Source organism: Scyliorhinus canicula, chromosome 13 (genome assembly GCF_902713615.1).
Source record: "Scyliorhinus canicula chromosome 13, sScyCan1.1, whole genome shotgun sequence".
Lineage (NCBI taxonomy): Eukaryota > Metazoa > Chordata > Chondrichthyes > Carcharhiniformes > Scyliorhinidae > Scyliorhinus > Scyliorhinus canicula.
In genome coordinates, this window is record NC_052158.1 from 12078584 (window position 1) to 12150672 (window position 72089).

A 72089-nucleotide genomic window follows, 5' to 3' on the forward strand; every position below is an offset into this window, starting at 1 on the left:
GGGAACGTAATGCCTTGGAACTGTGATCTTCGTGTCTGAATGCTTAATATAATAGAAAGAAACCAGCATTTTAAATACGGTAATGCATTTGAAATATGCAGTTCCAAACTGTACTTAAATAGCAGCACGGTAGCACAAGTGGATAGCACTGTGGCTTCACAGCGCCAGGGTCCCAGGTTCGATTTCCCGCTGGGTCACTGTCTGTGCGGAGTTTGCACGTTCTCCCCGTGTCTGCGTGGGTTTCCTCTGGGTGCTCCGGTTTCCTCCCTCAGTCCAAAGACATGCAGGTTAGGTGGATTGGCCGTGATAAATTGCCCTTAGTGACCAAAAAAGATTTGGTGGGGTTATTGGGTTACGGGGGTAGGGTGGAAGTGAGGTCTTAAATGGGTCGGTGCAGACCTGATGGGCCGAATGACCTCCTCCTGCACTGTATGTGCTATGTTCTATGTAGAAAGAAATTTCAAACAAACCAGATGAATAATTTCAATATTAATATCTTGCACTGTGATCGTACAGCTGAAATATTCAGGTTAGATCAGCCATTGGTAATTCCCTGAACATCATGGGCTGCACTTAAATTGGAAATACCTGAACGGGAAATATACAAATTGTTTCATTTTGTAATAACATTTTGGGACAACTGAATAATACATTGTGTATTTCAAATTTGATTCATCTTCGGGGTAAATACAATGAACAACAGAAAATTCTTCGGAAATAGGAAACGCTTTCTTTCAAATTACTGAGTGTTAGTTTCACATACCAGCAACATGAGTGCAAGAAGCAGGAAATCCAGTTTTCTACACCAGATTCACGTCTTTAATTTCTCATCCGGATTTCTTATGCTTGTGTTTTTTATGTTTATTGATCTTTTCCCAATGCTTGTGTCTTTTGGTATCTATACATTCCTGCTTGCTAGTCGAATCCGAAGACTGTCTCAGAAGAATCCGACTGTTCATAATAATCAGACTTTTCATTAGAATCCGACTGTTCATAGTAATCTCACTGTTCATAGTGATCCGACTTCCGAGAAGAATCTGATTTCTCAGAAGAATCTGACAGCTCAGCAAGATATGACAGATCAGAAAAATATGACAGCACAGAAGAAGATCGCTTGCCTTTATTCTTCTTCTGTTTCTTTTTTTCTTCCTGCAGGTAATCAAACCTTTATTTACACCATTGCTGGTAAAAAAGCTGCTACAGTATTTCCTTTCACATGACAGGATCCGAACTGCAGAATTCTAAATTGGGGTTATATCTTTTTTCTCTCGATTTCATTAGTCTTTCCAATGCTCCAAATGTCACCTATTGCAAGATTTGCATCGTCCAATCCTTGAATATTTAACAGGATACAGTTCCCATCAATTATACCACACCAGATCCAATGTTGCATTTTTTTCTTTACCTCAAACAAAAATGTAAAAACTCTGCCTCCGGCGACAGAAGCATCAAATCAGGTCGATATTCAGGAGTGACACTCAGCAATCGCATTTTATGTTATAGTTATTGAAACATTTGCAAAGTGCTGTCCAATGTTTCAGGATTTGAAAGACATCTAATAGGCAATACCATTATTAAGTCAAGAAATAATAAACTCTCATTTGTTATAAATGTAAATTTATCGAAATTGGATGATGCAATGTTACCCATAGGCTTGGATGTACAGCACTTATTCGAGCTTGGTTGACTACACTGGAACAAAATGTTGGCGGTAAAAACTGTAACTGATGGATGAGCTACCTTCAAAACAGAAATTGTCTGGATGCAATCAAGGGATATTCTCGTAAAAGAGAAAGGTAGCGAAAACAAATCCAGAGCTCTCTGGATAAAAAAAGGAGATGGGAATTAAAATAAGGAAGAAAATGTTTGCTAATGACAGATGTCAGGAAAAAATATATTTGCAATGAAGACACAATGCTCAGAGGGGAGGTTCACTTCATTAGAGAAGTGAAGTGGGATGACAAATGATGAGGAATTATGAGAAAAGACTGGTAACCAACATAAAGGGGAGGCCCAAATGTACTATAGTAAAAGAGTAGTAAAGAAATGATTAGGCTGATTAGAGATTTCAAAGGGAAATACACATGGAGGCCGGTGCCAGGGCTGAGGTATTAAATTAATACTTTGCATTGTCTTTACTAAATTTGTTGATTTTACCCAGGACATGGTGGCAGACGAGGAAAGTCTGTCCCTAATGGAGTTCAAAATTCAGAATGAGAAAATGTTGACCAGACCGTCAGGATGACTCGGAACCGGGATCGGCTGAGATGCATCTGAGGATATTGAACGGAGTGAGAAGGGAAAATGCAGGGCCGCTGGCCATGATCTTCCACTCATCTCTAGACTCTGGGGAGGTGTCAAAGGGCTGTTGAACTGAAAACGTTACGCCCTTGTTCAAAAAGCGCCGAGGTCCCAAGTTTGATCCTGGCTCTGGGTCACTGTCTGTGTGGAGTTTGCACATTCTCCCTGTGTTTGCGTGGGTTTCGCTCGCACAACCCAAAGATGTGCATGCAAGGTGGATTGGTCATGCTAAATTGCTCCTTAATTGGAAAAAATTAATTTGGGTACTCTAAATTTATATTCATGTGTTTAACTAATTTGCTGGAGTATTTGTGTAAGTAACAGAAAGGGTTGATGAGGGTAATGTTGTTGATGTGATGTATACGGACTTTCAAAAGGCTTTAAATACAGTGCCAGAGAACAAACTTGTGAGAAAAGCTATAGTTTGTGGAATAAAGGGAACACTGGAATTATGGATATAAAATTGGCTGAATAATAGGAAGCAGAGAATAATGGTTAATGGATATTTTTTAGGCTGGATGAAGATTTGTAGTGGTGTTCCCCAGGGTTCGGTGCACGGGACAATTTCAAAGTTTGCAGATGGCATAATATATTGGAAATAATGTAAATTGTGAAGAGAACAGAGTACAATTTCAAAAGAACATAGACATAGGTGGAGTGGACAGACAGGTGGCTGATGAAGGTCAGTGTGGCAAAGTGTGTTCACTCAGGCAAGTGAAAATAACAAGGGAGTATGGGACACCACCGTTCCGACTTATCTTTATCTTATCCATGTCTAGCAATTATGGGCGGTATGGTAGCATTGTTGCTTCAAAGCACCAGGGACCCAGGTTCAATTCCCAGCTTAGGTCACTTTCTGTGAAAGAGTCTGCCCGTTCTCCCCATGTCTACGTGGGTTTCTTTTGGGTGCTTCGGTTTCCTCTCACAAAGTCCTGAAAGACGTGCTTGTTTGGTGAATTGCACATTCTGAATTTTCCCTCAGTGTACCCGAACAGGCGCCGTAGTGTGGCGACTAGGAGATTTTCACAGGAACTTCATGCAGTGTTAATATAAGCTTACTTGTGACACTAATAAAGATTGTTATTAGATTATTACTATTGATAAGTAGAGCCAAAAATGTGCTTGGCGGTATTATAATTAAACATACCTGCCCAGGCAACAACCATCTCCTACAAGACAGGATCTAACCACCGCCCCTTGACATTCAATGGCATTATCATCGTGTGAATCCCCCACAATCAACATCCTGGGAATACCATTGATCAAAAACTGATCTGGACTAGCCATATTAACTGTGGCTACAATGGCAGATCAAAGACTAGGGATCCTACTGCGGGTAACTCATCTCCTGACCCCCCAAATCCTGTCCAGCATCTACAAGGCAAAAGTCAGGAGTGTAATGGAATACTCTCCACTTGCCTACTTGTGACACTAATAAAGATTATTATTAGATTATTACTATTAGACAAGTAGAGACAAAAACATGCTTGACGATATTATAATTAAATATACCTACCCAGGCAATGACCATCACCTACACGAGAGGATCTAACCACCGCCTTGACATTCAATGGCATTACAATCGCTGAATCCACCACAATCAACATCCTGGGATTACCATTGATAAGAAACTGATCTGGACTAGTCATATTAATACTGTGGCTACCAGGGCAGGTCAAAAACTAGGAATCCTACAGAGAGTAACTCACCTCCTAACCCCCCAAATCCTGTCCACCATCTTCAAGGCAAAAGTCAGGAATACTCTCCACTTGCCTGGTGTAGAAGGGACTTTAGTGTGCGGATTAGTTGCCCTGCTTAAGGGTATTCAATTTAACCAGCTGCTTGACTATGTTTCATGAAAATAGGCACTTGGAAAAGCATGATTGATATTTAGCCTTATTTCAGTCAAGAGTTCTGTATGAAATAGTCAGAAGGTCATACAATGTAAACAAGCGTACAGCTGCACATTGTTTTGCTGACAACATGATTTTATGTTGCTTAGGCAAGAAACCCAAGGTTTATTATTAAAACATGACTCCGGCCTGTTTGTATTTCTGTCTCTCTCTCTAATCTAAAGAAATGCCTTTGTCCCAGATATTGCTTACTGTGTGATATAAATATCTGCTTTTAACTCTGTAAGACAGGACATTTGGAATGACTGATATCTATCCAGCCCTCCACAAACTTCTTGCTTAATTAAAAGACCTTTGGCAAAAATTCAGAGTACTGAATTATAATTCCCTCAACAAATTGGCATAGTCATGCAGTTTCTCTAATTTAATGGGACGCGAACCCCAAAAGCACTCTCTAAATAGGACTCTCTCAGCTACTTGTGACACTAATAAAGATTATTATTAGATTATTACTATTAGACAAGTAGAGACAAAAACGTGCTTGACGATATTATAATTAAACATACCTACCCAGGCACTTAGCAAAGGGGGTGAGAGCCATAGGCAGAGGACAGTGGCATGGGAGAGGTAGATCCCAGGATCAATGTAGAAAATGTGGGGCAAAGGAACATTGGGCTCGTGATTGCCACTTTAACCCCCAGGAAAGATGCGCCCCACCTATAGACATGCCTCCTCCCCCGCCTCATCATACGTACTCTGACCCCAACCCTAATCAAAACCAATAGGGGTTCCACAGAGACAAGGTGGTACAGGCGGCATGATCAAACTGTCCATCTCAATGAGAGAAGAACACATGACAACGGTAAAAATAGATCAGAGGGCAGCACAGTGGCACAGTGGTTAGCATTGCTGCCTCATGGCGCCGAGGTCCCAGGTTCGATCCCGGCTCTGGGTCACTGTCCATGTGGAGTTTGCACATTCTCCCCGTGTTTGTATGGGTTTCACCCCCACAACCCAAAGACGTGCAGGTTAGGTTGTGGGAGGACACCCTGAGGCGTATCCATGCGTCCTCATCGTGTGCCAGGCTTAGCCTGATAACATTTAAGGTGGTCCATGACAGTGGTCCGGATGAGCAGGTTCTTTGATAGGCGTGACGGTCTGCAGGTGGGCCTGCGAATCATGTCCCTATTATTTTGGGCATGTCCGAAGCTTAGGGGATTTTGGCAGGGCTTTACTGATGTTATGTCAGAGGTACTGAGGGGTAAGGGTGGTTCTGAGTTGAGAGGTGGAGATTTTTGGTTGTCAGAAGACCCGGGTGTCCAGGGGGTGAGAGAGGCTGATGTCTTGGCCTTTGTTTCCCTGGTAGTCCGGAGACAGATTTTATTGACATGGAGGGACTCGTAGTCCCCGACATCAGGGGTGTGGGTCAGTGATATGACCGGGTTTCTCCGGCTCGAGAAGATTAAGTTCGCCCTGAGGGGATTGATGCTAGGGTTTGCCCGGAGGTGGCAGACGTTTATCTGGTATTGTTAAAATTGTTAAATTTATAAATGCCTTCATAAAAATATTTTAAAAAAGAACGCTAACCTTAGTACGTATGACTTGGTTTCCGAGGGGTATGGGCAGAAATCTGGACATGCAAAAAAACAGCATGAACAAACTGGTGTTGAATTCAAGAAAGTGAAGCAAAATAATTTTGACAGCTGGACACAGGCGTTAAACAGGAATTTAAATTTTCACTTCCTTTGGTTATTAGAGCTCATGTTGAGGAACAAAAAGGTTAAAATTGCTGGACAGGCAACAGAGTTAACTGATGATTACAAACTGGTCCATAGAACCAAACCTTTTTTCAGCATCCTTTTAAACATGAGAAGGATGGAAAGTGAGTAAGAGAAAAGAAAATAAATTGCAAGAAAGAGATGGAGATGGTCAGGAAATATCACCTCACCTCAGAAAGGAGAGTATACATGATATTCCGAGACCTAAGTGTTTTCAAGTGGGATGCATTTGGGCAGATGGTTGGAAATTAAATGGAAGACCAGTTGCAGTAGTAGGAAAGGAAGCATCTACAAAGAAATGGCTGTTAAATCTGTAGCAGTGGTAGAGGTGAAATAGGGGCACTCTTTCAGAATCCATGTGAAAGGGAGATCGAGCTCAAGATAGTTCAGAGAATTATTTGAGTACTGGTGAAGGAAGTCAGGCTATTGAAGATTCTGGATGTTTAATTTCAAAGGGAGAGGTTTTCCTTTACTTGTCAAACAAATTAAGTAAACAAATGAACATTTTGAGAAATACAGGAGCAGATCAATCATTGATGGTCGCTGATGATAACAATTACCTGGCAGGTTGCATTCTGGTGAGGACAATGCTCTCAGATGGCTGGAATTATAAGTTAAGACTACATCCACAAAATAAATAATTACCTTCTTTTTCTTCTTTGGAGGCTGAAGCTCAGATTGAGTGGGGCAGTCAGCTGCTTCCACCTTATCATCAGGAAATAGGTTGCACTCAACACCTCCAGGCTGCATGAAGCAGTCTTTCGCAAAATATCCTGTGAAATAAAATAAAGTTACCTCCAGGTGTGAAGCTGTGATGCACTCACATTAAATGAAAACTGACAATTGAGTCATGTAATGTGACAGATTTATGTTCAATGCAATTGTCTGCTGAACACAAATAGAACAAAGTAAATGTGACAATTGAATACCAAGTGTGTTGGTCTATTTGACCACAGAGACCATTGCCACTGAGTTCAGTCCTGACATTAACCTTGTATTTCCTAAGTGTGCATGTGTTTTAAGGGTAGGAGAGGTTGGGAATGGGATCGGTTCCTGAACAACAGGAGGACAAAGGAAGCATTTCAAAGACACCCTGAAAGCTTACTTCAAGAAATGCAATATAGACGTCAACACCTGGGAGACCCTTGCTCAGAAGAGACTTACTTAGAGGAATGACCTGATTGAAGGCACACCCGACGGCAAGAGCAGGCCTCCCTTACAATAGTCCCTCTGCCCAAGAGCTGCTCAGGCTCCCATTCACTCTACGGAAAACTACATGCAAAAATATTTTAAATTATGTCTGCCTCTGATGCATTGAGCTGCTCTAAACTATGCATTCCAAGCATCATGCTGAGAATTCCAGCAATGTGTTATGTTTGGTCAATATCTGTCCTATGAAAAAACATAAAAATAGCAGACTACACACTTCCAATGATTGTATTCACCATCCGTTCAGTCTCACCGCATCCTGTCCCCACAGCAAAAACTATAGTTCCCAGAGGTGGTAAATTTAATGAAGACTCAATGTTAAGATTGTAATATGTCTTGTGCATAATTGTCAAAATATTATGCCAACCCCTGTGTAATTTATTTTTCATTCACTGGGGGGGGGGGGGGGGGGGGGGGGTACATTCCCTGTGCACAGTAACATTTTACAGCAGTGTACATCAGTACATCAGCACAATATCACGTTTGGACATCACAGACCTTTTAAGACTCCCTTTTCAATTGTTCATGGAATATGAACATTCTTGACAATGCCAGTATTTAGTGCTGGACCAGGATTGCCCTAGTGAAGGTGATGGTGAGCCGCCTTCTTGAACAGCTGTAAACCATGTAGTGAAGGTACACCCGCAGTGCTGTTGGGAAGTTAGTTGCAGGATTTTGACCCAGCGACAGTGAAGTGGCGCTGATATATTTAATAATAATAGTCTTTATTATTGTCACAAGTATTGTCACATTAGCACTGCAATGAAGTTACTGTGAAAAGCCCCATGTCGTGACATTCCGGCGCCTCTTCGGGTACACAGAGGGAGAATTCAAAATGTCCAGATTACCTAACAAGCACGTCTTTCGAGACTTGTGGAACGAAATCGAGCACCCGGAGGAAACCCACGCAGACATGTGGAGAACGTGCAGTCTCCACACAAACAGTGACCCAAACAGGAATTAAACCTGGGACCCTAGTGCTGTGAAGCAATGGTGTTAACCACCGTGCTACAGTGCAGCCTTTCGATCGTGTGTCTGAAACAATATTAGTTCATTTGACATTTACAGAGAGGATTAAACACCAGTCCAGTTATTGGGATTATTAACATCAGCATAAATAAACTCCAACAGTCAGAATCAACATGGTTCAGTCCTGGATGCGATTAACAGCACCGATAAAAGCAGAATCCAAGACCTTAATAATTAACTTGAAGATTGCTGAAAAAAGAGATATGCTGTAGAAGATTGGGTTTAGCTCAGTTTGCTGGAAAGCTGATTTGTGATGGAAGACCAACAGCGCAGGTTCAATTCCCATACCAGCTGGGAGTGTCCATGAAGGCCCATCTTCTCAACCTTGCCCCTCGCCTGAGGCATGGTGACCCTCAGGTTAGATAATTACCACTTAGAATCATAATCCCTACAGTGAAAGGGACCATCTGGCCCATCGAGTCTTCACCAACCCTTTGAAAGATCACCCTACCTAGGACCACCCCCACCCTATCCCTGTAACCCAACCTCTGGACACTAGGGTGATTTTAGAATGGCCAATCCACCAGGACTGCACACCTCTTTGGACTGTGGGAGGAAACAGGAGTACCCGGAGGAAATCCACAGGGAGAAAGTACTAAATCCACAGTCACCTGACCTGGGTCCCTGGCACGGTGAGGCAGCAGTGCTGTGCCACCATGCTGCCCTCAAAGCTCTCCTCGTCAAAAGGGAAAAGCAGCCGATGGTCATCTGGGACTATGGGATTATTACTTCATTGTAGACACTGCCTATGTTAAACTGGTAGATATTTATCTGGTCTCTATTGAATCAGTAAGATCACCATGCCTTTCCCGAGAGTGCAGATTCGGAGTTTCTGCAGCCCCCTCTTCTTGACTAAGGCGGCTGTTTTAACCAAATAGATTAGCTGCCTGTTTGCACATGCTCCCTAATGTACACATGTCTTCCCGATAATACAATAATAAAAAAATAACACCCAGGACTCCAGACAGCAACATCCAGTCTCCTCTACCAATTGGGTTTCCCATCCTGAGATTGGTGCTCTATTCCTCTGGTTATACAGATCCCTTCACTGCTTTGACACACGGTGCTGATGGCTTCAGACACTCACCCAGAGGAACCCCCAGAGAGTAAAATATGAGAATGGAGAGGCTCCCGAGGATTAACAACCGGCAAAGTGAACATTTAATCTGGGACTTTGGAGACCCTTTAGTCCCGTCACAACTGGATTTAAAATCAGGAAAATGAATAGATGAGTTTTACCGGGATTAATGATCTTTCCCACTTCTCTCCAGACTCGGTATTGTAAAGGACCTTTGAACTTCCCGAACGATAGACCGGCATCTTCGACCGAGAATATTTTAAATTCATCCAGAATCCTGTCAGTGTTAAATAGTTAATGTTATAAATTCGTCTTTGTTAGAATATTTTGGAAATGATTGAAATATTCCAGCTACATTCATCTCTTTCAGCATTTTTAACCAGAAAGAAAATCCATAATAACACTTTCCGAGGACAAATGTGCTGTTTCAGTCAAGCGCATTTCCTACCTTCTCTTCCGACAAGCTGCCTCCTGAAAGAAATCACAAGAGTGAGGATGTTAGTAACAGATTTTAAGATATATAAACAGGCTGGTGAGACACAACACGGAAGTGGAAAGTCATGGATTTTGGGAGGAAGACTGTGGAGAGTCAAATAAACTGGAACTGAGCATCAGTCCCGCTCACAGACACAGTGACTCTCACACACCGTACTAGACACACACACACACTCACAACATGAAACTGGAACTGGATTACAATTGGAGTTCCAGGAGAAAATTAAACTTGGGAAACACGGAAATAATTCAACGTAAAGATCAAGACAACTAATCCACAGGATTTTACAGGCGTTCCCGTGGTTCTGAGTTGAATCCGTGGGAAACACGGAAATAATTCAACGTAAAGATCAACATCAGGACAACTAATCCTTAGGATTTTACAGGCGTTCCCGTGGTTCTACAGAGTAGAGTTGAATGCAATTAGTTCTGCAATAACAGCCGATTAACCTCAATAACAAAAAAAGTCAGTATAATTCTGCATTTAAGCGAGTGACAGGGAGTTTCACTAAACTGACCCGCAATATGTTCCCTCACCTTCAGAAATATCAGCTCGTCTTTTTGCTCCATCTGTTTCTGCAACTTGTAGAGTTTCTCCTCAATAGAATTTAAATCCTTCTGAATCTCTCGAAGGTTTTTCTCCATTGGTTCTAGAATCCTCTCCTCTTCTTCCCTCAGATCTCTGAGTAAACGCTGCTCTTTCTCAGTGAGAATCTGGTACATTTTACTGAACTCGGATGTGATGTGGGTCTGCAGACTGCTCGACTGTTCCTACCGAATGAAATGTGAAACATAATTAATGTCCCGCGATAAAGGGAACAAAACTAACCGAGATCCCAGAAAATCAGCACAGGGAGACCCTACCCTCACTTCAGAAATCTTCCCTTTCTGTTTCATTTCCATTTGGAGAACCTCCGATTTCTTCGCTGTGACAGAATCTAAGGAAGATTTCAGCTGATCCTAGGATTGGGAGGGATAATCATAGAATTAAGATCTTACAGCAGGAAAATGTGATAAATTGGCAGGCTAGATAATCTTTTCCCTTTTACCTTGCAGATTTCAGCAGCTTCTTTAATCGACAGGAAGCGGTGCTCTCTGTGATCCGGCGCAACTACACAAGTGAAACAGATCAATTTCTTGTCAGTTTCACAAAACAGCTTCAGTTCTTCCTGATGTTCCTCACAGTGAAGTTTACTTTCCTTCTCTTTCGGATTCAGCTTTAAATTTCGCGCTTTCTGGGCCAGATTCCCCAAGGCCCGATTTATCCTGAGGTTTCTTTCCGGAAACTCCTCTCTACATTCCGGGCAGGAGTTTATCTCCTTCTTTTCCCAACACTGGGAGATACAGGAGCGGCAGAAATTGTGTCCACAATCCAGTGTTACCGGATCAGTGAAGAAATCAAGACAAATGGAACAAATTGTCTCCTCAGTCAAACTCTGGACCTGCTGTCTGAGAGCCATGTTCACACTCAGCACTTCCTGGTTCAAACCTTCAGTTCCGCGATTTTCTGATGACGTGCACTTCAATCTTGAAATATTTTTATTCAAAACTCGTTCGGTAGAAAAGGAGAAGAAAAGCTTATCTTTTTGATCGGCGAACAGTGTTTGAACACGGAAGTGGAATCAATCCCGGGTGAAGTCCACAGGCAGTTGGCAGTCGGCGATACGGAGGGAGAAAGTGGAGGTGGGCGGGGATGGTAATTTCATTGCACTTTTCTCCAAACCGATTTCACTGCAAACCCTCTGTTGAAAAGATGCATCAACTGAATTAAGCAAATGATTGAACATGCCTAACTTAAAACACAGTAACATAAATGTCAATGAGATATTTCCGAGCAGAAGTGGATCTATGAGGCTTGTTTTTACTTGGAATAAACTCTTGCATTTATATGGCGCCTTTCACAACTATTGGACGTCCCAAGGAGCGTTTCAGACCGGCAGCATTGCTAAAAAGTGTTTCCTCCACGAGCAGAATCCCCAAATAACTGATAATGCATGGGGAGGCACAGTGGTTAGCACTGCTACCTCACAGCGCTGGGGACCCGGGGTCAATTCCAGCCTTGGGTCACTATCTGTGGAGTTTGTACCTTCTCCCAGTGCCTCCGATTTCTTCCCACAGTCCAATGAAGTGCAGGTTAGGTGGATTAGCCAAGCTAAATTGTCCATTAGTGTCCAGAGATGTGCAGGTTAGGTTGTGCTCGAGACATGGGGAGGGTGCTTTTTCCAAGGCTGGTGCAGACTCAAGGGGCAAAATGCCTCTTCTGTATTATAAATGTTATGATTCTAATTTTTTTTAAATTTAGAGTACCCAATTAATTTTTCCCAATTAAAGGGCAATTTAGCATAGCCAATCCACCTGCCCTGCAGATCTTGGGGTTATGGGGGCGAAACCCACACAAACACGGGGAGAATGTGCAAACTTGGGGCAGCACGGTAGCATGGTGGTTAGCATAAATGCTTCACTGCTCCAGGGTCCCAGGTTCGGTTCCCGGCTGGGTCACTGTCTGTGCGGAGTCTGCACGTCCTCCCCGTATGTGCGTGGGTTTCCTCCGGGTGCTCCGGTTTCCTCCCACAGTCCAAAGATGTGCGGGTTAGATGGATTGGCCATGCTAAATTGCCCGTAGTGTCCTAAAAGTAAGGTTAAGGGGGGGGTTGTTGGGTCACAGGTATAGGGTGGATACGTGGGTTTGAGTAGGGTGATCATTGCTCGGCACAACATCGAGGGCCGAAGGGCCTGTTCTGTGCTGTACTGTTCTATGTTCTATAAACTCCACACGGACAGTGACGCAGAGCTGTGACATCGGCGCCATGAGGCAGCAGTGCTAACCACTGCGCCACTGTGCTGCTCCTGATTCTAATTTTTGAGGTGATATCCATTTCAGGTGAATGATTTTAAGAAATTGCATGACAATTTGTCAGTTTTTAAGACCATTACTGTGAGAAATAAACTATACTCAACATCAGCTATATGTGTCTGTGTGGGTTTCCTGCAGGTGCTCCGGTTTCCTCTCAACTCCAAACATGTGTCGGCTAGGTGGGGTGATGGGGTTACAGTCTAGTTGGGATGCTTTAAAAGGATCGGTACAGACATGATGGGCCAAAAGGCCTCCTTCTGCACTGTGGGGACATTATGGGTGCATTACAATTTTTCTCTTCTTAGTACTTGCTACATTTTTATCTACAGGCTCATGCCATTAATTCATATTTATTATCCTTCCAACACCATTCTAATTAACAAGCTCGATGGTGGAAATGCAGATGCCCAATTTTGCTGATGGTGCAGTGATAGTGTGGATGGAAGGATCAATTTGAAAAAAATATATCCTCACGTTCATTGAATGGGCATGATGGTGGCCACGAGAGGTTAGGGCAAAACAAACCTAAAGAGAGGCGGTCAGTCCAGGGTGGACCAACAGCCTGTGAGGAAAATCAATCACCTGAGCTAGCTTCAATTTTATCTGGAGGTCAAAAATGGATCATGTCCGCAGGGAAAAGGTTCGGATCCGCTAGATAACAGGATGGAGGGGCGGGAGAGAGTGACCACAGTTGTCCACCTCCTGATAGCTATTTCTATGTGCAGTTCCATCAAAATCCTGGATCTCCTTCCCTGACAATGCTGTGGGTTTGCCTACACAATATGTATTGCAGCGGCTCATTAGGGTATCTCATTACCATCTTGCTAAGGGCAAAATGGACCCACTGGCTGCTGAGGTCACAGAAACAGAATACTACACTGCAGAAGAGTCCCTTCGGCCCATTGAGTCAGCACCAATGCATGAAAGACTCAGATCTGCCCACCTAATCCCACTTGCCCATAACGTTGAATGTTATGACATGCCAAGTACTCAGTCAGGTACTATTTAAAGGGTGTGAGGCATCCCTCCTCGACCACCCTCCCAAGCAGTGCATTCCAGACTGTCACCGCTCTCTGGGTAAAAAGCTTTTCCTTAAACCCTCCCGAAACTTCACACCCCTCACTTTGAACTTGTGTCCCTATCCACCCTGTCCATGCCCTTCCTAACCTTGTGCACCTTGATCAGGTCGCCCCTCAGTCTTCCCTGTTCTAGAGACAACAACCTTATCGAACCTCTCTTTATATCTTAAATGTTCCATCCCAGGCAACATTCTGGTGATCTTCTCTGAATCCCCGGGCAGCACGGTGGCGCAGTGGTTTGCCCTGTTGCCTCACGAGGCCGAGGTCCCAGGTTCGATCCCGGCTCTGTGTCACTGTCCGTGTGGAGTTTGCACATTCTCCCCGTGTTTGCGTTGGTTTTGCCCCCACAACCCAAAGATGTGCAGAATAGGTAGATTGGCCACACTAATTTACCCCTTAATTGGAAAAACGTAATTGGGGACTCAAAATTAAAAAAAGAAATTCTCTGCATCCCCTCGTGCAATTACATCCTTCCTATAGTGCGGCGACCAGAATTGAACACAGTACTCCAGCTGTGGCCTCGCCAAAGTTCAATACAGTTCCATTATGACCCTGCTTTTGTAATCCTATGCCCCGATTGTTAAAAGCGAGTGTCCCATAGGCCCTTTTCACCCGCCCATTTCATCTGCCCTTCTGCTTTCAGAGATCTTCAGAACACTTCATCTTTCCAGGGGCAGGCCTTTCATAGTATACTTCCTTGTTAAATTACTCCTTCCAAAGTGTATCGCCTCACTTTTCAGGATTAAATGTCATCTGCAACTTATGTGCCCATTTGACCATTTGACAAGTCTATATCTTCCTTGTAACCCAAGACACTCAGCCTGACTGTTAACCACCAGGTCAATCTTTGTGTCATCTGTAAACTTCGTGATTCTACTGCCCACATAATTATCTATGTCATTTATATAAACAAAAAACAATATGGGGCCCAGCACGGATCCATGCGGTACATCACTGGTCACTGGTTCCAGACACTAGATCATCCATCTGTCATCATCCTCTGTCTCCGACCGCTAAGCAAATTATGAATACACCTTATCAAATCGCTCTCCATCCCATGTGTATTTGCCTTCATAGTAAGTCTCCTATGTCAGATCTTATCAAGGGCTTTGCTGCAATCCATGTAAACTACATCAACTGCACTACCCTCATCCATACGCTTGTTTACATGCTCAGAAAATTCAATCTGATTTGTTAGGCATAACTCCCCTCTGACAAAACCATGCTGAATATCCCTGACCAAACCTTGCCTCTCCAAGTGGAGATAGAATCTCTCCTTAAGAATCTGCACCAGTAGTTTCCCAACCACTGACGTTGGACTCACTGGTCTGTAGTTCCCTGGCTTGTCTCTACAAACTTTCTTAAATATTGGGACCACAGTAGCAGTTCTCCAGTCCTCTGGCACCTCCCCATGGCTTGAGAGGATTTAAAAATTTGGGTCACAGCCCCGGCAATCTCCTCCCTCACCTCCCACAGCAGCCTGGGACACAATTCATCCAGAGCTGGATATTTGTCCACTTTTAAGCCCGCCAATACCTCCAATACCTCGCCACCACTCTCTCTGACAATTTGCTCAAGGACCTCACAATCTCTCTCCCAAGTTCCATAACTATCTCCTCATTCTCCTGGGTGCAGACAGATGTGAAATATTCATTCAACATCCTACCAATATCCTTGGGCTCCACCTACACATTTCCCCCTTGGTCCTGAATATGCCTTACCCTTTCCCTGGTTATCCTCTTCCCATTTATATACTTGGAAAATATCTTGGGATTTTACCTACTTTTAACAGCCAGAGCTTTCTCATATCCACTCTTTGCTCTCCTTATTGATTTACTAAACTCCATCCTGCTCTTTCTGTGCTCCACGGATGCCTCTGCAGACGCGCTCCACTTGTTAAAAGCCTCTCACTTCCTTCTCACTGCATTCTGAATGTTTTTCGTCATCCATGGTTCTCTGGGTTTGTTACAACTTCCATGGATTTCTCATCAACTCCCCCAGCCAATTGTTACATTGTGAGAAACCGGTCTCAATGAAATTCTGCCTTTCTCACAAGGGCTTCCAATCTCCACGCTCAAATACCGCCTCTTGGAATTCTCTACCAAATCTCTATTCCACTCAGATGTCTTTAACAAAGATCTACCTCTGGGTTTCAACTCACCTAACAATGTTCCTTTCCCATGGATTTCCACGTATACTCGGGCTTCACCTTCCAAGCACACTTCCAGATATCCAGCCACTGCTCCAAAGGCCCATAGTAAAGAGTCACCAAACTTTGGTTACTTCCTCCGACCTTCTGCTTTCTCTCAATCCTTTGCAAAACAGAGCTTCCCTCACTCTCCCTGTCAGCATTCCACAGGAACCTCTCCCTTCATGCCAATCTGGTCCACTCCTCCATCACATCCAACTTCCCATCCTCTCCCATGCTACTTTCCTTCGAAATCGCAGAGCGTGCAACACCTGCCCTCTTACCGCTTCCCTCCTCACCATTTAAGGCCCCAAACATTCCTTTCAGGTTAATCACCATTTCACTTCTACTTCCTTCAATTTGGTCTATTGTATTTGCTTCTGTCAAAGTGGTTTCTCTACATTGGGGAGACTAAAGACAGACTGGGTAAAAAAGTTGCAGGACACCTTCACTCAGCCTGCAAGTACAAGCATCATTCCAACATTCCTGTTGTAAACAATTTTCACTCAGCACTTTGCACTGATGCCCACATGTCTGTCCTTGGCCTGTTTCAAAGCTCCAGTAAAACCCGGTGCAAGTTAGAAGAGCAGCACCTCATCTCCTGATTAGGCCCATTAAAGACCTCAGTATTCAACACTGATTTCAACAAATTTAGACTGCAACCTTCCTCTTCATCTTCATCTTAAACAGTTAAAGATAATTCCCATACATCAAGCTTTTATCCCTTCTGGGGGTGAGGAAAATACTATTCGTAGGATTTGCATTTAAACTCAAGTGTGCACACTCAAGTCACCAAATGCTATTTTCTGAAGATCACATTATTTATTTCTTATAGACACTTACTTTGGATAATCCGATTTCGATTCCCATATACGAAAGGTAAAATATATGAGGAAACACCTTTCTTCTGCTTCCTTTCTGCTTATTTGATGCATCTCCTTGTCCAATGACTTTACATGAAAAATACTATCGTAAAATGAAGATATTTTAATACTGTACCAATACAAGTCTAAGTAAGGCTAGATATTACAAAAATAATTGAAGGCCAAAACGTAAGGTTCTGTACCTGAATGTATGCAAAATAGATGAACTGATAACTCAAACAAAAATTAATAAGTATCACCCTGATAGCAATGGCAGAGGACATCAATTGGGACCCGAATATTGAACAAGTGACATTCAGGAAAGACAAGTAGTTGAGAACAAATGAAGGGGTCGTTCTGTTGATTAATTATGGTATTAGCACATTAGAGAGGGATGACATAAATGCGGTATGGGGATGATTGTTTTCCCTGTGCTCCTTGAGATGTTAGGGATGCAGTAGCTTACCTATACTTGTATAAAAAGTCAGCCAGTCTGGAACCGACCGACAGGAGAGACTACCTGGTGAGGTCCGAACGGTACTCATGCACATAATTGTTGTGACATAAATGTTGGTTACTTTTGCTTACATTGAACTGCCAGAGCCTTACAAAATAAGCTCTGGAGACCAGGATGTTGATGCAGCTTTGATTGAGATGAGAAATGAGTAATGCAAGAAGTCAATTGTGGGAGTGGTGCTCCTAGGAAACACAGTGTTACTGTTCATGGGTTCTGTGGGCCCTTGCATGGCTGATGAGCCCAATCCTAGAGCCATATCTTTGACTGTGCACTTGGCAGATGTTTTCGTGGGGCTGCGATTCGTCCTTGGACTCTGAATTGCGAATATTCTTTTCACAGGCTCTTTTTTGAGGCCTTCTCTTGCCATTGGGTGTCCTCATAGATGTGTGTTGCTTTGATCAAGAGGTTCCTTCAAATAGGCATCTTCTGAACAAGTGTCACCCACATATTGACATCTTTGTTGCATTCCTTGAGGTAAGCCTTCAGGTTCCATTGTCCTCTTCTTGCTCGGGGGCCTTCCTTCAGCTGAACAAAGATTTACTTAGGCAGCTCGGACTCTGAAATCCTAAGCACATGGCCTTGTTTTGGATGCTCATAGCCTCGATAATGGTGGCTCTTGGTTCCATCTAGGGCGCTGACATTAATACTAACCTGCCAGCTGATGCATCTCACACAGCATTGATGGTACCTCTCTAGGACCTTGAGAAATCTGTACACAGTCCAGGTTTCTGAGCAAGAAAGAAGATGTGGGAGGATGACCATCTTGTACATGAGGATCGTGGGGTCAGCACAGATGTCATTGTGCGGCAAAGACTCTCGTCCTTAGGTATCTGAGGGACATGCTCACAAATTGCATACAACGTCGGAACTCCGCATCAAAGTGGCTCCCCAGGAAGGGGAAATGTTCCGTGTTTTGTAAGGTTTCTCCATTGATCTTGATGGAGAGAGAGAACAGATCTTGCCCTGGGCTGGGTTGGTAAAGGATTTGAGACTTCTTGAGGTTGAAGCTGAGACCGATTCTTCAGTATGCTTCTGCGAAGGTGTCAAGCACGGCTTGGAGACTCTCTTCTGAGTGAGTAGAGATGGTAATGTCATCCGCATATTGAAGATCCACGAGCAACGTCAGAATAATTTTCTTCTTGGATTTCAACCGGTTGAGGTTGAAAGGTTTTCCTTCCATCTTGTGGATCATGTCCACTCCACTGGAAAGCTTGTTTTAGACAATGTGAATGATGGTGGTGATGAAGATGGAGAAAAGGGTTGTGACAATGACACATCCTTGCTTGACTCCAGTCTTTACCTCAAGTTTTCTGTCTTATTTCCATTGGATATCTTGTCATGTAACAGTCGGAGGATGTGGATCAATTTCTTTGGACAGTGGGCCTTTGACAGGGTCTTCTATAGCACTTGCTGATTGACTGAGTCAAAAAACCTTGGTCAGGTCAAAGAAGGCCATTTAAGTAGTTGATGTTGCTCCTGGTATTTCTCTTGAAGTTGCCAAGCAGTGAAAATCATTTCCGCTGATCCACGTTTTGGTCAAACCCCACACTGCCTTTGAAGGATTTCTTCAGAGATTGGGAGAAAGCAGCTAGCGAGGATTCAGATGATGATCTTTCCGGTGATGGAGTAGGAAGATTCCTTGGGAGTTCCACAGACTGCTTTGGCTCCTTTCTTGGAGATGGTGGCGATGACAACATTCCTGAGGTCCGCAGGATTTCCTTTCAGTCCACGATTTTCAGCAACAGCTGATGGAGATGATGGGTGATCTCTTCTCCTCCAAGTTTCAAAATCTCCACTGGGATCCCATCCGCTCCTGCAGCTTTTGCATTCTTCACATGTTTAACGGCGGCTAAGAATCCATCCATGCTTGATTGGAGTCCAAGGTCATCTTAGATAGGGACTTGGAGGATTCTTTCAAACCTGTGCTCACCTGTGATTGGATCACAGTTTAGGAATTCTTTGAAGTGCTTGCTCCACTGAAGGCAGATGTTTTCTCTGTCTCTCAAAAGGGTTCCATCCTTACTCCACGCCGGTTTGAGGCCGAGAGTGTTGGGTCCATATATTGCTTTGGTGGTACTGAAGAAGCCCAGGTGTATTGCTTGTCAGTGAGGAGTTGTATATCCTTAGCTTTCTCAGTCCACCACTGGTTATTGATTTCCCTAGTTCTCCTTTACCGCTCAGTTTTATCTGACTGATGTGGTCTTGGTAGACTGGATATCTGATATGCCATTGCATATCAGCAGACATACGGTCCTTTACAGAAGTTGGTCTAATTCCACTTGCAAGGGAACCTTGATGACTGGGTACTCCCTGCTGCAGCCTTCATCTGGCATTGCAGCCACTGATACTAAACAAGTATCATCCACCTGCTCCACTGCTGAGGACTTGTTTTGGATTGCCCTTTGTCTGGTTCCTCCCCAATGACCTTACCGTCAATAGTCACTTGCCAGAAGTTGAAGGCTCCCAGCCGCATTTCTCTCTGGATCAATGGAACATTCAAGCCTCCCTCCCAACTGCAAGTTTGCATCCAAGGAAATGTGGAGGTGGTGTACAGGTCCCCTAATTGGAAGTACATGGTACGTCACAGTATAAAAGGAGCCTGTCAGAAAAGTACTGCAATAATCATGGGGGATTTTAATCTACATATATATTCGGAATGTCAGATGGCAAAGCGCGTGTAGATGAGGAGTTCATGGAACATTTTAAGGATAGTGTCTTAGAACAGAGAGCAGGCTGTACTAGAAGCGGTATTCTGCAATCGGATAGGACTAATTCATAAACTCAGTGAAGGCAACCAAAGGTAGCAGAGGTCATGATAGAATTGAATTTTACATTTAGAGGCAGAGAAGTGATCAGGGACAAGTGGTGTACCAGAGAGATCAGAATTGGTGCATCACCCCTTTTACAATTTATATAAATAACTACGATGAAGGGACTGAAGATATGGGTGCTAAATTTGCTGATGACACAAATATAGGTAGGAAAGTAAATTGTGAAGAGGACGTAAGGAGGCTACAATTGGACATAGATAGGGTAGGTGAGGTGGCAGAAAATCTGGCAATGGTGTGTAATGTGGGCAAATGCGAAATTGTCCATTTTGGCAGGAAGAATGAAAAAGCTTATTATCTAAATGGTGAGAGATTGCAGAATTCTGAGATGCAGAGGGATCTGGGTGTTCGAGTGCGTGAATCACAAAAAGCCAGTTTGCAAATACAGCCAACAATTTGGAAAGATAATAGAATGTTATTGTTTATTATGAAGGGAACTGATTGCAAAAGTAGAAACATTATGCTTCAGCTCAACAGTGTACATGTCCACACATGTAGCTCAGTAGGCTTACTGACTGTGAGGATGGATGTAAAACAGCCAAGGAGCTAAATCAAAGGATGTCAACATTAATGTCACTCGTCGAGGTGTAGCCTGCACTTAAACCTGCAAAATTTGTCAAATTCTCCTTTCCATTGTACACACCTCCAATTGTTTTGGTTTTGATTGGAAACCGGGTCGTTACAAACTGACTTTTCAAGAATAGATTATTTTATTGTATGCAGAATAAGAAAGCTTGCACCCCATAAATCCAAGATAAAAGTCACTTGTTTCTGCACAGACTAAATAACATGGCTACAAAATTACCTTAAATATCTTAACTGCCTAGTATCGGAATACAGATGACTTTTTTGAAAAAGAATCAACACATTGAAACTTATCTGAACCAAAGTTCAAAGCTGAAGCGATCCCATTAAAATCTGCTCAGTTACACTGAAGAAAATGTGTCTTTGGATAAGGTGGTGCAACAAAAACATTGGAAATTGTTAACTGAGTGCAGTAGACTGGGAACGTAATGCCTTGGAACTGTGATCTTCGTGTCTGAATGCTTAATATATTAGAAAGAAACCAGCATTTTAAATACGGTAATGCATTTGAAATATGCAGTTCCAAACTGTACTTAAATAGCAGCACGGTAGCACAAGTGGATAGCACTGTGGCTTCACAGCGCCAGGGTCCCAGGTTCGAGTTCCCCGCTGGGTCACTGTCTGTGCGGAGTTTGCACGTTCTCCCCGTGTCTGCGTGGGTTTCCTCCGGGTGCTCCGGTTTCCTCCCTCAGTCCAAAGACGTTCAGATTAGGTGGATTGGCCGTGATAAATTGCCCTTAGTGACCAAAAAAGATTCGGTGGGGTTATTGGGTTACGGGGGTAGGGTAGAAGTGAGGTCTTAAATGGGTCGGTGCAGACCTGATGGGCCGAATGACCTCCTCCTGCACTGTATGTTCTATGTTCTATGTAGAAAGAAATTTCAAACAAACCAGATGAATAATTTCAATATTAATATCTTTAACTGTGATCGTACAGCTGAAATATTCAGGTTAGATCAGCCATTGGTAATTCCCTGAACATCATGGGCTGCACTTAAATTGGAAATACCTGAACGGGAAATATACAAATTGTTTCATTTTGTCATAACATTTTGTGACAACTGAATAATACATTGTGTATTTCAAATTTATTCATCTTCGGGGTAAATACAATGTACAACAGAAAATACTTCGGAAAAAAGAAACGCTTCTTTCAACTTCCTGAGTGTTAGGTTTCACATACCAACAACGTGAGTGCAAGAAGCAGGAAATCCAGTTTTCTACACCAGATTCACGTCTTTAATTTCTCATCCAGATTTCTTATGCTTGTGTTTTTTATGTTTATTGATCTTTTCCCAATGCTTGTGTCTTTTGGTATCTATACATTCCTGCTTGCTAGTCGAATCCGAAGACTGTCTCAGAAGAATCCGACTGTTCATAATAATCAGACTTCTCATTAGAATCCGACTGTTCATAATAATCTGACTGTTCATAGTAATCCGACTTCCGAGAAGAATCTGATTTCTCAGAAGCATCTGACAGCTCAGCAAAATATGACAGCTCAGAAAAATATGACAGCATAGAAGAAGATCGCTCGTCTTTATTCTTCTTCTGTTTCTTTTTTTCTTCCTGCAGGTAATCAAACCTTTATTTGCACCATTGCTGGTAAAAAAAGCTGCTACAGTATTTCCTTTCACATGACAGGATCAGAACTGCAGAACTCTAAATTGGGGTTATATCTTTTTTCTCTCAATTTCATTAGTCTTTCCAATGCTCCAAATGTCACCTATTGCAAGATTGGCATCGTCCAATCCTTGAATATTTAACAGGATACAGTTCCCATCAATTATACCCCACCAGATCCAATGTTACATTTTTTTCTTTACCTCAAACAAAAATGTAAAAACTCAGCCTCCGGCGGCCGAAGCATCAAATCAGGTCGATATCCAGGAGTGACACTCAGCAATCGCATTTTATGTTATAGTTATTGAAACATTTGCAAAGAGCTGTGTGTTAACAATGTTTCAGGATTTGAAAGACATCTAATAGGCAATACCATTATTAAGTCAAGAAATAATAAACTCTCATTTGGTATCAATGTAAATTTACCGAAATTGGATGATGCAATGTTACCCATAGGCTTGGATGTACAGCACTTATTGGAGCTTCGTTGACTACACTGGAACAAAATGTTGGCGGTAAAAACTGTAACTGATGGATGAGCTACCTTCAAAACAGAAATTGTCTGGATGCAATCAAGGGATATTCTCTTAAAAGAGAAAGGTAGCGAAAACAAATCCAGAGCTCTCTGGATAAAAAAGGAGATGGGAATTAAAATAAGGAAGAAAATGTTTGCTAATGACAGATGTCAGGAAAAAACATATTTGCAATGAAGACACAATGTTCAGAGGGGAGGTTCACTTCATTAGAGAAGTGAAGTGGGACGAAAAATGATGAGGAATTATGAGAAAAGACTGGTAACCAACATAAAGGGGAGGCCCAAATGTACTATAGTAAAAGAGTAGTAAAGAAATGATTAGGCTGATTAGAGATTTCAAAGGGAAATACACATGGAGGCCGGTGCCCGTATTAAATTAATACTTTGCATTGTCTTTACTAAATTTGTTGATTTTACCCAGGACATGGTGGCAGACGAGGAAAGTCTGTCCCTAATGGGGTTCAAAATTCAGAATGAGAAAATGTTGACTAGACCGTCAGGATGACTCGGAACTGGGATCGGCTGAGATGCATCTGAGGATATTGAATGGAGTGAGAAGGGAAAATGCAGGGCCGCTGGCCATGATCTTCCACTCATCTCTAGACTCTGGGGAGGTGCCAAAGGGCTGTTGAACTGAAAACATTACGCCCTTGTTCAAAAAAGTCCCAGGATAGTCCCAGCAATTATAGGTCAGTTAGTTTATCAGTAGTAGGCAAGCTTCCAGAAGCAATGATTCAGAATAGATTGATTGCACTGTGGAAAAATGTTGGTTGATCAGAAAGAGCATGCATGAAGTTCTTACGGGTAAATTGTCTTTAACTGGCAGCACAGTGGCACAGTGGTTAGCACTGCTGTCTCACAGCGCCGAGGTCCCAGGTTTGATCCTGGCTCTGGGTCACTGTCTGTGTGGAGTTTGCACATTCTCCCTGTGTTTGTGTGGGTTTCGCTCGCACAACCCAAAGATGTGCATGCTAGGTGGGTCGGTCATGCTAAATTGCTCCTTAATTGGAAAAAATTAATTTGGGTACTCTAAATTTATATACAGGTGTTTAACTAATTTGCTGGAGTATTTGTGTAAGTAACAGAAAGGGTTGATGAGGGTAATGTTGTTGATGTGATGTATACGGACTTTCAAAAGGCTTTAAATACAGTGCCAGAGAACAAACTTGTGAGAAAAGCTATAGTTTGTGGAATAAAAGGAACACTGGAAATATGGATATAAAATTGGCTGAATAACAGGAAGCAGAGAATAATGGTTAATGGATATTTTTTAGGCTGGATGAAGGTTTGTAGTGGTGTTCCCCAGGGTTCGGTGCACGGGACAATTTCAATGTTTGCAGATGGCATAATATTTTGGAAATAATGTAAACTGTGAAGAGAACAGAGTAGAATTTCAAAAGAACATAGACATAGGTGGAGTGGACAGACAGGTGGCTGATGAAGGTCAGTGTGGCAGTGTGTTCACTCAGACAAGGGAAAATATCAAGGGAGTATGGGACACCACCGTTCCGACTTATCTTTATCTTATCCATGTCTAGCAATTATGGGCGGCATGGTAGCACAGCGGTTATCATTGTTGCTTCAAAGCGCCAGGGACCCTGGTTCAATTCCCAGCTTAGGTCACTTTCTGTGAAAGAGTCTGCCCGTTCTCCCCATGACTACGTGGGTTTCTTTTGGGTGCTTCGGTTTCCTCTCGCAAAGTCCTGAAAGACGTGCTTGTTTGGTGAATTGCACATTCTGAATTTTCCCTCAGTGTACCCGAACAGGCGCCATAGTGTGGCGACTAGGGGATTTTCACAGGAACTTCATGCAGTGTTAATATAAGCTTACTTGTGACACTAATTAAGATTATTATTAGATTATTACTATTGATGAGTAGAGCCGAAAAAGTGCTTGGTGGTATTATAATTAAACATACCTGCCCAGGCAACAACCATCTCCTACAAGACAGGATCTAATCACCATCCCTTGACATTCAATGGCATTATCATCGTGTGAATCCCCCACAATCAACATCCTGGGAATACCATTGATCAAAAACTGATCTGGACTAGCCATATTAACTGTGGCTACAAGGGCAGATCAAAGACTAGGAATCCTACTGCGGGTAACTCATCTCCTGACTCCCCAAATCCTGTCCACCATCTACAAGGCAAAAGTCAGGAGTGTAATGGAATACTCTCCACTTGCCTACTTGTGACACTAATAAAGATTATTATTAGATTATTATTATTAGACAAGCAGAGACAAAAACATGCTTGACGATATTATAATTAAATATACCTACCCAGGCAATGACCATCACCTACACGAGAGGATCTAACCACCGCCTTGTCATTCAATGGCATTACCATCGCTGAATCCCCCACAATCAACATCCTGGGATTACCATTGATCAGAAACTGATCTGGACTAGTGATATTAATACTGTGGCTACCAGGGCAGGTCAAAAACTAGGAATCCTATGGAGAGTAACTCACCTCCTAACCCCCCAAATCCTGTCCATCATCTTCAAGGCAAAAGTCAGGAGTGTAATGGAATACTCTCCACTTGCCTGGTGTAGAAGGGACTTTAATGTGCGGATTAGTTGCCCTGCTTAAGGGTATTCATTTTAACCAGCTGCTTGACTATATTTCATGAAAATAGGCACTTGGCAAAGCATGATGGATATTTAGCCTTATTTCAGTCAAGAGGTCTGTATGAAATAGTCAGAAGGTCATACAATGTAAACAAGCGTACAGCTGCACATTGTTTTGCTGACAACATGATTTTATGTTGCTTAGGCAAGAAACCCAAGGTTTATTATTAAAACATGACTCCGGCCTGTTTGTATTTCTGTCTCTCTTTCTAATCTAAAGAAATGCCTTTGTCCCAGATATTGCTTACTGTGTGATATAAATATCTGCTTTTAACTCTGTAAGACAGGACATTTGGAATGACTGATATCTATCCAGCCCTCCACAAACTTCTTGCTTAATTAAAAGACCTTTGGCAAAAATTCAGAGTACTGAATTATAATTCCCTCAACAAATTGGCATAGTCATGCAGTTTCTCTAATTTAATGGGACGCGAACCCCAAAAGCACTCTCTAAATAGGACTCTCTCAGCTACTTGTGACACTAATAAAGATTATTATTAGATTATTACTATTAGACAAGTAGAGACCAAAACGTGCTTGACGATATTATAATTAAACATACCTACCCAGGCACTTAGCAAAGGGGGTGAGAGCCATAGGCAGAGGACAGTGGCACGGGAGAGGTAGATCCCAGGATCAATGTAGAAAATGTGGGGCATAGGAACATTGGGCTCGTGATTGCCACTTTAACCCCCAGGAAAGATGCGCCCCACCTATAGACATGCCTCCTCCCCCACCTCATCATACGTACTCTGACCCCAACCCTAATCAAAACCAATAGGGATTCCACAGAGAAAGGGTGGTACAGGCGGCATGATCAAACTGTCCATCTCAATGAGAGAAGAACCCACGACAACGGTAAAAATAGGAGATCAGAGGGTAGCACGGTGGCACAGTGGTTAGCATTGCTGCCTCATGGCGCCGAGGTCCCAGGTTCGGTCTCGGCTCTGGGTCACTGTCCATGTGGAGTTTGCACATTCTCCCCGTGTTTGTATGGGTTTCACCCCCACAACCCAAAGACGTGCAGGTTAGGTTGTGGGAGGACACCCTGAGGCGTATCCATGCGTCCTCATCGTGTGCCAGGCTTAGCCTGATAAAATTTAAGGTGGTCTATGACAGTGGTCCGGATGAGCAGGTTCTTTGATAGGTGTGACGGTGTGCAGGTGGGCCTGCGAATCATGTCCGAAGCTTAGGGGATTTTGGTAGGGCTTTGCTGATGTTATGTCAGAAGTACTGAGGGGTAAGGGTGGTTCTGAGTCGAGAGGTGGCGATTTTTGGTTGTCAGAAGACCCGGGTGTCCAGGGGCTGAGAGAGGCTGATGTCTTGGCCTTTGCTTCCCTGGTAGTCCGGAGACAGATTTTATTGACATGGAGGGACTCATAGTCCCTGACATCAGGGGTGTGGGTCAGTGATATGACCGGGTTTCTCCGGCTCGAGAAGATTAAGTTCGCCCTGAGGGGATCGATGCTAGGATTTGCCCGGAGGTGGCAGACGTTTATCTATTTATTTGGGAAAAACTAATCTGTCAGCATTGGTGGGGGGGGGGAGGGGGGGGGGGTGGGGGGTTTAAAAAAGAGGAGGCATGGGGGGGTTGGGAAAGGTGGAGGAAGGTCAGTAGGGAATTGGGATTGGGGAGTTGTTTATGTCAGCCATATTGGCTGGGTTTTGTTGTTGGCTGGGTGTGAGTGTGTTGTTCATTTTGCTCTTTTATATCTTATTGTTAAAATTGTTAAATTTTTAAATGCCTTCATAAAAATATTTTTAAAAAGAACCCCAACCTTAGTGCGTATGACATGGTTCCTGAGGGGTATGGGCAGAAAGCTGGACATGCAAAAAAATAGCATGAACAAACTGGTGTTGAATTCGAGAAAGTGAAGCAAAATAATTTTGACAGCTGGACACAGGCGTTAAACAGGAATTTAAATTTTCACTTCCTTTGGTTATTAGAACTCATGTTGAGGAACAAAAAGGTTAAAATTGCTGGACAGGCAACAGAGTTAACTGATGATTACAAACTGGTCCATAGAACCAAACCTTTTTTCAGCATCCTTTTAAACATGAGAAGGATGGAAAGTGAGTAAGAGAAAAGAAAAGAAATTGCAAGAAAGAGATGGAGATGGTCAGGAAATATCACCTCACCTCAGAAAGGAGAGTATACATGATATTCGCTGATGGTAACAATTACCTGGCAGGTTGCATTCTGGTGAGGACAATGCTCTCAGGTGGCTGGAATTATAAGTTAAGACTACATCCACGAAATAAATAATTACCTTCTTTTTCTTCTTTGGAGGCTGAAGCTCAGATTGAGTGGAGCAGCCAGCTGCTTCCACCTTATCATCAGGAAATAGGTTGCACTCAACACCTCCAGGCTGCATGAAGCAGTCTTTCGCAAAATATCCTGTGAAAGAAAATAAAGTTACCTCCAAGTGTGAAGCTGTGATGCACTCACATTAAATGCAAACTGACAATTGAGTCATGTAATGTGACGGATTTATGTTCAATGCAATTGTCTGCTGAACACAAATAGTAAATGTCACATACGAATAATAATAATCATCATCTTTATTGTCACAAGAAGGCTTACATTGACACTGCAATGAAGTTACTGTGAAAAGCCCTTACTCACCACATTCCGGCACCTGTTCGGGTACACAGAGGGAGAATTCAGATTCTGTTTAATGTCCAATACACCTAACAGCACGTCTTTCGGGACTTGTGGGAGGAAACTGGAGCACCCGGAGGAAACCCACACAGACACGGGGAGAATGTGCAGACTCCGCATAGGCAGTGACCCAAGCCGGGAATCAAACCTTGGACCCGAGCACTGTGAAGTAACAGTGCTAACCACTGTGCTACCGTGCCGTCCACGAATACTGAGTGCATTGGTCGATTTGACTAAAGAGACAATCAACCCTGGGTTCAGCCTTGGCATTAATGTATTTCCTAAGCGTCCATGTGTGTTGGGGGGGGGCCGGAAAGGAATTGGCTCTCAAACAAGAGGAGGACAAAGGAAACACTTCAAAGACATCCTGAATGCTTACTTCAAGGAATGCAACACAGACATCAACGCCTGGGAGCCCTTTGCTCAGAAGAGACCCACTTGAAAGAACGTCCTGATTGAAAGGACACAATTCTTCAAGGGCACCCGACGGCAATGAGAGCCCCGGAAAAGAAGCCTGAGACGGAAGATCAGCGATCCTAAGTCCAAGGACCGATCCCACCTCCCAGAAACACCTGGCAAGTGTGTGGGCGAAGATGTGACTCTAGGATCGGGCTCATCAGCCTCGCAAGAACCCACAGAACCCATGACCAGTAACACGGAGTTTCTTAGGTGGACAATCATACTCGTCAGTGAGTGATCGCCGAAGAAGAAGAAGATGATAACCCAGCTAATTATCCCCTCCTTATCCTGGGAACAGTAAGTTTTTCATTACATGTGGTTGAAAAAGCAAAAGAACTGTCACCTACCTCTGTGGTCTGCCCAGCTTAGAACCCCACCACATGGCAGATGCTGCCATCAAAGGAGGGGTTTTTCCACTTTATTTCTTCTGACAAACTTTATCCTCCCTCTTCCCACACAAAGGTTTTGGTCTATTCTGGAGTTTAGTTCCATAGTTATTGGCCCACACAGAAACAGCAGCAAAACCAGTCAAGGATAGTAATCAAAGCCAAAGAGCTGTAGGATGATTTGAGTACCACAACAAAGAAGAGTTCAACTCTGAAAGATTTACATATGTGTTTGTATCGTTACCCCTCCATCTCCGTGTACTATCTCTTCAACAGGGGTGGCACAAACCCACACCTCTAATAATGTTGATAAGTGTTAAGCTCGATGAAGGTCGGTGGAGTTGTGGATAGTGCTGAAGGATGTTATAGGATACAAAGGGACATAGATAAGCTGCAGAGCTGGGCTGAGAGGTGGCAGATGGAGTTTAATGCGGAAAAGTGTGAGGTGGTTCACTTTGGAAGGAGTAACAGGAATGCAGAGTACTGGGCTAATGGCAAGATTCTTGGTAGTGTAGATGAACAGAGAGATCTCGGCATCCAGGTACATAAATCCCTGAAAGTTGCCACCCAGGTTAATAGGGCTGTTAAGAAGGCATATGGTGTGCTGGCCTTTATAAGCAGGGGGATTGAGTTTTGGAACCACAAGGTCATGCTGCAGCTGTACATAACTCTGGTGCAGCTGCTCCTGGAATACTGCGTGCAGTTCTGGTCACCACATTATAGGAAGGATGTGGAAGCTTTGGAAAGGGTTCAGAGGAGATTTACTAGGATGTTGCCTGGTATGGAGGGAAGGTCTTACGAGGAAAGGCTCAGGGACTTGAGGTTGTTTTCGTTAGAGAGGAGAAGGCTGAGAGGTGACTTAATAGAGACATATAAGATAGTCAGAGGGTTAGATAGGGTGGACAGTGAGAGTCTCTTTCCTCGGATGGTGATGACCAACACGAGGGGACATAGCTTTAAATTGAGGGGTGGTAGATATAGGACAGATGTCAGAGGCAGTTTCTTTACTCAGAGGGTAGTAGGGGTGTGGAACACCCTGCCTGCAACAGTAGTAGACTCGCCAACTTTAAGGGCATTTAAGTGGTCACTGGATAGACATATGGATGAAGATAGAATAGTGTAGGTCAGATAGGCTTCAGATGGTTTCACAGGTCGGCGCAACATCGAGGGCCGAAGGGCCCGTACTGCGCTGTAATGTTCTATGTTCTATATCTAAAGTGCTACATAGTGAATATTGTTGTTGGAAGGTGGATAGTGAATTCTGGAAATATACACAGAACTATCTTGGCCTGACAGTTATTACTGCCCAAGAACTGCTCAGGATCCTTTCAAGATTGCAATATCTGGGCTCAAGCATTCACCCTATGTAAAACTGCAGAAAGGATTTTAAATTATGTCTGCCTCTGATGCAATGAGTTAAATCCTGCTCCAAACCACACATTCCAAGCATCATGCTGACAATTCCATGCACTGTGCTATGTGTCATCAATACCTGTCCCCGGAAACCCATAAAAATAACCCGTACTCTACACTTCTGATGATGGTAATCACCATCCGTTCAGACTCATCGCATCCTGGCCCCACAGACAACTGAAGTTGCCAGAGGTGGTAAATTTAATGAGGACTCACTGTTCCGACAGTAACTTGCCTTGTGCATAATTGCCAAAATATTATACCAATCCCGTGTTTAATTTCCTTTTCATTCATGGGGGAGGGGGTCCATATTCTGTGGACAGTAACATTTTCCAACAGTGTACATCAGCACAATATCACTACACAAATGTTTAATTTTGTTCCAAGGTGCTAATTCCAGAGGACCAATTAAAGTTGCTATACAATCTAATATTCCAGTTTCAAACATATATCAGACTGAGTTTAAATAAACCAGTTTGGAATGATTCACCACAGAAGAAAATATATTCGGAAAATTTCCAGACACGAAAAATATCTCGCCACTGTAAGAGCCGTCCCAAGTGCCGGTCACACTCCAAATGAAACATTGTAACACAAGCTTAATTTTTCAGATAAATATCTTCCCAGACCATCACAGAGCTGATTGCTGAACATGATATTTTAAGTGATAATGAGACAGCTAGTCTCACTCTAATATGAGCTCCCACAGTCTACCCAACGTGATGGGATCTAACCCCTCAGAGATCTCGGGCAAGTGCCGTTCTGTGCTGGTCCCCACCAATGGGGACCGGATGGAAAGGCATTCATGCAGGTCTCCCAGGGGATCGCAGGCCCCCTGCTGTTTTCCCTCTGGGCAGGGTGGCCCTGGCACTGCCGGTGCCACTTGGGTACATCAGGACTGCCAGCCTGGCACCCTGGCAGGATTACCCTGGCACTGGCATAGTGTCCAGGTGTCACTGCCAGCTGGCAGGGTCACTGCCAAGATGCCAGGCTACCATTTTTCCTACAACAGGGATTGGGCTGGGGGGCCCTGCGTGTGTGCAGGAGGAGCAAACCCGAAGGACCCCCTTATATGTAAGTTGCGGCTTTGGGGGAGTTTGGAGGTCTTGCCGGGAGGTCAAGAGATTGGGAAGTCCCCTGATCTCCTTCTGCACTGTGCGAGTGATTTGCCGGACCCTGAAACACCGCTCACATTTTTCCTCCACATCAGGGAAGAGCCCACTCATGTGTGCCCTGTAGACTACTTTAAATTGTATCAAACTCAGCCTGGCGCAATAGGAAGTAGAATTTACCCAATGCAAAATCCTCAATCCAGGCCCCTCCCTCCAGTGCCAAGCCCAATTCTTCTTCCCACTTTTCCTTACACCAGTTTTCAAGCCAGATGACAAAAATGAAACAACGACTTGTTCAACATGGTACAACTCTGCACATGAAGGACAATGCAACATTACACTCAAAAACAATGACAAGAGTACAAACATACCATGGCATGACAACAAATCTATTGAATTCACATTTGCTCCAGAACAAACAAGCACACCAGCTTTCAAGCCAGATGACGCACTAAATCGATACCACAAGCGCAGAAAAAAGTACACGTCAGTCAACATCAGTGATTCGACCATTCGAACACCTCGTGATGACTTGTTGGTTACTTAAAACTCAAGAACACTTGACGACATTCACAAAGAAGTTACAATATCAATATCACCACATCAACAACAGAAAAAAAACTCAACCGAACAAATGTATAAAGTTTGGACTCATGAATGTTGTTATTAAGATTGGACTCATAAATATTAATTGGCTTTGTATAATAACCAATATCATCACCACGTACAGATATACATATCAGAATTAATCTCACTGTTTGGTGCAATTTTCTTTCACACTGTACTGAAAATATGCAAAAGGAAAAAGGGGTGATGTAGTGATCTGCATATCTGTGTATATATACAAGGGCCCCAATGTAAATGCAATACAACTAAGCAATCAGTAGAGAGAGCACAGGAGATATATAAATACAGACAAAGAGGAAGTCAGGGACTCTTCATAGGAACAGCAGCTGGTGAACAGGACACAGACAGGCAGCTCAGATGTATAGTATAAGCACTGGAGAGAGAACAAACTCACATCTACTTCAACTGTAAGACTACGAGTTTTATTCAGACACAAGGAATAACACAACCACGATTACTGCCCTCAACCACATCCAACTACACAGAAACCTACATCACCAGCATCCTATCTATCCCCCCACCCCCTCTGATCAATCAGCCAATCCGTCCCACTCCAAAGAACACCCTAACCCGCCGTCCACCCTTAAATAAAGAAAACCCAGCCAACCAAGGCATGCTGCATCCTCCACCAACCAATCCAGCCACCCCCACCCCCAACCAACCAAACTAGCCGCACCCCCCCCCCCCACTCCCCCACTGGCTACCTGCTGCATGCCCCTCCCTCACTCACACTGCTCTCGTTTACAACCATTAGTGCTAGAATGGTGACCCCCACTTGGAAAACAAAAATAACCCTACCCGCACAGCCCAAACTATCCTATACCCCACTCCCTCATCCAAAATAGTGAATACCAGGAAGAATGAACACATACATCCCCCCCCCCCCCCCCCCCCGATGGGACTCATTCACTCAAACGCTTGTTCCCAAAAAACATGGAGCAACAACAACATTAACCATGGTGAAGAGCAAACACAAACCTGTAAACCTCCAAACATTCAAATAACAGAAAACCATAACTGAACTTAATCTCCATCAATTCTCCCGTGTAGTAAACTGCAAAGGGGAGTCCGAAGAGTTCATAAGACTCCCGTTTATTCAGCATTACAGCAGTATTTACACAGGACCCAATTACACATGTCAAGGTCCTCACTCCTTTCTGTCAGTTGCTATAGTGGCTAACCTGTTATACTACTGCTGGTTAACTCACAGCCCAATCAGCACTAGGGAACAATCACCCCAGTTGGATGAGTCCTCTGCAGGATTCTAATACCCTCCCCACCTAAAGTCCAAAACCTCACAAAAACGACCATGGAGGAGAGGCCTTGAGGACACCAAAGAGGACAAAAACCAGTCCAACAAAACCCCAATGGCCAGCTGAAAATAACGAAAAAAATGTTTTGGGCCCAACAAGGCACCACAAAGATGGGGGAACAGGATGGAGTGGCATACACCCTGCCAAACATTAGATGCAGCCCAACACCCCCACTAACCACACAAAGGACAAAGACATCAACAGCCGAGCCTGGGGACGGTGCGCACGATAGTGTCTGGCCCGTCGGCCAAAGGCCTTACCAGCACCGTGTAACTTCCAGCCACAGAGCACCAGATTTTGAAGAGAGGGGAATCATCAGACAACGCCCAAATCTACACCCCATATACCCCAGAAACATCTGCCTCACCATACAGAAAAAAAAAGGGTAATTAACGGCACCTGAACACCCAGGGAGATGTCGCCCCAGAATCTATATAGTACCGATTCAATCAGGCACATCACATAAAATAACATGTGGGGTCCACACACCCCAACAGAGTCTATTTGACATAAAATGTGTAGCCATGCAGCAACACCAATAGCCATGTGTAATAATGCTATAGTCCATCTCGTAGTCCCAACTATCACAGAACAATCTTTCAAAATCAATGCACTCACAAACCCTAATGACAGTCCAAATGGGCAGCGGCCAACTCCAATAAGGACTTCCCAATAAACCATTCTGCCACAGCAAGCCGGTATCGCGCGAAAAGGCCACAAATGGAAAACAGACCAAAACGTTTGGCAACCATCACCAGACGTCGCCCTTATGACATCGCCTCCGGTACTGCCGGACAGCAGACCTTGGAACTCTCCCAGCACACGCGCTGCCCAAGCCAGCTCCACAAGCCGGCATCAATCATCGGACCGACGCTACCTGTCATTTCAATGCAGGTTCAAACAAAAGGCCCCATTGCAACAAAATTCCGTACCTCAGTCCACACTCTTAAGGCGGTTGACAGCTCCAATTCATCCTGGTTGCCAATGAAGTAACCAGCAAAGGGGAGTCTGGAACGTTCATAAGGCAGACGTTTATTCAGCATCACAGCAGTATTTACACAGGACCCAGTTACAAATCTCAGGATCCTCACCTTTTTTTAAAATTTAGAGGGCCCAATTATTTTTTTTCCAATTAAGGGACAATTTAGCGTGGCCAATCCACCTAACCTACACATCTTTGGGTTGTGGGGGTGAAACCCACGCAGACATGGGGAGAATGTGCAAACTCCACACGGACAGTGATCCAGGGCCGGGATTCAAACCCGGGTCCTCAGCGCCGCAGTCCCAGTGCTATCCACTGAGCCACATGCCGCCCCAGGGTCCTCACTCCTTTCTCAGCTGCTCTAGCAGCTGACCTGTTATACTAGTGCTGGTTAACGCACAGCCCAATCAGCACAAGGGAACAATCACCCCAGCTGGATGAGTCCCATGCAGGGTTATAACATTCCCAAACCATTCTTTCTCATGAAGCATCCTGCAGCGTATTAAAATAATGTTCTGCCCTTAAATGCGATCCACAGTTTTGCCGGATACAGCATTCCAAATTGGACTTTGCTCCTGAAGAGCACCATCTTGGCCTTGTTAAAGCCAGCTCGATGTTTGGCCAGAACAGTCCCAATGTCCTGGTAAATTTGCACTAAGTGTCCCTCCCAGCTGCAGTCTCATGTGGTCTTCGCCCACTTCAAGATTCGCTCCCTCTCCAAATATTTATGCAAATGGATGATTACTGCCCATGGTGGATCCCCGGCTCTTGGCTTCTGGAGCAGTGACCGTGGGCCCGGTCCACTTCGGGGTTTTTGTGAAGACCCCCTCCCCGAACATCTTCCTCATGTATTAGGTGGCAATTTTGCCTGAATTCCCTCTGGTAACCCGAATATTCTCGGGTTTGACACGTGGCTCGGCTCTCCTGTGCAAGCACTCTGCCCTTCGAACCTCTGTGGGCCTCCATAGGTGCTGTCCAATCATGGACTCATGACTAACATTTAAAAAATGATCTGAGTTTCACAAGCCCGATCTGGTTGGATAAAGTCAGTAAACTGCCTACTGCAAACTGCCAAAGAGATATCTTGCTTCATATGATTCACCAGTCATCAGGACATATGCTCTATATACCTGGTATTGCACTGGCACTGATATTCCCCCATAATATGCAATTGTGTGGTAGACCGAACATAATTTTTTTGCTAAAATAAAAGCAAATTACTGCGGATCCTGGAATCTGAAATGAAAGGGAAAATGCTGGAAAATCTCAGCAAGTCTGGCAGCATCTGTAGGGAGAGAAAGGGGCTAACGTTTCGACTCCGATGACTCTTTGTCAAAAATAATTTCTTTGCTTTATGGCAGCATCCTGCTGATGGAAAATACCAGCTGTGTTGTTGTTCCATGAGGTGGAGATGCCGGCGTTGGACTGGGGAGCACAGTAAGAAGTCTTACAACACCAGGTTAAAGTCCAACAGGTTTGTTTCAAACACTAGCTTTCGGAGCACCGCTCCTTCCTCAGGTGAACATCGAGTTAGAACATAGAACAGTACAGCACAGAACAGGCCCTTCGGCCCTCGATGTTGTGCCGAGCAATGATCACCCCACTTAAACCCACGTAACCCGTATACCCGTAACCCAACAATCCCCCCATTAACCTTACACTATGGGCAATTTAGCATGGCCAATCCACCTAACCCGCACATCTTTGGGCTGTGGAAGGAAACCGGAGCACCCGGAGGAAACCCACGCACACACGGGGAGGACGTGCAGACTCCACACAGACAGTGACCCAGCCGGGAATCGAACCTGGGACCCTGGAGCTGTGAAGCATTGATGCTAACCACCATGCTACCGTGAGGCCCCAACGGAGTTGTTCCATAGTAGTAGCGTGAATTGGCGAGTGTCCCCTCTTGTTCAAATTTCTGAGATATCTTATTTTTCCAGGTAATTTGAGGAAGACTGGCTATTTTTCCGGTTCGAAACTGGCGACCATAGGCCCATACGTGAATATGCAGGATGTACATTGAACGATGATCTGAGTAGGGTAAACATTATCCTGCAGTATATCTTTGATGTGCCTATTTTAGAGATTGTCGATAAGGTCAACTGTATAACACATGGAAGTGTAGGATTTCCAATGCAAATTATAAAACCATAAGATATAGGAGCAGAATTAGGCCACTTGGCCCATCGAGTCTGCTCTGCCATTCGATCATGACTGATATGTTCCTCATCACCATTATCCTGCCTTCTCCCCAAAACTCCTGATCCTCTCATTAATCAAAAAATCCCCTTATTCATCAAGAACACCAGATTTGTTTCCTACAGGGCTACAGACCAAGAGCTGGAGGTGGAATTAGGCAGAATAGTTATTTCTAGTAGGGAGGCACAGTGGCGCAGTGATTAGCACTGCTGCCTACGGCATTGAGGACTCCGGTTCAATTCCAGCCACTGTCCATGTGAAGTTTGCACAAAAGCGTGTAGGACAATAGAGACAGTAGTTCTTAGGTGCATTCCTCATAGTAGCACATCAGCCAATCAGAGTTGGCTAACTACCAATCTCATCTGTAGTATAAATTGTCACTCCCTTTGACATTTGGTGTTCTGCCCTGATGAGTGTCAGATGAGACTCTTCGGCAGCGTGTCTCATTTTTGCAGCACTATCTCTATAATAGGAATAATCCTGGTTCAACCTAAAGTGTCTATCCACCCTCCATGTTCTAAGTCTGAGACTATTGCTCGGGGTCGGTTTCACTCAGTTCGCTGGGCAGCTTGTTCATGATGCACAGTGAGGCAAACCAGTGCAGGTTCAATTACTGTAATGGCTGAGGAAACCATCTTGCCGCTCGCCTGAGGTGTGTTGATCCTCAGCTTAAATAATCACCAGTCAGCTCTCTCCCTCATAGTCATAAAATCATAGAATTTACAGTGCAGAAGGAGGTCATTTGCCCCATCAAGTCTGCATCGGCCTTTGGAAAGAGCCCTATCTAAGCCCACACATCCACCCTAACCCTGTAACTCAGTAACCCCACACAACCTTTTTTTGGACACTAAGGGCAATTTATCATGGCCAATTTACCTAACCTGCGCATCTTTGGACTGTGGGAGGAAACCGGAGCACCCGGAAGAAACCCACGCAGACACGGGAGAAAGTGCAAACTCCACACGGAGAGTGGCCCAAGCCAGGAATCGAACTGGGGGCATGGAGCTGTGAAAAAACTGTGCTAACCACTGTACTACCGTGTCCCCCGCCCAAACCCCCCCCCCCCCCCCCCCCCCCCCCACCCCCCCTCCGGACTATGGCGACTTTACTTCATTGTAGACCCTGATTGTGTTAAACCTATGGATATTTATCTTATCTCTCTTGTTTTCACCATTGAATATTTCAGTAAGATCACTATTGCACGGGCCAGTTTCACATGCACACCGACATACAAACTCATAGCTTCTGCAGCCCTCTTTTTGACTTAGGGGGCTATTTTAACCAAATTATCATGACAAAAATATCACCCTGGGGTCCAGATAGTGACAGTCCAGACCGTACCACCCCCCTCCTCCCCTCACCCCCTCACTCTACAAATTGGGTTTCCCATCCTGAGATTGGTGCTCTATTCCTCTGGTTATACAGATCCCTTCACTGCTTTGACACACGGTGCTGATGGCTTCAGACACTCACCCAGAGGAACCCACAGAGAGTAAAATATGAGAATGGAGAGGCTCCCGAGGATGAACAACCGGCAAAGTGAATATTTAATCTGGGACCTTGGAGACCTTTTAGTCCCGTCACAATTTGATTTATAATTAGCACAATTGATAGAAGAATTTTACCCTGCTCATTGATTTCCCTCCAGACTCTGTATTGTAAAGGACCTTTGAACTTTCCGAACGATGGTGCGGCATCTACGACCGAGAGTTCATTTAATTCGTCACTAATCCTGTCAGTGTTAAATAATTGATGTTAGAAATTCGTCTTTGTTAGAATATTTTGGAAATGATTGAAATATTCCAGCTATATTCATCTCTTTCAGCATTTTTAACCAGAAAGAAAATCCATAATAACACTTTCCTGAGACAAATATGCAGTTTCACTCAAGCACATTTCCTACCTTCTCTTCCGACAAGCTGCATCCTGAAAGAAATCACAAGAGTGAGGATGTTAGTAACAGATTTCAAGATATATAAACAGGCTGGTGAGACACAACACGAAAGTGGAAAGAGATTTATTTTGGAAGGAAGATTGTGGCGAGTCAAATAAACTGGAACTGAGCATCAGTCCCGCTCACAGACACAGTGACTCTCACACACCGTACCAGACACAGCCACACACTCACAACATGGAACTGGAACTGGATTACAATGGGAATTCCAGGAGAAAATTAAACTTGGGAAACACGGAAATAACTCAACGCAAGGATCAAGATGATGACAACTCGTCCTCGGGGTGTTACAGGCATTCCCGTGATTCTGCCGAGCACATTGGATGAGGTTAGTTCTGCAACAGCCGAATAACCCCAATAAGGAAAGAATCCGTTTAACTGTGCATATACATAGAATTTACAGTGCAGAAGGAGGCCATTCGGCCCATCGAGTCTGTACCGGCTCTTGCAAAGAGCATCCTACCCAAGGTTAACACCTCCATCCTATCCCCATAACCCAGTAACCCCACCCAACACTAAGGGCAATTTTTGGACACTAAGGGCAATTTATCATGGCCAATCCACCTAACCTGCACATCTTTGGACTGTGGGAGGAAACCCACGTACACACGGGGAGGATGTGCAGACTCCACACAGACAGTGACCCAAGCCAGAATCGAACCTGGGACCCTGGAGCTGTGAAGCGATTGTGCTATCCACAATGCTACCGTGCTGCCCGTGCATTTACACAGCTCACAGGGAGGGTGGGGAGTTTGACTGAACTGACCCGCAATATATTCTCTCACCTTCAGAAATATCAGCTCGTCTTTTTGCTCCATCTGTTTCTGCAACTTTGAGAGTTTCTCCTCAATAGAATTTAAATTCTCCTGAATCTCTCGAAGATTTTTCTCCATTGGTTCTCGAATCCTCTCCTCTTCTCCCCTGAGATCTCTGAGTAAACGCTGCTCTTTCTCAGTGAGAATCTGGTGCATTTTACTGAACTCGGATGTGATGTGGGTCTGCAGACTGCTCGACTGTTCCTACCAAATGCAATGTGAAACATAATTAATGTCCCACGATAAAGGGAACAAAACTAACCGAGATCCCAGAAAATCAGCACAGGGAGACCTTACCCCAACTTCAGAAATCTTCCCTTTCTGTTTCTGTTCCATTTGTAGAACCGCCGATTTATTTACAGTGAGAGAATCTAAGGAAGATTTCAACTGATCCTGGGATTGGAGAAGAAAATCAGATAATGTAAGTGTCAGAGCAAGAAATAGGAGAAAACTGGTTTCTAAGACGTTTTCCCTTTTACCTTGTAGGATTGAATAGCTTCTTTAATCGGCAGAAAGTTGTGAGATTTATGTTCCTGCGAATCTCTACAAATCAGACAGATCAATTTCTTGTCAGTTTCACAAAACAGCTTCAGTTCTTCCTGATGTTCCTCACAGTGAAGTTTACTTTCCTTCTCTTTCCGATTCAGCTTGAATTTTCGAGTTTTCTCGGCTAGATTTCCCAAGGCCCGATTTATCCTGAGGTTTCTTTCCGGAAACACCTCTCTGCATTCCGGACAGGAGTTTATCTCCTTATTTTCCCAACACTGGGAGATACAGGAGCGGCAGAAATTGTGTCCACAATCCAGTGTTACCGGATCAGTGAAGAAATCGAGACAAATGGAACAAATTGTCTCCTCAGTCAAACTCTGGACCTGCTGTCTGAGAGCCATTTTCACACTCAGCACTTCCTGATTCAAGCCAGCTTTACTTTGTATGTCACTGCATTGCTGAACATCTGCAGTTCTGTGATTTTCTGATGAAGTTCACTTCAATCTTGAATTATTTTAATTCAAAACTCGTTCTGTCTATTTGACTTTTTCAAAAGGAAAATAAAAGCTTATTGTTTTGAACGACGAACAGAGTTTGAACACGGAAGTGAAATCAATCCCGGGTAAAGTCCACAGGGAGTTGGCAGTCGGCAATACGGAGACAGAGGGAGGGAGAAGTGGAGATGGGCGGGGATGGTAATTTCATTGCATTGTTCTCCAAACCGATTTCACTGCAAACCCTGTTGAAAAGATACATGAACTGAATTAAGCAAATGATTGCAGCTTCCTATGGGCCCAGCACGCTTCTGGTGCGCCACTCTGCTTGATTGCAGCTTCCTAACTTAAAACACACAGTACAACTGTACACAGCTTCTTTTCTACTGCTATCAGACTTTTGAATGGACCTGCCTCTTATTAAGTTGATCTTTTCTCTACACCCTCTAACATTATGGGCGAGATTCTCCGCAAATGCGGAGAATCGTAAAGGCTGCCGTGGGACAGGCTGTGACCCACGGCAGCCTTCACCCCCACTTCCGGGGCCGATTCTCCCCCCCCCCGGGCGGGGCTACGAGCACGGCCCCGTGCGACACGGTGGCGCGGCCTTGACGACGGTCGTCAAGGCCGCATGCCAAGCGTCACGCCGGCTGACACAGCCAATGATGTCAGCCGCGCATGCGCAGGTTGGATAACACCAACCCACGCATGCGCAGTTGGCGTCTTTTCCCTCAGCCGCCCCGCAAGACGTGACAGCTTGATCTGGCGGGGCGGCAGAGGGAAAAGAGTGCGTCCGTTACGGACGCAAGGCCCCCCTTGGCACTGCCGTGGTACTGCCGTGTCAATCGGGCCCGTAGATGCCCCAAACGGGCATCTGGCCCCCGTTTCACGACGGCAGCGAGCAGGTGTGTTTGCTGCCGTGTTGAAATGGGCGTGACGGCCCGGCCGCTCGCCCATTGGCCTCGGAGAATCGCCGCTCGCCGTAAAAAATGGCGAGCGGTGATTCGTGGCGTGGGGCGGGCGTGGGGGTGGGGGGGAATAGCGGGAGGGCGTGAAAAATGTCGGGAGGCCCTCCCACTATTCTCCCACCCGGCGTGGGGGGCGGAGAATAGCGCCCTATATTCTTCAGTTTCTCCTTCCTTCCCCATGTACATTGTATAGCATGCAAGAAACAATACTTTTCATTGTATACTAATACATGTGACAATAATAAATCAAATCAAATCAAATGTCAATGAGATATTTGCGAGCACGGAAGTGGATCGATGAGGCTTGATATTATTTGGAATAAACTCTTGCATTTATATGGCGCATTTCACAACTATTGGAGGTCTCAAGGTGCGTTTCAGGCCGGTAGCATTCTGAAAAGTGTTTCCTCCGCGTACAGAATCCCAAAATAACTGATAATGCATGGGGAGGCACAGTGGTTAGCACTGCTACCTCACTGCACTAGGGACCCGGATTCAATTCCGACCTTGTGTCACTGTCTATGTGGAGTTTGTACCTTCTCCCATTGCCTCCGAATTCCTCCCACAGTCTAAAAATGTGCAGGTTAGGTGGATTAGCTTTGCTAAATTGCCCATTAGTGTCCAGAGATGTGCAGGTTAGCTTGGGCTACAGGGACATGGTGGGGTGAACGGGGTAGTGGACATGGGTAGGGTGCTCTCTCAAAGGGCCAGTGCAGACTCGATGGGCTTAATAGCCTCCTTCTGCACTGTAAATGTTATGATTCTAATTTTTCCGGTGAATGATTTCAAGAAATTGCATGACAATTTGTCAGTTTTAAGACCATTACTGTGAGAAAAAAACTAAACTCAACATACGCTATATGTGTCTGCATGGGTTTCTTGCGGGTGCTCCGGTTTCCTCCGAACTCCAAAGATGTGTAGATTAAGTGGGGTTACGGGGTTAGGGCCTTGGTGGGATGCCCTTTCAAAGGATCGGTACAGACTCGATGGGCCAAATGGCCTCCTTCTGAACTGTAGGGATTTTATGGATACATTACAACTTTTTCTGTCTTATCACTCGCTCCATTTTTAAATACAGGTTCATGCCATTAATTCATATTTACCATCCTTCCAACACCATATTAATTAACGAGCTGGATGGTGGAAAAGAAATGCGTATGTCCAGCGATAGTGTGGATGGAAGCATGATAGTGGCCACGAGGTTTGGGTGAAAGGAACCTAAAGAGAGGCAGTCAGTCAAGTCTGAGATCCAGGTAGACCAACAGCGTATGAGGAAAATCAATCACCTGAGCCAGCTTTTGTTTTATCTGGAGGTCAGAAATGTTCCTTCCACAGTCCACATGTTCGCAGGGAAAAGTTGCAGAAACCGCTAGATAACAGGATGGAGGGGGAGGGAGGGAGAGACCACAATTGTCCTCCTCCTGATGGCTATTTCTATGTGCAGTTGCATCAAAATCCTGGATCTCCTTCCCTGACAATGCTGTGGGTTTGCAGCAGTTCATTAGGGCATCTCACCACCATCTTGTTAAGGGCAATATGGACCCACTGACCCCCCCCCCCCCCCCCCCACCCATTGGACTAACCTCCTACTGCGGTTCCCCCTACCCACTCCCAGACTGACCAACCCCATTCTGGTCCGAGACCACCTCCACCGTTCCCTTTTCTGGAGTGATCCCTTTCCCTCCAGACCAATCCCGACTTCATGAGGTGAGGGCTTGCACAGTTACAGACAGGTGTGTGTTTGAGGTGCTACCTGCACATCAGGTACTTATATCGGCCACATCTAGTCCATATTCTCTTGAGTGTTGTCCACTCTGGAGAAGGTTGAGACTTGGTTGCTGAGATCACAGAATCACAGTGCAGAAGAGGCCTTTCGGCCCATTGAGTCTGCACCGACGCATGAAAGGCCCTGACCTGCCCACCTAATCCTACTTGCCAGCACGTGGCCCACAGCCTTCAATGTTATGATGTGCCAAGTACTCAGTCAGGTACTATTTAAAGTATGTGAGACATCCTACATCTACAACCCTCCCAGGCAGTGCATTCCAGACTGTCACCACTCTTTGGGTAAAAAGGTTTCCCCTCAAACCCTCCCAAAACCTCCCACCCCTCACTTTGAACTTGTGTCGCTACCCACCCTGTCCATGCCCTTCATAATCTTGGACAACACGATCAGATCGCCCTTCAGTCTTCTCTGTCCTAGAGAAAACAACCCAAGCCTATCGAACCTCTCTTTACAATTTAAAAGTTCCATCCCAGGCAATATTCTGGTGATCTTCTCTGCATGCCCTCCAGTGCAATTACACCTTCCTATAATGTGGCGACCAAATTGCACGCAGTAAACTAGTTGTGGTATTACCAAAGTTCCAAAAAGCTCCATCATTTCCTCCCAGCTTTTGTAATCTGTGCCACGATTGATAAAAGCGAATGTCCCATATACCATTTTCATCCACCTTTTAACCTGCCCTTCTGCCTTCTATGGACAAACATGCCAAGGTCCCTTTGTTCTTCGTAACTTCCTATGGGCAGACCTTTCATAGTACTTACTTGATAAATTAGTCCTTCCGAAATGTATCGCTTCACACTTTTCAGGATTTTTTTTAACTGAATTTTTTTATTGGGTTTTTGAACAAAGTATAATTGCCGTTATGTACACAGGATAAGAAACATATATATATATATACACATATATAGAAGAGAAGGGCACACCCAAACATACCAAAGAGAAGAAAATAGTACATAGTAAAATAAAATACAATAAAAAATAAAATAGAATAACTGGTATGGCATTGTGCACCAGCTCAACAGCAGCAGCTCTGTACACCTGGCAAAATGATTTACAACACATAAGTAGGCGACTGTTTGCAGGGGGGGGGGAGAGAGAGAAGGCGGGGGTGGGGATTGGGGAGGCAAATATACATTCGTGGAGATAATTACAGTGGGCGATACTTGGCTGTGTTTCATGTTGCTGTCGCTTGCTCCTCCCGGACGGATCTCGCTGCCGTCTCGTGCTCGCCTGCTCTTCTGCCGCTCCTCTCGTCTTCCGTCTTTATTTTCCTCGTTCCTGCTCCTAGAGATGTCATGCTCGTTTTGGTATCCCGTGCCTTCCTTTCGGCTCTCATTACCCTGCCTCCCTCCCCACCTTGCTGGTTCTCCTCTCTTGTTCCCCGTCTCCTCCCTCTCCACCCCCCTTCCCCCCGGCGGTTCGCCTTTCTTTCCTCAGGTTTAGCTGTCTCCCCCCTGCCTCCCCTCCCGGTCTATCTCTCCCTTTCATGCCTTGGCTACTTTCCCCTGATTCTTGGCTACTTGGATATTCTTCCTCTTGTTCGTTGGCCACAAACAGGTCCCGGGCCAGTCGTGTGAATGGCTCCCACGTTCTGTGGAAGCCATCGTCTGACCCTCGAATGGCGAATTTGATTTTCTCCATTTGGAGAGATTCCGAGAGGTCGGACAGCCAGTCTGTAGCTTTGGGTGGTGCTGCTGACCTCCAGCCAAACAGGATTCTACAGCGGGCGATCAGGGAGGCAAAGGCAAGGGCGTCCACCATCCTCCCCAGGAATAGATCTGGCTGGTCAGAGACCCCGAAGACTGCCACTTTCGGGCATGGCTCCATCCTCACCCCCACCACTTTGTATATTGCCTCAAAGAAGGCTGTCCAGTACTCCACAATTCTGGGGCAAGACCAGAACATGTGGGCGTGGTTGGCCGGGCCTACCTGGCACCATTACACTTTTCAGGATTAAATTCCATCTGCAACTTATCTGCCCATCTTACAAGTCTATATCTTCCTTGCAATCCAAGACACTCAACCTCACTGCTAACCACGCAGCCAATCGTTGTGTCATCTGCAAACGTACTGATCCTACCCCCCACAGAGTCATCTATATCATAGAATAGAATAGTACAGCACAGAACAGGCCCTTCGGCCCTCGATGTTGTGCCGAGCAATGATCACCCTACTTAAACCCACGTAACCCGTATACCCGTAACCCAACAATCCCCCCATTAACCTTACACTACGGGCAATTTAGCATGTCCAATCCACCTAACCCACACATCTTTGGACTGTGGGAGGAAACCGGAGCACCCGGAGGAAACCCACGCACACACGGGGAGGACGTGCAGACTCCACACAGACAGTGACCCAGCCGGGAATCGAACCTGGGACCCTGGAGCTGTGAAGCATTGATGCTAACCACCGTGCTACCGTGAGGCCCCTTATAAATGACAAATAGGGGGCCCAGCACAGGTCACTGGTTTCCAGACACTAAAGCATCCGTCCATCATAACCCTCTGTCTCCTAACACTAAGCCAATTATGAATCCACCTTATCAAATCACCCTCCATCCCATGTGTAGTTGCCTTCTTAATAAGTCTCCCATGTGGGACCTTGTCAAGGGCTTTGCTGAAATCCATGTAAACTACATCAACTGCACTACCCTCATCCATACAATTGGTTACATGCTCAAAAAAATCAATCTGATTTGTTAGGTACAACCCCCTTATGCCAAAACTATGCTGACTATCCCTGATCAAACCTTGCCTCTCCAAGTGGAGATAGAATCTCCCCTCAACAATCTGCTCCAGTAGTTTCCCAACCACTGACACGAGACTCGCTGGTCTGTAGCTGCCTGGCTTGTGGCTACAACCTTTCTTAAATATTGGGGCCACAATAGCTTTTCTCCAGTCCTCTCCCACCTCCCCCATGGCTAGAGAGGAATTACAAATTTGGGTCACAGCCCCGACAATCTCCTCCCTCGCCTCTCACAGCAGCCCGGGACACAATTCATCCAGACCTGGAGATATGTCCACTTTTAAGCCCGCCAACACTTCCAATACCTTGTTTCTCCCTGTGACAATTTGCTCAAGAACCTCACAATCTCTCTCCCTGAGTTCCATAACTACCCCCTCATTCTCTTGGGTGAAGATAGATGTGAAATATTCATTCAACATCCTATCTATGTCCTCGGGCTCCACCTACAGATTTCCCCCTTGGTCCTTAATGGGCTTTACCTTTTCCCTGGTTATCCTCTTCCGATTGATATACTTATAGAATATCTTGGGATTTTCCCTACCTTTACCAGCCATGTTTTACTTTTCTCATGTCCCTCTTTGCTCTTCTAATTGATTCACTAAGTTCCATCCTGCACTTTCTGTACTCCACTAATACCTCTGCAGACTCGCTCAACTTGTACTTGTTAAAAGCCTCGTTTCCATCTCATTGCATCCTGAAGGTCTTTGGTCATCCATGGTTCTCTGGGTTTGTTACAATTTCCATGGATTTCTCATCAACTTCCCCAGACGCTTGTTACATTGTGCGACAACTGGTCTCAATGAAATTCTGCTTTTCTCACAAGGGCTTTCAATCTGCACGCTCAAATAACACCTCTTGGAATTCTCTCCCAAATCTCATTTCCACTCAAATGTCTTTAACAAAGATCTACCTCTGGGTTTCAACTCACCTTCCAATGTTCCTTTCCCATGGATTTCCACGTACATTCAGGCTTCACCTTCTAAGCGCACTTCCAAATGTTCAGCAAAGTCAAACAGAACACCGCTGCTCCAAAGGCCCATAGTAAGGAGTCACCACTCTTTGGCTACTTTGTCAGACTTACTGCTTTCTCTCAATCCTTTGCAAAACTCAACTTCCCTCACTCTCCCTGTCAGCATTCAACAGGAACCGCTCCCTTCATGCCAATCTGGTCCACTCCTCCATCACATCCAACTTCCCATCCTCTCCCACGACACCTTCGTGCAGAGCGTGCAACACCTGCCCTCTTACCGCTTCCCTCCTCATCATTTAAGACCCCAAACATTCCTTTCAGGTTAATAGAACATAGAACAGTACAGCACAGAACAGGCCCTTCGGCCCTCGATGTTGTGCCGAGCAATGATCACCCTACTCAAACCCACGTATCCACCCGATACCCGTAACCCAACAACTCCACCCCTTAACCTTACTATTAGGACACTACGGGCAATTTTAGCATGGCCAATCCACCTAACCCGCACATCTTTGGACTGTGGGAGGAAACCGGAGCACCCGGAGGAAACCCACGCACACACGGGGAGGATGTGCAGACTCCACACAGCCAGTGACCCAGCCGGGAATCGAACCTGGGACCCTGGAGCTGTGAAGCATTTATGCTAACCACCATGCTACTGTGCTGCCGTTAATCACCCTTTCACTTGCACTTCCTTCAATTTGGTCTATTGTATTTGCTTCTCCCAAAGTGGTTCCTCTACATTGGGGAGACTAAAGACAGACTGGGTAAAAACTTTGCAGGACACCTTCACTCAGCCCGCAAGTGCAAGCATCATTCAAACATCCCTGTTGCAAACGATTTTAACTCAGCACTTTGCACTGATGCCCACATGTCTGTCCTTGGCCTGTTTCAAAGCTCCAGTAAAACCCGGTGCAAGCTAGAAGAGCAGCACCTCATCTCCTGATTCGGCCCATTACAGACCTCAGGACTCAACACTGATTTCAACAAATTTAGACTGCAACTTTCCTCTTCATCTTAAACAGTTAAAAAAACAATTCATATGATTTGCATTGAAACTCAAGTGTGTACACTAAAGTCGCCAAATGCTATTTTCTGAAGATCACATTATTTCATTCTTATAGACTCTTACTTTAGATCATCCGATTTCGATTCCCAAATATGAAAAGTAAATTATATGAGGAAACACCTTTCTTCGGCTTCCTTTGTTATTTGATGCATCTCCTTGTCCAATGACTTTACATGAAAAAATCTATCTTAAAATAAAGATGTTTTAATCCAAATCTAAGTAAGGCTAGATGCTACAAAAATAATCAAAGGCCAAAACGTAAGGCTCTGTATCTGAATGTATACAGCATTTGACACAAAATAGATGAACTGATAACGCAAACAAAAATTAATAAGTATCACCTGATAGCCTTTGCAGAGACCTGGCGAGAGGAGGACATCAATTGGGACCCGAATATTGAATAAGTGACATTCAGGAAGAACAAGCAGTTGAGAACATATGAAGGGGTGGCTCTGTTGATTAATTATGGTATTAGCACATTAGAGAGGGATGTCATAATTATAATAACCAGCATACGGTGTGGGGATGATTGTTTTCCCTGTATTCCTTGAGATGTTAGGGGCGGACTAGTTTACCTGTACTTGTATAAAAGGTCAGCCAGTTCGGAACTGACCGACAGGAGAGACTACCTGCTGAGGTCCTACTGGTACTCATGTATATAATTGTTGTAACATAAATGTTGTTTACTTTTGCTCACTTTGAACTCCCGGAGCCTTACTAAAATAAGCTCTGGAGACCAGGATCTTGAAGCAGTTTGGGTTGAGATGAGAAAGGCAAATTGTCAGTTGCGGGAGTGGTCCTCCTAAGAATCACAGTATTACTGCTCATGGATTCTGTGGGCCCTTGCATGGCTGATGAGCCCAATCTTAGAGCCACATCTTGACCATACACTTGGCAAGTGTTTTCGCGGGGCTGGGATTGGTCCTTGGATTCTGGATTGCTGATCTTCCTTCTCAGGCTCCTTTTGAGGCCTTCTCTTGCCATTGGGTGTCCTCAAAGTGTGTTGCTTTGATCAAGGGGTTCCTTCAAATAGGCCTCTTCTGAGCAAGTGTCATCCACATATTGACGTCTATGTTGCATTTCTCGAGGTAAGCCTTTAGGTTCCTTTGTCCTCTTCTTGTTTGGGGGCCTTCTTTAAGCTGATTTACTTTGGTAGTCGGGACTCTGAAATCCGAAGCACATGACCTGTTTTGGATGATCGTGGCATCGATAATGGTGGCACGGCTCCATCAAGGGGGGGGGGGGGGGGTGGTGGGGGTGATGTTAGTACACCTAACCTGCCAGCTGATGCAGAGAATCCATCTCAAACAGCATTGATGGTATCTCTCTAGGGCCTTAAGATGACATCTGTACACAGTCCAGGTTTCTGGGCAAGAAAGATGACGTGGTAGAATGTCCGTCTTGTACATGAGGATCTTGGGGTCAACATGGATGTCATTGGGCGGCACATGGCACAGTGGTTAGCACTGGGACTACGGCGCTGAGGACCCAGATCCTGGCTCTGGGTCACTGTCTGAGTGGAATTTGCACATTCTCGCCGTGTCTGCGTGAGTTTCACCCCCACAACCCAAAGATGTGCATGTTAGGTGGATTGGCTACACAAAATTGGCCGTGAATTGGAAAAAAAATTATTAGGGTCTCTAAATTTATATTTTAAAAAATGTTTTTAATATAAATTTGGAGAACTCAATTATTTTTATGTGACTTTTGTGACATTAAATATGAATTTACAAAATGTCATTCATCTCAGGTTGTATATAAATTACATCACATACTCTCCCGACTTGTTCATTCTTAAGCTTAAGAGGTTTAAGCTGCACAATGATCAATATTACTTTCCTCTGGACCTTCGCTACCACTTCTCCCAAAGTAAGGTGCTCAAATTCTGCTGCAGTTGTAGGATTATAATGATGCAAATTCATTTTTGCCTCGTTGATGGAAGGCACTGAATGTTTTTAAGAAGGGAGTAAAAATGTAAAAGATGTACATATCCACACATGTGCGCTCAGTAGGCTTACTGACTGAGAGGCTGGTTGTAAAACAGCCAAGGAGCTAAATCAGAGAATGTCAACATTAAATGTCACTCGTTGAGGTGAAGCCTGCACTTAAACCTGCAAAATTTGTCAAATTCTCTTTTCTATTGTACACACCTTTTATTTTTTTGGCTTTGATTTTTACTAACTGACTTTTTCAGAATAGATTATTTTATTGTAGGCAGAATACAAAAACTTGCACCCCGTAAATCCAAGATAAAAGTCACTTCTTTCTGCACAGACGAAATAACAGGGCTACAAAAGTATCTTAAATATCTTAACTGCCTAGTATCGGAATACAGATGACTTTTTTGAAAAAGAATTAACTCATTGAAACTGTTATGATGCAAAGCTGAAGCCATCCCATTAAAACTGCTCATTTTCACTGAAGAAAATGTGCTTTTAGATGAGGTAGTGCAACAAAAAAATTGAAAACTGTTAACTGAGTGCAGTAGACTGGGAACGCAATGCCTTGGAACTGTGATCTTCATGTCTGACTGCTTAATATATTAGAAAGAAACGTCTGTAGCGTTTGTCCAGTATTTTAAATACGGTAACATGTTTGAAGTATGCAGTTCCAAACTGTACTAAAATAACAAAGGAATTTCAAACAAAATAGATTAAGTATTTCAATGTTAATATTTTGCAGTGTGATCGTACAGCTGAAATATTCAGATTAAATCAGCCACTGGTAATTCTCTCAACATCATGAGCTGCACTTAAATGGAAATACTTGAAAGGGAAATATACAAATTGTTTCATTTTGTAATAACATTTGCGACAACTGAATAATACATGGTGTATTTCAAATTTGATTCATCTTTGGGGTAAATACAATGTACAACAGGAAATTCATCTGATAAAAGAAACGTGTTCTTTCAACTTCTTGAGTGTTAGATTTCACATACCAACAACTTGAACACAAGAAGGAAATCCAGTTTTCTATACCAGATTCTCTTCCTTAATCTCTCTTTCTGGATTTCTTATGTTTGTGTTTTTTATGCTTTTTCTTCTTGTGTGATCGTTCGGTCTTTTCTGAATGCTTGTGTCTTTTGGTCTCTGTACATTCCTGCTTACTATTAGAGTCCGACATTTCAGAAGAATCGGATTCGGAGGAAGATCCCTTGTCTTTGTCCTTCTTCTGTTTCTTTTCTTTTTCCTGGAGGGAATCAACCTTTTATTTGCACCAAAGTTGGGAAAACAGCCGCTTTTTCCTTTCACATGACATGATCAAAACTGCAGAACTCTAAACCGGGGTTATATTTTTTTCCAATGCTCCAAATATTACCTATCGCAACATTGGTATAAATATAGAGATATAGAGAAATACAGCACAGAACAGGCCCTTCGGCCCACGATGTTGTGCTGAACTTTTGTCCTACGTTAATCATAGATCATAGAATTTTGGACACTAAGGGCAATTTATCGTGGCCAATCCACCCAACCTGCACATCTTTGGACTGTGGGAGGAAACCTGAGCACCCAGAGGAAACCCACACACACATGGGGAGGATGTGCAGACTCCACACAGTTATCCAAGCCGAAATCGAACCTGGGACCCCGAGCTGTGAAGCAATTATGCTATCCACAATGCTACCGTGCTGCCCTTAAGAACAAATTAATCCACACTCCATTATTCTACCATAATCCATGTACCTATCCAATAGCCGCTTGAAGGTCCTTAACGTTTCCGACACAACTACTTCCACAGGCAGTGCATTCCATGGTTTGGTATGGTCCAATCCTTGAATATTTAACAGGATCCATATGATATAGGAGCAGAATTAGGCCATTGGGCCCATTGAGTCTGCTCTGCCATAGAATCATGTCTGATGTTTCTCATCCCCATTCTCCAGCTTTCTCTCCATAACCCCTGATTCCCTTATTAATCAAGAACCTATCTATCTCGGTCTTAAAGACACAGTGACTTGGCCTCCACAGTCTTCTGCGGCAATGAGTTCCACAGATTCACCACCCTCTGGCTGAAGAAATTCCTCCTGCTCTCAGTTTTAAAGGATTGTCCCTTGAGTTTGAGGCTGTGGCCTCGGGTTCTAGTTTTTTTCTACGAGTGGAAACATTCTCTCCAAGTCCATTCTATCTAGGCCACTCAGTATCCTGTAAGTTTCAATAAGATCCCCCCCATATCTTCTAAACTCCAACGAGGACAGACCCAGAGTCTTTATCGTTCCACATTTGACAAGTTTTATATTCCAGGGATTATTCTTGCGAATCTCCTCTGAACCCTTTCCAAGGCCAGCACATTCTTCCTGGGGCCCAAAACCGCTCACAATGCTCCAAATGGGGTCTGATCAAAGCCTTACACAACCTCAGACGTACATCTCTGCTCTTGTATTCTAACCCTCTCAATATGAATGCTAGCATTGCATTTGCCTTCCTAACTGTCGACTGAACCTGCACGATAACCTTAAGAGAATCTTGAACAAGGACTCCCAAGTCCCTTTGTGCTTCTGATTTCCTAAGCCTTTTCTCATTTAGAAAATAGTCTATGCCTCCATTCTTCCCATCAAAGTGCATAACCTCACACTTTTCCACATTGTATTCCATCTATTACTTCTTTGCCCACTCTCCTAGCCTGCCTTCTGCAGTAGCCCTGCTTCCTCAATACTACCTGTCCTTTTGCATATATCTGTTTCATCTGCAAACTTAGCAACTGTGTCCTCAGTTTCTTCTTCCAGATCATTTATATATGTTGTGAAAAGTTGTTGTCCCAACACCGACTGTTGAGGCACAACACTAATCACTGGCTGCCATCCTGAAAAAGACCTCCTTAACCGACTCTGCCTTCTGCCGATCAGCCAATCATCTATCCATGCCAGTATCTTTCCATCAACACCAAGGGCTCTTAGCTTATTTAACAGTTTCCTATTCGGCACCCTGCTAAAGGCCTTCTGGAAATCTAAATCGATCACGTCCACTGGTTCTCCTTTGACTAACTTCCTTGTCACCTCTTCAAAGAATTCTAACAAATTTGTCAGACACAATAGATGGTGCAGGAGCATGACGACTCTCCGTGAACTCTCCCAAACAGATCTTCTTTTTACTTCGTGTTGCCCGATTATGTATTTTCTTTTCAAGTACTAAATGATCTGTTTTCGAGCTGCTCGCAGAAAAATACTTTTCGGTGTACCTCGGTACACATGACGATAAACAAATCCAAATCCAAACTCCTTGTCGAAGCGTGCTGACTCAGTCATATTTTATCATGCACGTCCAGGTACTCCGCAATCTTATCTTTGATAATGGACTCTAACCAATGACCGAAGTCAAGCTAACAGCCTATAATTTCCTGTCTTCTGCCTCCCTCCCTCCCTTCTTAAACAGGGGTGTTACATGAGCCATTTTCCCGTCCTCTAGCAATGCCTCCAGCGATTCCTGAAAGATCACCACCAATCCCTCCACAATTTCCTCAGCTATCTCCTTTAGAACCCTGGGTGTAGTCCATCCGGTCCAGTTGATTTATCCACCTTCAGACCTTTCAGTTTCCCCAGAATCTTATCCTAAATGGTGGCCACTACACTCACCTCTGCCTGCTGATTCTCCTGGAGTTCTGGTATCCCACTGGTGTCTTCCACCGTGAAGACTGATGCAGAGTAACTATTCAGTTCCTCTGCCATTTCTTTGTTTCCTATTACTACTACTCCAGCCTCATTTTCCAGTTGTCCAATTTCTATTTTTGCCTCTCCCTTACCTTTTATATATTGAAAAAAACTCTTGTTATCTTCTTTTATATTACAAGCTAGCTTACACTCATATTTCATCTTCTCCCTCCCTTATTGCTTTGTTAGTTGTCCTCTGTTTGCTTTTAAAGTCTTCCCACTAATCCTTGCCACCTTGTATGCTTTCTTTTTTGCTGTCCCTGACTTTCTTTGTCAGCCATGGGTGCCTCGCCCTCCGCTTAGCATGTTTCCTCCTCCTTGGGATGGACTTCTGTTGTGTCTCCCGAATAACCTCCCAAAAATCCCTGCCATTGCTGTTCCACTGTCTTCCCTGCTAGGCTCTTTTTCCAATTAAGTCTGGCCAGCTCCTCCCTTATCTCTTTGTAGTTACCTTTAAGCAATTATAATACCGTTAAATCTGATCCTAGCTCCCCCCTCTCAAACTACAGGGTAAATTTTATCATATTGTGGTCACTGCCCCAGTTCCCATCAAACATTCACATTAGATCCACTGTTGCATTTTTTCTTAACCTCAAACAATAATGCCTTGGGCAGCAAAAGATTTTCTTTTAAATTCATTTTTTTGGGATGTGGGCTTCGCTGGCCACGACAGCATTTGTCGCCCATCCCTAATTGCACTTGAGACGGTGGTGAGCTGCCTTCTTGAACTGTTGCAATCCATGTGGTGTCAGTACACCCACAATGATGTTAGGGGGGAGGGAGTTCTGGAATTTTGGCCCAGCGACAGTGAAGGAACGCAATATATTTCCAAGTCAGGATGGTGAGTAACTTGGAGGGGAACTTCCAGGTGGTGGTATTCCCAGGTATCTGCTACCTTTGTCCTTCTTAATGGCACTGGTGGTAGGTTTGAAAGGTGTTGCCTCAGGATGGTAGCACAGTGGTTACCACAGTTGCTTCACAGCTCCAGGGTCCCAGGTTTGATTCCAGGCTTGGGTCACTGTCTGTGCAGAGTCTGCACGTTCTCCCCGTGTGTGCTTGGAGGTTTGGTGAGTTACTACATGCATCTTGTAGATGTTGCACTGGGCTGCTACTGAGTGGCATTGGTGGATGGAGTGAATGTTTGTGGAAGGGCTGCCAATCAAGTGAGCTGCTTTGTCCTGGCTGATGTCGAGCTTCTTCAATATTGTTGAAGCTGCACTCATCCAGGCAAGTGTGGAATATTCCATGACACTCCTGACTTATGCCTTCAAGGTGTTGAACAGGCTCTGGAGAGCCAGGTAAGTTACTCGCTGCAGGATTCCTAACCTCTGACCTGCTCTTGTAGCCACTTGTAGCTAGTCCAGTTCAGTTTCTCATAGAATTTACAGTGCAGAAGGAGGCCATTCGGCTAATCGAGTCTGCACCGGCCCTTGGAAAGAGCACGTTACTTAAACACACCGGCACCCTAACCCCACCTAACCTTTTTCTTTCAACAATTTAACATAGACAATCATACAATATACTGTGCAGAAGGAGGCCATTCAGCTCATCGAGTCTGCATCGGCCCTTGGAAAGAGCAACCTAGCCAAGCCCACGCCTCCACCCTATCCTCGTAACCCAGTAACCCCACCTAACCTTTTTTCTCAACACTAAGGGCAATTTATCACGGCCAATCCAGCTAACCTGCACATCTTTGGACCGTGGGTGGAAACCGGAGCACCCAGAGGAAACCCACGCAGACACGGGGAGAACGTGCCGACTCCGCACAGACAGTGACCCATGCCGGAAATCGAACCTGGGTCCCTGGAGCTGTGAAGAAACAGTGCTAACCACTGTGCTACCATGCCACACATGTCAATGGTAACCCCGAGAATGTTGACAGTGAACGATTCAGTGATGGTAATGCCATTGAATGTCAAGGGGTGATGGTTTGATTCTCTCTTAATGGAGATGGTCATTGTCTGGCACTTGTGTGGCTCTAATGTTACTTGTCATTTATCAGCCCAAGCCTGGATATTGTGCAGGTCTTGCTGCACTTGCACGTGGGCTGCTTCAGCGTGAGGAGTCTCGAATGTTGCTGAACATTGTGCAATCAGCGAACATCCTCACATCTGACCTCACATTGGGATGAAGCAGCTGAAGATGGTTGCGCCTAGGACACTGACCTGAGGAACACCTGCAGTGTTATCCTGGGACTGAGATGACTGGCATCCAGCAACCAGAACCTTGTTCCTTTGTATTAGATGTGACTCCAACCAGTGGAGAGTTTCCCCCCAAATCCCCAGACTCCAGTTTTGGTAGGGCTCCTTGATGCCACAGTAAATCAAATGCTGAGTTGATGTCAAGGGCAGTCACTCTAACCTCAGCTCTAGAGCTCAGCTGTTTAGTCCATGTTTCAACCAAGGCTACAGCCTTGAGGTCAGGAGCAGAATGAATGTGGCGGAATCCAAGCTTAGCATCAGTAAGCAGGTTACTGTTGATGACCCCTATCATCAAATCAGGTCGCTATTCAGGTGTGACAGTCAGCAATCGCATTTTACGTTACAGTTACAGAAACATTTGCAAAGTTAACAATATTTCTGCATTTGTAAGTTATGTAATCGGCGTTACCCGTTTTTGTGCAACTGGAGAAAACTTTATTCAGTCAAGAAAGGTCAATAATAAACTCCCATTAGCTATAATGGGAGTTTATCAGCTATGGATACCATCTCAGACTAAAGGGACGATCCTTTAAAACTGAGAGGAGGAGGGATTTCTTCAGCCAGAGGGTGGTGAATCTGTGGAACTCTGCCACAGAAGGCTGTGGAGGCCAATTCACTGAGTGTCTTTAAGACAGAGATATGAAAAAATGAAATGAAAATCGCTTATTGTCACGAGTAGACTTCAATGAAGTTACTGTGAAAAGCCCCTAGTCGCCACATTCCGGCGCCTGTTCGGGGAGGCTGTTACGGGAATCGAACCGTGCTGCTGGCCTGTTTGGTCTGCTTTCAAAGCCAGTGATTTAGCCCAGTGTGCTAAACAGATAGATAGGTTCTTGATTAATAAGGGGATCAGGGGTTATGAGGAGAAGGCAGGGGAATGGGGATGAGAAAATATCAGCCATGATTGAATGGCGGAGCAGACTCGATGGGCCAACTGGCCTAGTTCTGCTCCTAAGTCTTGTGGTTAAATTTCTTGAAATTGAATGATGCAATGTTACTCATAGGCTTGGATGTCCAGTACTTATTGGAGATTGGTCAATCATACTGGAACAAAAGGTGGGAAAAAGTGCAGCTGAAGAATGGGCCATCTTCAAAGCAGAAATGGTCTGCACATCCTCAAGGTATAGTCTCTTAAAAAGGGAACAGAGGGCAGCACGGTGGCACAGTGGTTAGCATTGCTGCCTACGGCGCTGAGGACCCAGGTTCGAATCCCGGCCCTGGGTCACTGTCTGTGTGGAGTTTGCACATTCTCCCCGTGTTTGCGTGGGTTTCATCCCCACAACCCAAAAAGATGTGCAGGATAGGTGGATTGGCCATGCTAAATTGCCCCTTAATTGGAAAATAATTGGGCACTCTAAATTTATTAAAAAAACAAAAGAAATTAAAAAAGGGAACAGTAGAGGGTGGCATAGTGGCACGGTCGACAGCCCTGGGTCACTGTCCGTGTAGGGTTTTGCAAATTCTCCCCTTGTCTGCATGGGTTTCACTGTCCACAATCCAAAAATGTGCAGGGTAGGTGGATTGGCCACACTAAATTGCCCCTTAATTGAAAAAAAATAATTGTGATTAGAAATGAAGAGGAATTATGAGAAAAAGCTGACAGCCAACATAGAGGGGAATCCCAAAGTTTTCTATAAATAAACAAAGAGTAAAAGTGTAGTAAAAAGAGGATTAGAGACTTAAGAGAAAAGAGTTAAGTATTAATTTAATACCTCAGCTATGCCCCCTGGAGGCAGGGGGCATAGCTGAGGTATTAAATTAATACTTTACATCCGTCTTTACCAAGGAGGTAGATGCTTCCAAGGACATGGTGACAGATGAGAAAGTTCTGAAGGGTTACAAATGCATAATGAGGAAGTGCTGAATAACTTCAATGGGGCAAGAATGAAGCTTTGCCTGATAGAATGGAACAAAATGTTGGTGGGGAAAGCTGTAGTTACCTTCAAACCAGGGTACACAGTCAAGGCATATTCCCTTAGAAAGGCAATTAATCTTTATTATTGTCACAAGTAGGCTTACATTAACATTGCAATGAAGTTATGATGATAATGTAGAAGAAACAAATCCAGTTCCCTGGAGAAAAAGGAGATAGATATTAAGATAAGGAAGAAAAAGCGTGCTTATGACAGGGGTCAGGTAGAAAATGCAGTTGAGAATCAAGAGGAATCCAGACGGTTCAGGGGGGAGGTGAAAATATATTAGAGAAACTCAGAGGGATTATGAGAAAACACTTGCAGCCAACATAATCCCAGAGTTTTCTATCGGAATATAAATAATAAAAGGAGCACGGCCGATTGGGGATCTAAAAGGGAATTTACACATGGAGGCTGGGTCATAGCTGAGGCATTAGATGAATAATTTGCATCCATCTTTACTAAGGATGTAGATGCTACCCTGGACATGTTGACAGATGAGGAAAGTCTGTCCCCAGTGGAGTTCAAAATTGATAACGAGGAAGTGTTGAATAGACTGTCAACACTGAAAGGTGACAAGGCACCGGGAATGGCTGAGCTGCATTAAGGGATATTAAAGGAAGTGAGAATGGAAAATACAGGGCCACTCGCCGTAATCTTCCTGTCATCTCTAGTCTCTGGGGAGGTGCCAGAGGACTGGAGAATTGTTAATGTTACGCTTCTGTTCAAAAAGGCTTGGAAGGATACCCCCAGCAATTACACTCAGTCAGTTTAACATCCTTGATAGGCAAGCTTCTCGCAACAATAATTCAGGATAGAATTAGTGGCAATATGGAAAAATGTTGGTTGACTAGCAAGAGCCAACATTAATGTCCTACGGATAAATTGTGTTTAACTAACTTGCTGGAGTATTTGAGGAAGTAATAGAAAGGATTGATGAGGATAATGCTGTTGATGTGATGTAAATATGGACTTTCAAAAGCCTTTAAATATAGTGCCATACAACAAATTTGTCAGAAACTTTATAGCTTATTGAATAAAAGCAACTTCTATACAAAACAGGCTGAATAAGAGGAAGCAGAGAATAATGGTCAATGGATATTTTTGGAGCTGGAGGAAGGTTTGCAGTGGTATTCCCCAGGGTCAGTGCGGGAGACAATTTCAAAGTTTGCAGATGACAAATATTGTAAACTGTGTAGAGGACATTGTCGAACTTCAAAACAACGTAGACAAATTGGAGCGGGCAGATATGTGGAAGATAAGGTTAAGTGTGGAGAATTGTGATGTGCTACATTTTTCTGGGATAAACATGGAGAGAGAATATCAAATAAGGGATAAAATTCATAAAGGGGTGCAGTGCAGAGGGACCTGGATGTATATGTGTATAGATCACTGAAGGTGGCAGGACAGGTGGAGAGAGCAGTTAATAAAGCATACAGCATTCTAGGCTTTATAATAGGGGGCATAGAATACAAGATCAAGGAAGCTATGCTGAACTTTGACAAGACACTCTTTAGACCTCAACTGGAGAATTGTGTACCATTCGGAGCGCCACACATTCAGAAGAGAGTGAACCCATTGGAGAGAGTGCAGAAGAGGTTGACAAGAACACTTCCAGGGATAAGAAGCTTCAGTTATGAGGATAGATTGGCGAGCTTGGGACTGTTCTTCTTGGGAGAGAATAAGCCAAGAGGATATTTGATAGTGTTGTTCAAACTCATGACGGGGCTTGAAAAGGTTAATCTAACACGAGCTAAAAAACAAAATCACATAAGCTGCTAGTTGCTTAATTCTCAAGGACAGAAACTTAGCGATGAGAAACCAGTTGTTTCAGCTCAGACTGTCGACAGATAGCATTCAAGAACCGGTGCTGTACTATTTATAAGGCGGATGGAATCACAGAGCTCACACACAGAAATTCAATTGATCATCATCCAGCTGCAGTTTATATGTCCACTCAGAAAAGGGACAATAACAGGGGAGTATGATACGCCCCGGTCAGGCATATCTTTATCGTACTCATGTCTAGCAGTTATTAGATAAGGAGAGAAGAATACGTGCTTGCCAATATTATAATTAAACTCTAAGTGTCGGCTGGCCAGTTGGGGAATGAGGAACATTATAGTTGAATTGTGTGAAACTTCCGTAACAGGGCTAGCAGAGCAGATAGGAAGAAACTGTTCCCACTTGGAAAAGGATGGAGAATGAAAGGGCACAGATGTGATTTGCAAAACAAACAAATGTGGTGTGAGAAAAAGCTTTTTCAGACAAGTGTTCGGGCCTGGAATGTGCTTATTATTAAGATGGGGCGGGGGGGGGGGGGGGTTAAAGGAGTATTGGATCATAATTGACTTTTTAAATGTTTAATAAATTTCTTTCTCTTGTTCTTAAAACTAATTAGTGGTTCTGTGACTGTTCCTGCACGCTTTATAAAAAATGTACAAGTTAAAAAAAAAATTTAGAGTACCCAATTTATTTATTTTTTCTAATTGAGGGGCACTTTAGCATGGCCAATCCACCTAGCCTACACAGCTTTGGGTTGTGCGGGGTGAGACCCATACAGACACAGGGAGAATGTGCAAAAAATGTACAAGTTAAGCCCTTGCGAACCAGGGTTCCATTCTGGGATCTGCCCCTCTACTTATGATATTTTTAAAATAAATTTAGAGTACCCAATTATTTTTTCTAATTAAGGAGAAATTTAGCGTGGCGATCGACCTACCCTGCACATCTTTGGGTGGTGGAGGTGAAACCCACAGATACGGGGAGAATGTACAAGCTCCACATGGATCATAATTGGGTCGAACCTGGGTCCTCAGCGCTGTAGGAAGCAGTGCTAACCACTCTGCCGCCAAAGCATATATCCTCAACTGGGATAGTAACAAAACTGTAAGTGTTGCAGGATTTCAAAACATGGAGAAAAGGGTTATTAGACGCTAATTAGCAAAAACATTTGTTGGGATATTTTGAAACGTGGAAGTCAAGTTATCGGATGCTGAATAGCAAAACGTGGCCTGGGATTTATTGGTAAATGGTGAGTTCTGCGAAGCCTTAAAAAGGCATAAGTGAACAAAAGAACAAAGAACAAAAGATTTGGGGCGTGATTCTCCCGAAAAATTTCAAAGTTAATTTGTGGCAGGTATTTCAGGCAGTTTACCGCCGGCTTTGCCGCGAGTTCCCCACCGCTATTCGATGCCACTGAGTCACTTTTGTGTCCCCTGGGGAGTTTCTCACTGGTTTAGCCCACACTTAGAATTTTTTTTTAGGACTGGGGGGCTGAACTCAGATTGGGCCTCTATTTTAAAAAGGGTGCACCGATCTCTGTGAGCTTGTGAGACCCCCCGCCACCCTTGGGCAGTGTCACCCTGCACACACATAGGCACTTTCACACCCCCTCCCCCTGTGGGGGCATCTCTCTACGGGATCCCTGGGATCCCCTCTCTTCACCCCCCCCCCCCTCCCCCCCCCCCCCTCCCCCCCCTCCCGGGCCATCGTGCAGCACTCCCTCCCTTCTAGGACCCCCCACCCATCATTTAACCAACCTCCTGGAGGCCCCAACTCACCTGCCCTTAACACCCCACCCCCCCACCCCCACCCTTAACACACACCCCTCCCCACACTCCACTCTCATTGGAAGTGCCGCCCTGGCACTCGGGTACCCTTGCACTGCCATCCCGGCACCCAGGCAGTGCTCCTCCCAGCTTGGAATGATATCCTGGCACCTTGTCAGTGCCATCCCTGCACCTTGTCAGAACCAAGATGCCCAAGTTCAGGGGGAGGGCCAGGGAGCCACCCTGCACTTACCCTGACCACCCAGGGGTGTCTGATGGCCCGGGACACCTCCCAGGTGCCGTCCTGCCTGGTCCACCTTTGTGAATGTCACCGTTGTGACATTCTAAGAGGGAGACCAGTGGATCCCGGCCAAGTAGGTCGTAAATAGGTTCCTATAGGTCATTCAGTCCCGCCCATTTAGGGCAGAGTTCCAATTGCGACATCTCGCAGGACTTCGGAGAATCTGACGAGGCGTGGAGCCTGTCGGGAGGCTCGCAGGAGGTCTCTCCTGGCATTCTCCGGCCGCATTGTGCTCCCACCTGAGCGCAACACGACTGGAGAATCACGCCCTTTGAGTTACTGCGAGGTATATTGTCTAGGTTAGAATCCAAAGTGGCATTTGAAATTGCTGAGACTTTCCCAAAGATGGAAGATGTAACTGACTGGTTTACAGAAAGTAACCAAAAGTCAGTTAACTGAATTTGCAGCTTAGAATTAGGATTACCTTCAGGGAGTAAGAAAACTGAGGTAATTGAAAGAATAGTGAAGCATTTAACACAGGCAGCACAGTGGTTAGCACTGGTGCTTCATGGTGCCAGGGTCCCAGGTTCGATTCCCAGCTTGGATCACTGTCTGTGCGGTCTGCACGTTCTCCCAGTGTCTGCTTGGGTTTCCTCCGGGTGCTCCAGTTTCCTATCACAAGTCCCGAAAGACATGTTGCGAGGCGAATTGAACATTCTGAATTCTCCCTCAGTGTACCCAAACAGGTGCCGGAATGTGGCGACTGGGGGATTTTCACAGTAACGTCATTGCAGTGTTAATATAAAAGTGAAATGAAAATTCTTGATCTAGAGATGCAAGAAAAGTAAAAAATTGAGAAAAAGAAGAAAAAGAGAGATGTTTTCAAAGGGTACTGGAAATAGAGAAGCTAGCAATGATGAGGGGCATAGATAGGGTGGCTTGGAAGGAACATTTCCCTTTCATAGAGGGGTCAGTAGCCAGGGGGTATAGATTTACACTATGGGGCAGGATATTTTGTGGAGATGTGAGTAAAAACATTTTCACCCAGAGGGTGGTTGGAATCTGGAGCTCACTGCCTAGAAGGTAAGTAGAGGCTGGAATCCTCACAACATTTAAGCAGTATTTAGCTGAGCACTTGAAATGCTATAGCATACACAAGGCTGGGGCACCACAGTGGTGCAGTGGTTAACACTGCTGCCACACGGTGCCGAGGACCTTGGTTGATCCCGGCTCCGGTTCAATGTCCGTGAGGAATTGGCACATTCTCCCCGTGTCTTTGTCTCACCCCCTATAAACCCAAAAGATGTGGAGGGTAGGTAGATTGGCCATGCTAAATTGCCTCTTTATTGGAAAATAATTGGGTTTTAAATTTGATTTAAAAAAACAAAAGGCTTCGGGTAAAGTGCTGCAAAATGTGATTCGAGTAGATAGGTGCTTGATGACCGGCCCAGCCATGCTGGGCCTAAGGGCCTCCTGACATGCTGTAAAAACTCTATGACTCTATGAAAAGGGAAAAGGAGAAAGACAGGGGGCTGTATTCTCCACTGGCAGGATGCTCCGTTTTGCCGGCAGCCCGGGAGTTTCCCAATGGCGTGGGGCTGCCCCACAATGGGAAACCCTATTGACCAGCTGGCGTAACGGAGCATCCCACCGACGGTGTAAAACAGAAATGCGGTGCGGCGGGGCGGACTGAAGTTAAAGCAGAGACACCAGAGGAGGTTGAGGAAGGATGTTGTTTTAGGCATGAACCTAGTGGGAAATGTTTCAAGTTATACAAGCTCCATCAAAATTTGAGGAAAAGGATATGGAAACATTCTTTGGGCCGAATTCTCCGGCCGGCCGCTGGCGGGGAGATTCTCTGGTCCCACCCGGCAGTGCACACACGCCCACAGGTTTCCCGGTGGCATGGGTGGAAGTAAAGAATCCCACCACCAGCGAATAGCCCACCAAATTCGCTGGCCTCGCTAGCAGCGGTAACGGGGTGGACACGCAACGGAGAATGCCGGCCTTTATGTCATTGGAAAAATGACAATTGGTTAAACAGATGAAATGGCCAACATTAATTTGGGCATTACATTAACAGAGCAGACTTGGAGGTAGTGGTAGTGAGGTGTATGCGTCTTTGTCAGTAGAACTACCTGTAGGTTATGATGTGGCAAAGAAATCCATCCTTAGTGTGTATGACTTGGCTTCTGAGGTACACAGGCGGAAATTACGAAACACACCACACAGCCTGGACAAACTCCTATTGAATTTGAGAGGGTGAAGCAAAGTAATTTTGACCGTTGGATACGGGCTTTAAACAGGAACTTCCTTTGGTTATTAGAACTCACGTTGAGGAACAAAAGGCTAAAACTGTGAGATAGGCAACAGAGTTAACTGATGATTACAAACATGTCCATGGAACCAAACCTCGTTTCATCATCCTTTTAAACACGAGAAGGATGGAAAGTGAGTAAGAGAAAATAAACAAATTGTAAGAAAGAGATGGAACAGTTGGAAATAGTTAGGAAATCTCACAGCTCAAAAAGGAGGGTGGCCGTGATAGTTCAGCGAATTTGAGTACTGGTGAAGGAAGTCAGGCTATTGGAAGGTTCTGGATGTTTTATTTCAAAGGGAGAGTTTTCCTTAACTCGTCAAACAAAATAAGTAAACAAATTAACATTTTGAGAGATATGGGAGTAGATCAATCATTGATGGTCGCTGATGATAATATGTCAGCACAGCGGTTAGTACTGTTGCTTCACAGTGCCAGGGACATGGGTTCAATTCCCGGCTTGGGTCACTGTCTGTGAGGAGTCTGCACGTTCACTTTGTGTCTGCATGGGTTTCCTTCGGGTGCTCCAGTTTCCTCCCACTAGTCCCGGAAGATGTGCTTGTTAGGTGAACTGAACATTCTGAATTCTCCCTCTGTGTACCCGAACAGGCACCGGAATGTGGCAACTGGGAGATTTTCACAGTAACTTCATTGCAGTGTTAAAGTAAGCCTACTTGCAACACTAATAAAGATTATTATTATAACAATTACCTGGCAGGTTGCATTCTGGTGAGGACAATGCTCTCAGGTGGCTGTAATTATAGGTTAAGTCTACGTCCACTAAATAAATAATTACCTTCTTTTTCTTCTTTGGAGGCTGAAGCTCAGATTGAGTGGAACAGTCAGCTGCTTCCACCTCATCATCAGGAACTAGACTGTACTTAACACCTCCAGGTTGCATGAAGCAGTCTTTCGCAAAATGTCCTGTGAAAGAAAATAAAGTTAACTCCAAGTGTGAAGCAGTGATGCACTCACATTAAATGCAAACTGACTTAGTACAATGGAGTCATATAATGTGAGATTTGTGTTCAATACAATTGTCCGCTGAACACAAATAGAAAGTAATCGTGACAAAAGCAAATTACTGTGGACGCTGGAATCTGAAACGAAAGAGAAAATGCTGGAAAATCTCAGCAAGTCTGGCAGCATCTGTAGGGAGAGAAAAGAGCTAACGTTTCGAGTCCGATGACTCTTTGTCAAAGTAAACGTGACAATTGGTCTATTTCACCAAGGAGGCCACTGGGTTCAATCCTAGTATGAACGATGTATTTCCAAAGTGTCCATATATGTTGGAGGCGTGGGAAAGGGATTGGCTCCCAAACAAGAGGAGGATAAAGGAAGTGCTTCAAAGACATCCTGAAGGTTTACCTCAAGAAATGCAACATAGACCTCAATGTCTGGGAGATTGTAGCTCAGAAGAGACCTACTTGGAGGAAACTCCTCATTGAAGGGATACTCAATGGCAAGCGGAGGCTTGGAAGAGGGAGGCCCAAAAAGGAGTCTGAGAAAGGAATACCAGCGATCAAGAGCAATTCCAACTCACGGAAACACCTGCCAAGTGTGCGTGCTGAGTGTCTGGGATTGGGTTCATCAGCCATGCAAGAACTCACAGAACCCATGACCAGTAACACAGAGTTTCTTAGGTGGACAATCACACTGGTTATAAGCTAGAACATAAGCTAGCTAATTTTTCCCTTCTTAGCCTCAGATCAGTGAGTGTTACATTGAATGTGGTGGAAAAAGAATTGGCACCTCTGTGGTCTGTCCAGCTTAGAACCCTACCACATGGTAGATTCTGCCATCAATGGAGGAAATTTTCCACTTTATTTGGGTGGCACGGGAGCACAGTGGTTAGCACTGTTGCTTCATAGCTCCAGGGTCCCAGGTTCAATTCCCGGCTTGGGTTACTGTCCGTGCAGAGTCTGCACATTCTCCCCTTGTCTGCGTGGGTTACTTCCGGGTGCTCTGGTTTCCTCCCTCAGTCCAAAGATGTGCAGGTTAGGTGGACTGGTCATGCTAAATTGCCCTTAGTGTCCAGAAACGTTAGGTGGGGTTACTGGGTTACAGGGATAGGGTGGAGTGTGGCCTTAAGTAGGGTGCTCTTTACAAGGGCCGGTGCCACCCATATACTACAGCTCCGATGCAATTCCTTTCTTAGGTAAGTAAAAAAATATTTGAAAAGGAGAAATAGACCCATTTATCACCCCGCTCGAAATTTACAAGCCATTCAATTCTATCTAATTGACTTCAGTTATAATTGACGGTAGTTACTGTTTACCAGGATCAAGGGCAAACTTAATTTAGTTTCATTTTACAAACTCCTAACAGAAAATGAAAGCAATTATGCATGCATTACACACCTTTACATCCACATTTTTTACAGACCGTGTTTAAGACAGCTTCGAGTGTTATCTTCTGCCCTGTAAAGTCCTTGAAATGGCGCTTCCTCCTCTCATCCTGGCTGTAAACAAAATCACAAGTTGGAATTAATCCACTGTGCAAAGTCGATTTTATTTAATTTATAGGAGCAGCATCTTCTGTCTGCAAGAGCTATGGTCATTTTTGTGTGGTGTGGCAAACAAATCCTTTTCCATTAACCAAATTACTTGTTTTGACTGCAGGAAAATTTTTTAAAACTCATTGTGTGGGAGAAGGATTTCATTATCTGCAAAATATGGTCAAAAGCCTTGAGTTTTGGGAAACCAGGCAATAGATCATAATGTTAGTGTGCAAGTCTTTCACGATTATCATACTGTGTTTGATATATGAAAACAAGTAAAAGTCATTAACAAAAACACGTACTCAAGAGCAACGTTATTGGGATCGAGGTCCTTCCCCGAGCCTTGATTGACAGCCTTCATTGAAAGAGAAAGCTTGACTTTGCCATCCTTTACCTTTTAAAAAAAAAAAGCTTGGTTTTAATCATAGCCAGATACAGACAAAGTTCATTTAAAAAGAAACCTGCTGTAGCAACATGTAAACGTATACAAAGCAGGGAAGTTGCAATTTAGAGAAGCAATGCCTTCAGGGTGATAGCCCTTCCACAACCCCTTCTGTGCCCATTTACCAGATTAAAACCTGTTATGTCTCTAACTTCATCCAGATCCGATGAAAAGTCACTGACCTGCAACTTTAAGTTTGCTTCTCTCTCCATACACATTACCTGACCTGTTGAGTATTTCCAGAATTTTGTTTTTATTTCAGATTTCCAGCAGAAGAATAAAGGGGCGGTTCTATGACAGGTTCAAAATCAGGAGAGGTTAAAGGACAAAAGAGATGATGGCACAAGCAACATGAGATGGTTAACGGGATAGGGAAAGAAACACAACATGGGTTTAGAGGGGGCGTGAATGGGAAAAGCAGCAAAACCATTTCCAAGAGCTGCTGTCCAGATAAAAGAGTGATTGAGTGCATGCTCTAGTTGTGAATTAAGAGCAGCTGATCTAACTGCACATATATAAGAGCCAGTTTTATCTTTTGTCACAGTGCATTTTCAAGAGGCTGCTGCGTGGAAGGTAACAGTAGTTTGCTCTTATGTTATGGTGAGTTTTGCAAAGAAATCTGTGTTGAAGACTGACAGGCTCCAGCTACTCCCTTTGCAATATGGATGTTCAGCAATTTAACAAGGCAAAGTTCCTGATATGAATGTGTTTGTCATGTAATTTCTCCTACATTCCTGATCCATTTTCACACTCCTTAAGTTTTGTTCCTCTCTCACCTCTCCCTCTTCCTACTCAAATCCTGCTAAGATTTCTAACCTTTTCAAGTTCTGATGAAAGGTCACCGACCTAAAGAATTTGGCTCTTGCTCTGCTTCCACACATGCTGCCTGGTCTGAGTATTTCCAGCATTTTCAGTTTCCTTAAAAATGCTCGTATTTGAGAGGGTTTTACCAGCACTGTGAGAAACGACATTGCTCATCCATTTATAACCAGTATCTACCAATGTGATATATTGCACATTCAACAAATCTTCCCTGTTGACCAGCAGAGGAAAGGAACGGAGGAAAACAAATCTTAGAATCACATGCAGCTTTGAGAAAGTCTCAGGATAGCTTCCGTACCTCTTTGCCAATTACTTTAACCCAGACCTTTTCTCCAACATCAACAACCTCGGACGGATTATCCACCCGGCTTGCTGACATGTGCGACTTGTGAACAAGACCTGCAAAGTAAGATAATTATTCAGTGGTTACACAAGAACTAGGAGCTGGATATGGTAATTCAGCCCCTCCAGCCTTTCAACGCGATCATGGCTGATCTAATCTCGGTCTCCTTTCCACCTTGCTGCCTGCTCCCCATAACCCTTCATCCCTCTACTAATTAAAAACCAATCTGTCTCCTCCTTAAATTTGTCTAGTGTTCCGCCGTCCACTGCACACTTGAGAGAGAATTCCACAGATTCACAACCCTTTTGAGCAAATTAATTCCTCTTCATTTCTGTTTTAAATCTGCTACTCCTTAGCTGAATTTTCTAGAATGTCCAACAAGGGAAATATCCTCTCTATGTCCACCCTGTCAATCCCCTTCAGCAACTTACATACCTCAATTAGATCTCCTCTCATTCTTCTAAACTCCAGTGAGTGTAGACTTAAACTGCACAGTCTGTCTTCATAAGACAAGTCCTTGTTCCTTGGAATCAATCTACTTCTTCTCTGAACTGCCTCTAATGCATTTATGCCGTTCCTCAAGTAAGAGGACCAAAACTGTGCGCAGTAGTCCAGACGTGGTCTCACCAGTGCCCTATACAATTGCAACAGCACTTCCCAACTTCTATACTGTATTCCATTAGCAATTAATGCCAACGTTCCATATGCCTTCCTTATTACCTGCTGCACCTGCATAGCGACTTTCTTCAATTCATGCACTAGGACACGCAGATCCCTGTACACTGAAGCATTTTGAAGTTCTCTCCATTTAGGTAATAAGATGCTGACCAAAATGGATAACCTCACAGTTATCCACCTTCAATTCCATCTGCCAGATTTTGACTCACTCACCTCACCTATCCGGTGCGGATTCGATGGGCCAAATGGCCTCCTTCTGCACTGTAAATTCTACGGCTATCTATTTGTAAATATCTTACTCGCTCAGGATTGGATCCTGACTACAGTTCCCACACCACTCATGACTATTTAGCCCCGCTATGGCACATCTCTCTGCTCTATTTCTATTTTTTATTCATCCGGATGAGCTTGTTGACTTGAATTTGGAAGAGCAAGCTTGGAAAAGTGACAATTTGTGGAAAATGTTGATCAGGTGTTTTATGAAACAGAAGGCTCTGTAGCAGAATCTGCGTTGTGTAGAAGGGTCATTGGACTCAAAACGTTAACGAGTTTCTCTCCACACAGATACTGCCAGACCTGATGAGTATATCCAGCATTTTCTGTTTTTATTTCAGATTTCCAGCATCTGCAGTATTTTACTTTTAGTTAAATATCAAGTTTTGTAAGAATCAGAACAATAATGACATAAGTTTATCACTATACTGAAAATGGGAAGGATTTCTGGAGCTTAACAATAGTCCCATCTAAATGTGGTTAGCACTGCTGTCCGCGCTGAGGACCCGGGTTCGATCCCGGCCCCGAATCACTGTCCATGTGAAGTTTGCACATTCTATCCGTATCTGTGGGGGTCTCACCCCCACAACCCAAAGGTTGGTGAAGGGTAGGTGGATTGACCATGCTAAATTGCTCCTTAATTGGAAAATGTTTTAAAAAGGTTTCCAAAATGACCCAACTGTGTCCACACTTTAAAAAAGAGATATACATAATGTATATAAAACTGCTGAAATACTATACCTTGCCGTTTACAATAAGGAATTTTGATAAATGCTCCATATTCAGTTACAGATGCAACCTGAAAAATTAATTTGAGCACAATTTTTTTTCCGGCCAATAATAACAGAAAGATGTTTCATAAAAACAAAGAATGTATATACAAGAAAGATGTACCTCGCCCTGGAGGGTAGTGTACATTTCAGGCAAGTCCTCCATTCTTACACAACCTGCAGCACATGAAGGAGAGAGAAACAACCTTGGGAAATTCGTGAAACGATGACCATATTCCTGGTAAGTTTACTAATTTGTATATTCTTTTCACTCTCTATCAGGAAGATCTAGATGGAAAAAACACAATTAAAAAACATTTGTGAATGTGGTACAACACTGCCAAGGTTGCATTTAATAGATATTGGAGTTGCAAGGCAGTATTTTTCAACTTCTGCTTCTTGTAAGTTATATATAAAAAAAAACCTTCAAAAGAAATCAAGGAAGCAAAATTGCAACGACCAATGAGAGAAAAGGATTTTCCCCACCGAGGGACAATGCAAATAAAATAAATGATCTTTATTGTCACAAGTAGGCTTACATTAATGAAGTTACTGTGTGCAGAAGGAACTTTAATTGGCGGATTAGTTGCCTTAATACCCTGTATTCATTTTAACCAGCTGTTTGACTATATTTCATGGAAATAGGCACTTGGCAAAGCATGATGGATATTTAGCCTTATTTTTAGTCAAGAAGTTCTGTATGAAACAGTCAGAAGGTCATACAATGTAAACAAGCATACAGCTGCACATTACTTTGCTGACAGCAGATCATTATTATTTTTCTTAGGCGAGGAACTCAAGGCCTGTTATTAAACTCTAACTCCGGTCTGCTCGCTTTTCTGTCTTTTTGCTAATCTAAAGAATGCCTTTTGTCCACGATATTGCTTACTGTATCATATAAATTGCTTGCCTTACCTTTGTAAAGCGGGGACATTTGGAATGACTGTGGTCTCTCTAATCCCCCCATGAACTTTGTGTTAAATAAAGGACCTTGGCGAAAACTGTGCTGACTTATAATTTCTTCAACACTGTGAAAAGCCCCTAGTTGCCACATTCCAACGCCTCGGGTACACACACATAGAGGGAGAATTCAGAATTCTCTCAGCTGGTACGGGAATTGAACCCACGCTGTTGGCCTTGTTCTGCATTACAAACCAGCTGTCCAGTCCACTGAGCTGAACTAGTTCCCTTAGCATATCCAATCCATCTAACTTGCACATCTTTTTTTTTATTAGTGTCACAAGTAGGCTTACATTAACATTGTCTCAGAATCCTTCATAGCAAATCCCCTCCGAATGTGTTATGTTTCAATAGATCACCTCTCATTCTTCTAAACTCCTGGCAGCAATTATGAAATTAGCACTTTGTTGAAAAAACCAGTGGCATCACATTCAACAAAGTGTGAATTTTTCAAGACTTTTTATAAAATTTCCCATTGATTGCAATCTGGGGTGAATCAGCAGTGCACCAGAAGAAGCAGTGCAGAAAAACTGACACCAACTTCTGGATTTGTGTGTGTGTTATTCTGCACTCGCATGGATCCAAGAAGTTGCTGTCAAGGTTCAATGCAGTTATAACAGGGAATAGAGAAAGTTTCACCATCAACATTGCAAAATCTGGGCAATAAATGTCCAAGGACAACTCATCTGTCACAGCCCAATCGAAATGATGGTGGAAGGAGGTTCTCTCACAATTGTGAGATGAGGAGCCCATCTCACAATCACCGACCATACAAACATGCAAATTAGGAGCAGGAGTACGCCACCCGGCTCTAAAATTCAATACGATCATGGCTGATCGGACTGTAACATCAACCTCCCCTCATTCCCCCCCCCCCCCACGCCCCGCATTCCTGCCTACCCCTCATGACCTTTTACTGTCTTGCATATCAATAAACTATCCAGCTCGCCTCATCGGTTTTAAATGAGCGACCCCTTATTTTTAAATAGCGACCCCGAGTTCTAGATTCTCCCTGAAGAGGAAACCTCCTCTCCACATCCACCCAGTCAATATCCCTCAGGATCTTAAAAGTTTCATTCAAGTCGCCTCCTTCTCCATTCCAGTGACTACAACTTTTCCTCATAAAACCCGCACATTCCAACTGAAACCGCCTAACCTCACACAAGCTGCAGTTCAAACTGATGGGAATGTATATTTTCAAAGTGCCACTAACATAAGAGTGACTGATGCACAGCACAGATTTTCCTAAACTGTGCAGGGATTTGCCCTCCTGTCCCACATCCAGATGTATGGGATTCATTCTGGATTTTACATCACCCAATCATGGTTGGTACCTGCACAAATGCACTGTGCTGCACTTATGAAGTCCGAGAATAACACAGTGCTCATGAACAGATACAACCACAAGTACTGCAGCATTGGCTGGCACCACTCTCTTCCCTGCTTTGACAGGTTCATGGATGGGGAGATAGGTGTCAGGAAAGGAGGGCTGGGGGCGACACGGTGGCACAGCGGTTAGAACTGTTG

General features: G+C 44.2%; 2 protein-coding genes across 6 annotated transcripts in view; both read right to left on the reverse strand.

Annotated features, from left to right (window-relative positions):
* Positions 1–476: 476 nt before the first annotated feature.
* On the reverse strand, positions 477–40568 carry LOC119975437 (zinc-binding protein A33-like). Of its 5 annotated transcripts, none has more exons than XM_038815087.1 (8): positions 10793–11404; positions 10608–10703; positions 10281–10514; positions 9697–9719; positions 9410–9525; positions 6578–6705; positions 5742–5784; positions 477–1149 (listed from the first exon to the last, which is right to left on the reverse strand). In XM_038815087.1, the coding sequence occupies exons 1-7, from the start codon at positions 11201–11203 to the stop codon at positions 5743–5745; spliced, it is 1050 nt and encodes a 349-aa protein (XP_038671015.1). In that variant the 5' UTR covers positions 11204–11404; the 3' UTR covers positions 477–1149; position 5742. The 5 variants fall into 5 exon arrangements, with proteins under 5 accessions (XP_038671015.1, XP_038671014.1, XP_038671013.1 ...); XM_038815084.1 differs by lacking the exons at positions 477–1149; positions 5742–5784; positions 9410–9525; ... (2 more) ...; positions 10608–10703; positions 10793–11404 and adding exons at positions 21840–22225; positions 27723–27850; positions 38234–38340; ... (2 more) ...; positions 39675–39770; positions 39857–40568; XM_038815086.1 differs by lacking the exons at positions 5742–5784; positions 6578–6705; positions 9410–9525; ... (2 more) ...; positions 10608–10703; positions 10793–11404 and adding exons at positions 27723–27850; positions 38234–38340; positions 38512–38534; ... (1 more) ...; positions 39675–39770; positions 39857–40566.
* Positions 40569–50094: 9526 nt separating this feature from the next.
* The window catches only part of zcchc17 (zinc finger, CCHC domain containing 17), a 23732-nt gene continuing 1737 nt past the window's right edge, over positions 50095–72089 (reverse strand). The window contains exons 2-8 of the mRNA XM_038815095.1: positions 69727–69890; positions 69574–69631; positions 67837–67937; positions 66577–66668; positions 66135–66235; positions 64571–64698; positions 50095–51093 (exon numbers count right to left, since the gene is read on the reverse strand). Of these exons, the coding sequence (XP_038671023.1) occupies positions 50896–51093; positions 64571–64698; positions 66135–66235; positions 66577–66668; positions 67837–67937; positions 69574–69631; positions 69727–69768 (720 nt within the window). The 5' untranslated portion in view covers positions 69769–69890 and the 3' untranslated portion in view covers positions 50095–50895. The remainder of the gene's footprint in view (positions 51094–64570; positions 64699–66134; positions 66236–66576; positions 66669–67836; positions 67938–69573; positions 69632–69726; positions 69891–72089) is intronic.

Bases quoted from the DNA above. Each gene is read 5' to 3' on its own strand.
- LOC119975437 (XM_038815084.1), bottom strand. From the start codon at position 40,267: ATGGCTCTCAGACAGCAGGTCCAGAGTTTGACTGAGGAGACAATTTGT. The intron at 38,535-39,347 runs GTGAGAGAATAT...GATTTCTTTCAG, and splicing joins ACGAGCTGATATTTCTGAAG to GATGCAGCTTGTCGGAAGAG. The intron at 38,341-38,511 runs GTAGGAAATGTG...TAACACTGACAG, and splicing joins GCAGCTTGTCGGAAGAGAAG to GATTAGTGACGAATTAAATG.